This window comes from Terrapene carolina, unplaced genomic scaffold (assembly GCF_002925995.2).
Source record: "Terrapene carolina triunguis isolate 2854851 unplaced genomic scaffold, T_m_triunguis-2.0 Scaffold28843, whole genome shotgun sequence".
Lineage (NCBI taxonomy): Eukaryota > Metazoa > Chordata > Testudines > Emydidae > Terrapene > Terrapene triunguis.
The window spans coordinates 18759-83632 of record NW_020693194.1 but is presented as its reverse complement, the minus strand read 5'-3'; the positions used below and the strand labels follow the sequence as shown (position 1 = coordinate 83632).

General features: G+C 49.5%; 2 protein-coding genes across 2 annotated transcripts in view; both read left to right on the top strand.

Moving 5' to 3' along the window:
- Positions 1–6036: 6036 nt before the first annotated feature.
- LOC112125173 (butyrophilin subfamily 1 member A1-like) lies at positions 6037–38465 on the top strand. Its single transcript, XM_029914047.1, has 10 exons — positions 6037–6102; positions 6358–6609; positions 8304–8420; positions 13645–13992; positions 20822–21103; positions 27397–27513; positions 33481–33501; positions 34270–34290; positions 34394–34420; positions 37906–38465. Exons 3-10 carry the CDS (start codon positions 8315–8317, stop codon positions 38463–38465), a joined length of 1482 nt encoding a protein of 493 aa, XP_029769907.1. The 5' UTR covers positions 6037–6102; positions 6358–6609; positions 8304–8314.
- Positions 38466–58873: 20408 nt separating this feature from the next.
- The window catches only part of LOC112125172 (zinc finger protein RFP-like), a 14110-nt gene continuing 8109 nt past the window's right edge, over positions 58874–64874 (top strand). Inside the window, exons 1-5 of the mRNA XM_024223619.3 lie at positions 58874–59290; positions 59630–59725; positions 61158–61388; positions 61701–61723; positions 63459–63574. Coding sequence (XP_024079387.1) covers positions 58883–59290; positions 59630–59725; positions 61158–61388; positions 61701–61723; positions 63459–63574 — 874 coding nt within the window. The 5' untranslated portion in view covers positions 58874–58882. The remainder of the gene's footprint in view (positions 59291–59629; positions 59726–61157; positions 61389–61700; positions 61724–63458; positions 63575–64874) is intronic.

Genomic DNA, 64874 nt, shown 5'->3' with positions numbered 1-64874 from the left:
CTCCCTCCATCCTTCTGTGGAATACCAAGCTCTGAACAAGTTTATAATCTGAAACCAGTACCCCTTACCAGGGGTGGCTCCAGGCACCAGCGCTCCAAGCGCGTGCCTGGGGCAGCAAGCCGCGGGGAGGCGGCCTGCCGGTCGCCGTGAGGGCAGCAGTCAGGCAGCCTTTGGCGGCTTGCCTGTGGGAGGTCTGCCGGTCCCGCGGCTTCGGCAGCAATTCGGCTGTGGGTACGCCGAAGGCGCAGGACCGGGGGACCTCCCGCAGGCATGTCGCCGAATCTGCGTTACCAGTGGACCTCCCGCAGGCGTGCCGCCGAAGGCTGCCTGACTCCTGTGCTTGGGGCAGCAAAATACATAGAGCCGCCCCTGCCCCTTACTGCTAATTAATGAGCTGTTTGAAAGACTCTGCTCTGCCAAGGTCTTCACAAAGTTGGACCTCTATAAATTTTATAGCTTGGTGAGGATCTGGGAAAGAAACAAATGGAAGTCCACCTTTCATATCTCGTATAGCCACTTTGAACATTTGGTCATGCTGTTTGGATTGTGCAACGCCCCAGCAAACTTCCACCATTTCAAAAATGATATCTTTAGAGACGGGCTGGACCAATTTGTAGTCATTTACATGGACAACATCCTTATTTTCTCTAAAAGTCAAGACCTCCACAATCATCAAGTATGCACTGTCTTGGAGACACTCCACCAACACCACCTCTACGTGAAGCTTAAGAAATGCAAGTTTGATAAGGACACAGTGGAATTCTTGGGATGTTTTGACTTGCCTGAGGGATTCACCATGGAACCAAGTAAGGTGGCGGCAATATCCGACTGGGTCTCACCCAAGGATGTACATCGAGTGCAGGGATTTCTGGAGTTCACCAATTTCTACATGAGGTTTATTAAAGGATTCTTCCACCTGGTTGCACCCATACTGGTGCTCCTGAAAAAGGGGGTCCAGTTCGCTTGTCCACTGAGGCTTATTTGGCCTTTGATCGACTGAAGAAGGCATTCACCTCATTACCCATACTGATTCAACCACATCCCACCAAACATTTTACAATTGAGTTCTATGCCTCAAACTTTGCCATAGGTGCAGTATTATCTTAACATATGGGCACCCACAACCAAGTACACTCCTGCACTTTCTATTCTCAGAAGCTAACCCTAGTGGGGAAAAATTACATTATTCGTGACAAGGAGTCACTGACTATCAAGGCAGATTTTGAGGGTGGTGCTTCTTCTAGGAGGAATCCAATTCCTGGTCCAAGTCCTGATAGAGCACAAGAACCTGAAGAGCCTACGGACTGCTAGCTGCCTTAACCAATTCCAGATCCACTGGTCCCTCTTCTTTGATTGCTTCAATTTTGTGGTAATCTATTGCCCAAAGACAAGAAATGGGAAGGTGGCTGCCTTTTCCTGGGGAAAAAAATGACTATCATGAACCTGGCAAAAATCCCTCTACCACCATGCTCAAGGTTTACAACTTTGTCAATGGGACAATAGACAGCAGTCTGAGTGATATCCTCCATCCATCCCCGGCTCTCCAATGATCTGTTTGCTACCCAAACCCACCAGATCCTGACTGATGTGGGTACCTGACCAAGCTCTAAATTCTGACCATAGAATGGCTTCCTCTATCACAAGGGTTCTATTCAAGTTCCAGCAACAGCCTAGGCTTCAGGAATTGAAACTATGCCACAATTCACTGCTTCAGGGCCATTTTGACCAATTCAAGATCTCTGTAGCCTTGGTCTATTATATAAATGGACTTCATCATAGAACTGCCAAGCTCCCAGGGAAAACTCGGTAATCCTGGATGTTGTTGACCTCCTAACAAAGATGGTGCACTTCATCCCATTTGGTATTGTTCCTACTGCACAGGAGATGGCATGGCTCTTCCTGAAAAATGTCTTCTGCTACCATGGATTAACAGTGGGCATTACATCGGATCAGGGACCCAATGCATCTCCCAAATCTGGTGTGAATTTCTAGACTCCTTGGCATCGAGTTCCTCACCTCATCCACCTATCTCCCCCAGACTAATGTGCAAACAGAGAGGGTCAATCAAATCTTGGAGCAGTAGTTTTGCTGCCTTTTGAATTACCCCCAGGATGAATGGCACCCCCTGCTGTGCTATGCTGAGTTTGCATATAACAATGCAAGCCACACCTCAACCCAACATAGCCCATTTTTTACAAGCCATGGCTTTCACTCCCGCTGCCACCCAGACTTGCCTATGAGTTCCCCAGCATCAGCTCCTGCAAATTTAACCTCCTAGTTACACTGGGTGCAACAGGAGCTCAAGAAACATTTGCAGTCCTCCAAAGATGCCTATAAACACCATTCAGACCAACACTGTCAGGCTCTTCCTAGTCTGGCCATACGGGACAAGATGTGGTTCTCTGCCCACAACCTTAAATAGAGCTATCCATCCATCAAAGTAGACTACCAATACCTGGGCCTCTTCAGGAATATAGAATGGGTGAACTCACTACCTTTCCAGTTACAGCTGCCTGAGTCCTTGAAGATTCACCCCATCTTTCACATCTCACTTTGAAAGCCCCAGACCAAGAACCAGACCCTATTTGCTCCAACTCACCACCACCACCCATAACAGTCCAGGGACAGGAGGAATACTTGGTCCACTGAATCCTCAATTCTCAGCAAGTTAGGGGAAGGCTCCAGTACCTGGTGGACTGGAAGAGCTACAGTCCAGACGTGTGGTCTTGGGACCCAGTAGGGAACATCCATACCCAGGATCTATTGCGAGAGCTCCATGGGAAGTACCCCAAGAAACTGGACCATGAGGCCCTTATGAGTTGCCATCAGGGCAGGGTCTACTGTCAGGAACCAGGGCCTGCCAGTTTCTGGGCAACCTAACCAGTTCAGCTGGCCTGTAGTAAGCTGCCTGATTGGCTACACTGCCTGATTTGCTTGGAAGAGTCAGCAGACCAGCTCTTAAGTCCACCAGCAACAGTGGTTCAGTGGCAGCTCAAACCATTATCCCATGGCTGGGCTGTGACAGCTCCTGCACCAGCTTGTTCCCAATCTTGTTCCTGCTTTGTTCTAGGCCTGCTCCTAACTCGGCCCAAAATTTGCCCCTTTCTTGCCTCATTCCAAGTAATCCAGTTCTGACCCTCGGCTCCGATTCCTGACCTCTGACATCAGCTCTAACCCCTGGGTCTGGCATCAAACCTCTGACTCCTATTCTGACCCTGGGCTCTGACTCCTAGGCATGATCACCCATGTCCTGGTCACAGACACTGAGGTGTTTAATGCCTATTTTGGTTCAGTCTTCACTAAAATGTGACTAGATACTCAACACAATTAATATTAACAGCAAGGGGGAAGGAATGCCAGCTAAAATAGGGAAAGAAGAGGTTAAAGTATATTTTGATAAGTTAGATGGAGTTGTCAGAGCCTGATGAAATTCACCCCAGGGCACATAAAGAACTCCCTGAAGCAATCTCAGAACTGTTCATAATTATTTCTGAGAACTCATGGAGGACAGGTGAGGTCCCAGAGTACTGGAGAAGAGCACATTGTACCTATCTTTAAAAAGGGGAACAAAAACAACCCAGGGAATTATAGACCAGTCAGCCTAACTTCAGTCCCTGGAAACACAGTAGAACAGGGGTCTCAAACACGCGGCCCTGGGGCCGCATGCGGCCCGCGGGGTTATTTTCTGCGGCTCCCCCCCCCTCCCCCAGCGTTTACCTAGAGCGGCTCCGGCCCGATGCACACCGGGGCCAGGGCATTCTCCCTGCCTGCCCCTGCCCCGCCCTGCCCCGCCCTGCCCCGCGCCGCTCCGGAAAGCCGACGGAACCTGGGGAAGGAGGGGCGCAAGGGTGTGTGTGGCTGTTGCTTCAGGCACCACCCCCAGCAGCTCCCATTGGCTGCGGTTCCCCGTTCCCGGCGCGGGGGCAGGGCAGGCAGGCAGGCAGGGAGCCTGCCCTGCCCCCGGTGCGCGTTGGGCCGGAGCCCACCCCTCCTGCAGTTGAACCCCCTGCTGCACCCTGCACTCCTCCTGCATCCCAACCCCCTGCCCTGAGCCCCCTGCTGCACCCCGCACTCTGACCCCCTGCCCTGAGCCCCCTGCTGCACCCCGCACCGCTCCTGCACCCCAACCCACCGCCCTGAGCCCCCTGCTGCACCTCTCCTGCACCCTGATCCCCTGCCCTGAGCCCCCTGCTGCACCCCGCACCCCTCCTGCACCCCAACCCCCTGCCCTGAGCCCCCTGCCGCACCCTGCACCCTGCCCCCTGCCGCACCCCTCACCCTTCCTGCACCCCACACCCTAACTCCCTGCCCTGAGCCCACCCCACACCCCTCCTGCACCCCCTGGGGGCAGGGAGGGGGCAGAGTTGGGGCGGGGATTTCAGGGAAGGGGTTGGAATGGGGGCAGGGAAGGGGTGGGAAGAGGCGGGGCAGGGGTGGGGCCTCATGGAAGGGGTGGATCTTGGGCGGGGCCGAGGGGGGAGAGGTGTCAATAAATGTGGCCCTCAGGCCAATGTACTAGTCCTCATGTGGCCCTCGTGGTCATTTGAGTTTGAGACCCCTGCACTAGAACAAATGATTAGAGAGCTCCCCTAAGAGGTGTGGGAGACCCCAGTTCAAGTCCTTTCTCTCCCTCAGACAGAGGGGAAGTGAACCTGGGTCTCTTCATATTGCAGGTGAGTGCTCTAACTATTGGGATGGCACATCCTTCTCTGGCCAGATTTTGTCTGAGACTGGATCTGATGGTTGTCCTCTGAGCAGACCTGCTGGATCAGACCCTGCAGGCGAGATAAGCAGAGGAGCACCTGTCTTCCCCAGGGTCACGGTTCGTGCTAGGTATTGGGCAGGAGATAGGCATGGGGGTGCCTAGTGGGAGGCAACAGTGCACATGGCTAGCCGCAGAAACAGGCACCTAAGGGACTTCGGTGGCTGGGAGCATCTCTGTGGAGCAGCAGGGACAGGGCACCAGATCTGGGCTGTGCTCCCCCGCCTGCTCCTGTTCCCTGTTTTGGAAGGATCGGGGCTGGGGGGAGAGGAACTCATGTGATTCACAAGAATCCAGCCGAGGGAGCCCCACGGACTCCTCCTCTCCGGGCTGCTGGTTACAGCGTAACAGTGATGGGACCCGTCGCTTCCCTCCAGGATCCTCCTCTAGCCCCAGCCCTGAGCCCCCCGGAGCTTTCACCGACACTCAGACCTGGCCATTGCACTCCGGGGGCGGGACGGGGGACGACTTTCTCCGGGGGCGGGAACCAGCCCCGGGCTCTGCAGACAGCAGCTCCGGAGCCTGCAGCTGAGGGAAGAGACCCGGGGGAAGGGCCGGGGCCGGGCAGGAAAGTGACTCTGCACCAACCGCCCCTCCTCGCCCCAGCTCTGCTCCCGGGGGGGCGGGGGTCTGCGAGTCCCAGAGCTGCTGCGCGCCCCCGCCCCACCCCCCGCTTTGCTCCCCTGAGCGCCTGCAGGAGCCGAGCCAGCTGCAGCCCGGCAGTGCCTGAGTCACATTCAGTCCGTTCTGATCCCCCCCCCCCCATTGATCAGCTGTTGCTTCCCGCCCCGTTCCCACTCAGTCACTCCGGATTTCAGCTCCCCCCAGCATCCCTCCCTCCTCCACCTTCCTCATTCTGCCAGGTTTAGAGGGGAAGCCCTGTTAGTCTGCATCAGCAAAAACAAGGGCGAGTCCTTGTGGCACCGTAGACTCAGAGACTAACAAATTTATTTGGGCATGAGCTAAAACCCACCTCATCACGACATTTCTTAGTCTTTAACGTGCCACAAAGACTCTTCATTGTTCTGCCCCATTACTGAGACCCCAGCGATCCCTGGGGAGCAGGAACAGCAGCTGGGGGGGGCATTGACACCCCTACACTGGCTCCCCCGGCAAACTGCCCCTCCCAGCCCCCCCCAGCTCCGGGCCCTGCGGGGGGGCTGTTACTTTAAGAGGAATTTGCTCCGCCCCCACCAGCCGGGGACACAGACCTTGACTTCAACTTCCCGCTACTCTGGTACTTTCAGTTCTGAAGCGCGTGTCAGGCCCAGGCGGGGAGGGGGCTCGGCCCCGTCACTTCAGCTACAAATGTAACAAATGTAACTGGTGCTGCAGCCTCGGTGAGTGACATGGGGACCAGGGCCGGATTTAGGGGCACGTAACCGAGGCGACTGCCTGGGGTGCCAGGCTGGGGGGGCGCGGGGCTTGGGGGCTGTTTTTGTTGTTAGCGATAAAAGGAAAAATCGAATGTTTGAAGTAAAATGTTTCAGGATTTCCTTATGTGGCTCATTTGTCACCAACCTCCTAGAATGTTCTAGAACTTTGTAGAATTTTGTGGAACCTTCCAGACTTTCTGATTCAAAGCTTCTTTCCAGGGTGCAGCAGGGAGGGGAGCTCCGGGCTCTGGATCCCCAGCTGCACGGCTCGGTCTGAGATCTCCGGACACACGGCACTGAGGGCTGTTATCACCAATGGGCCTCACTGAAGGGATTCTCAGGAGAAACTGGCACCTCCTGACTCTGAATGTAAACCTGGCGGTGGGAATGTCCCTGCAAATTCAGAGATTTCTCTGTTCATCTGAACACAGACTGGGACGCTGGCACAGAGCTGGGCTCCCTTTGTGACAGGTGTGTGTGTGTGTATTTGTGTTTCTCTCCCCCCCCCCCCTTTGTTATTAACTCACTAAACTGAAGTTCCGGAGGCAGGGGGCGAAAGACTAGAAGAGAAAACCCTTGGTCCACAATCAGTGAATCCCTCCCAGCTCCACCTGGGTCTGCAGGGCCATTGCCCCGAGGGAGGGCAGGTGCTGTTACCACTGCCGCCCACCCTGTGGGTGCCTGCCAGAGCAGGGAGTGCTTCATCTCCTCCCCCAGGGCTCCCACTGACAGAGCGCTGGGGGGGGAGGGGGAGTTAGTAGGGAAGTCCATGAGTCTGTGACCTGGAGCCCTGGTCACATTCCCTTCCAGTCCAACACTGGGCGCTCTGTGGGCAACACTGGCCCGGGTGGCTGTAGGGGAACTTACAGGCACCTTCTAGTTCCTGGGAGGATTTTACACCACCGCACAGCCTGGCAGGGGTTGCGTGTCTGGGTACAGCGTGAGCCTAAAGCTCTTTGTCTCTAAGGGTACATCTCCACCGCTGCTGGGCGGTGCAATTCCCACCATAAACAGACAGACACATGCTCAAGATAGATTTCAGAATGGTAGCTGTGTTAGTCTGTATCAGCAAAAAGAACAGGAGTACTTGTAGCACCTTAGAGACTAACAAATGTATTTGAGTATAAGCTTTTGTGGGCTAAAGCCCACTTCATCAGATGCATGCAGTGGATGTATGCATGCTTCCTACTGTATTTTCCACTGCGTGCATCTGATGAAGTGGGCTTTAGACCACGAAAGCTTATGCTCAAATACATTTGTTAGTCTCTAAGGTGCCACAAGTACTCCTCGTTCTTTCTGCTCAAGATAGTACAATAAAAACAGCAGTGTAGCATGGGTAGCGGCTTGAGCTAGCTGCCCAAGTACATACCCACTGTGATCCTGGCACGTAACCTGAGCTGCTGCCTGGGCTACCAAAGGTACACTGCCGTGTTCAGTGTGCTAGTTCCAGCAGAGCCAGCACATGTCTGTCTACCCCACGGGGACGCTCGCTCCCAGCTGCAGTGGAGACGGATCCTTAGAGCAGTTTAAATGTTGCAGATCCCAGGGGCACAGAGACGTGGGGACCCTGCTCAGAATTCATTCATGACATAGCGCCAATGCTGGAGGCAATGAGAGTGGGTCACTGACATGCAAAATCATCGAGGCCAGGGACTGATCTGCTTATTGGGAAATCCCCAGAGGTCCCTCACCGAGGACAGGTGTGGTTGGGAGATGGAGCCACTTTTCCCCACAGCAATTAGTGGCCATTCATAGCACATTCAATGGCCCTGCCTGCACTGGCTTGTTTTCCTTAATATGTCCCATTCTACAGGAGTATCTAAATGCCCCAAGCAAGACGGGTGCCTGATTGTTCCGGGCACCGTACACACCAGTAGTGAGGGACCGTCCCCTCTCTTGAGAGTGTATTAAAATCTAAATAAGACCAGACAGCTCCACGGATGTCAGCCATGGTGTGAACGTGGTATGGACCAGTTGCTGGCACAGTGACATCTAACCCTGCTCAGAGCCAGGGCAGACGAGGACTGTGGGGGAAATCCCCTCCCTTCCCGTGTACGTTAGGCAGCAATGAGGCTTGTTACATCCTCTACACTGCCCCATGGTACTGTCCTGTCACTGCGTCACACTCACTTGCCATCTGGTTTGTGATTTCTCCTGTTCCCCAGACCAAGCTACGATGACGGGGAAGGTTCCCTCGTTCTCCCCCGGCTCCACAATGAGCTCCGCTTTGCCCAGCTACGTCGCTCTCTGCCTCGCTCTACAGGTTCACAGGCTGGCGTCAGGTAGGAGCTCCAATCTCCTTGCTGGGTTTGCTGCTGTTGCTGGTCATCACCGTGCATCTCACATCACTGCCTTGTCTTGTAAACCACGTCTGCTCAACCTGCCCACAACCAGCAATGTGGAGAAACCACAGGGCACAGCTGGGTCCCTAGTAACCATGTTTGCTACCTATATGCAATCTTGTCAGGCCTAGCTACACGCACACTGCTGCTCTAACTGGTAGCTTCTAAGATATAGAACATGGTGAGCATCACTATGGGGCTCACAAACTATTTAAAGGGAAACTACCCAATTCCTTTACACTACACTGCCGGACTGTATCAGTCACAGATCAGACTCTTCAGCCCCAAAGAATCATGAATCCCCAACTCTCTGGTTATGAATCGAAAACACACAAGCCATTCGTACTGCATTGGGCACATCTGACTAAGGCTGAGAGGTAAACCTCATGTGTCAGTGAGGATGTGAGGATATTTGCTGTCTTCTTTATTCTGTGCCATTGGTGAAGGCCTTATAGTAGTGGTCCCCAACATGGTGCCCTGGGGCACCATGGCACCCGCCGGGGTATCTATGTGCACCCGCTTAGTCACACGGTGTGAGAAGTAGTGCCCAGCAGGGGAGAGAAGCCACAGCCCCGCACCTGCCGGGGACAGAGAACTCCGGGGCTGCAGGCTGCGGGCGCTGGTGTTCTCTGTCCCCAGCAGGCACGGGGCTGCGTCTTCTCTCTGGCTTCTCTCCACACTGCTCAGAACTGCCAACAAAAGAAAGGAAAAGGGGCTCGGACTGCCACCGCCCAAACTGCCAAAACGCAAAACAAAACAAAAAAACCTGCCCGAACTGCCGAAGCAGGGAAAAAAAAAAAAAACCACTCGGACTCTGCCGCCCCAAGAATGGACAGAATGCTGCCCCTTAGCATGTGCCGCCCCAGGCACGTGCTTTTTTTCTCATGCTTTGTGATTTATTATTTTTTTAACATTTTCCCCCAAAATGAGTGGTTCAAATAAAAGACAACGTACGTATTATTTCAACGCAGAGTGGGAAGAATCCTATTGTTTTATTGAAAACAAAGGGAAATGTCTTTGCTTATTGTGCGGTGATACTGTTGCAGTGCCGAAAAAACATAATGTCGAACGCCATTTCGAAACTAATCATGGCTCTTTTGACATTAGCCATCCACTTAAATCTGAGTTGAAAAAGGTTTGATTTGAGTTGATTCATTTTCTTCTATCTGCCCAACAATCTGTTTTCACTAGACAAGTGGTAAAGTCTAAAAGTGCTACTATTGCTTCCTTTAAAATTGCTCATCTGCTCGCAAAGAAGAAAAAACCCTTTCAAGATGGTGAATTGTTGAAGGAAGCATTTTTGACTGGTGCTGTTTGCCTGTTTGAAGGATTTCCTAACAAGGGTGAGATTTTGTTGGCAATACAAGACTTGCAGTTATCAGACAACACAGTTACGAGGAGGATACATGCAATTTCAAGCGACATGCAAACTCAGCTAAAGGATGACTTGGAAATATGTGACTGGTTTTCACTGCAGTTCGATGAGTCAACAGATATATCGGATACAGCGCAGTTGGCAGTTATGGTGAAGATGATATTTAGTGACTTCACCATAAAAGAAGAGTTACTAAAAGTATTGCCTACGAAAGGGTGAACAAAGGGTGAGGACATCTATAATTTATTCAAATCATACGCAACATCAATTAGTATGCAACTACACAAGCTGTCTGGGATCACCACTGATGGGACACCAGCAATGATGGGCAGCGTCAATGGATTCATTGCACTCTGCAAGAAGAATGAATCCTTTCTGAACTTTATGTCTTATCATTGCATTATCCACCAAGAAGCTTTGTGCGTCAAAGTTCTTTCTTTTCAACACGTCATGAATGTCGTTATTAAAATAATTAACTCTATTCGAGTGAAACCTTTGCAACACCGAGTTTTTAAGGCCCTGTTGGAAGATGTTGATGATAAGCAATCTGATCTTGCACACAGAAGTACGATGGCTGAGCAAAGGTAAAGTTCTTGCACATTTTTTAAGCCTAATTGAAGAGATTAAAGAATTTCTGAAGTCCACAAATCAGAACTTTGAGCAACTAGAAGACTCCAGCTGGTTAATGGACTTGGCTTTTCTTGCTGACATCACTGACAAATTGAACAATTTAAATCTTGAGCTCCAGGGAAAAGACAAACATGTGGCTCAAATGATAGGTTCTGTAAAATCATTCAAAGCAAAACTGATCTTGTGGATGTCACATATGAAGACAAAGTCTCTCGTACATTTCCCAAGTATGAAGAAAATGGTATGTGTCAGTGATTTTAATCCATCACCATTTGTTATCCACATTCAAACACTTCTGGAACAATTTGAAAGGAGATTTCAACAGTTCACCATCATTGAGCCTGTAGTTGCCTTTCTTGTGAATCATTTTACTTGCCAAATAGAGGTAACAGAAATGGCTACATCAATTGCGAGTCTCATTCAAGTAAGAACAGAAGACATGGAACTGGAGATTTTGGACCTTCAAAATGATATTATTCTAAAATCCTGTGCAACAGATGAAAACTTTTGGAATCTGGTTGACCGAAAAAAGTTTCCTGCCTTAAAAAATGTAGCATACAAAATAAAATCTTATTTCGGTTCCACTTATCTATGCGAAGTTCTGTTTTCAACAATGAACATCATAAAATCAAAATACAGATCTCAGCTTACAGATGCCCATCTTGACGATTGCTTACAAACGGGAATATCATCCTACTCTCCCAACTATGAAAAATTGTCTGAAGCAATGCAGTGCCAAAAATCACACTGACTTTATTAGAAAAAACGTGAATTAATGATACTTATTTTCCATTAAGTGCTGATGAGTGCGCATGATTAACTTGTGTTTAACTTTTTTTCATATTTGTTTGTTTGTTTATTGAAATCCAGATACAAGTAACAATACAAAGAATATTTTTTAATTAACCATAACTGGCTATCTATGTTAAAGTAAGAATAATAAATATATTTGGGCCAGCAGTTCAACAATGTTTTATATATAGTACTGAAATATTACTAGCCTCACTTTCTGCTACAGCTAGTCTAAATTTTTCCAAAAAACTGTCCCATCAAAAAATAATTTTACTTTTTAAAAATAAATAAGATGAAAACTGTTTATGATATTTTGTAAAAACTCCTTAATTTTTCTTACAGGTAGATAAAAAAGAGCAAATTCACATGCTAAGGTGAAAGAGTAATTGCCGAATAATTTAATTAATATCTTTTACATGTAAAATTACCTTTTTTATCTTATGGATTCATATATTATGTAATATTAAATATGATGTTTTTCGTATTATTTAATGTACAAATTCAAAATAAGCCTTGAAAAATTATTGGCACCCGCCACACTCTTCTGAAAACATGAATGTGCTATTGGCCACAAAAAGGTTGGGGACCACTACCTTATAGTGATCCACTCCACCCCCGGGGCTACCTGCACAGCTACTCTGGCATTTTGGTTCCCTCCTGCTGTGGTTTCCATCCTCCTAATTTAACCAGCTCTCTCGGTCTCTCCTGATGCTGAGTCTCTGCCCTGAGATGCCCCCTTCCTGTGCAGTTCCACAATGGCTGGTTCTCTGCCCCCTGCTCTTTTTTACCTGCTTCCTCCCCTCTCTCTGTTATCTGAGCTCTAACTTTGCCTGCATAGTGATGAGCTATTTTCATATCTTTACACCTTGCAGACCCTTACACCATCCCTACACTAGTTGCAGAGGCCCCTGCACTTCAGCATCATGAAGGGTCCTTGTGTAGCAGCGAACCAGACCCCCCAATATCCATTATACTCAAGGTGCCCATGAGAAGTCAGAGCCCTAGTCAGAGAAAATATGGACAATGTATAACATTTACTTGTGTACTCTGTGTGACAGATATTGCAACCACACGTGGTATTTTGGGAACTATGAATGTGTCTTTGTATCCCTTTTATAAATAGTATCTATATGTGTTATATCAGCGGTTCTCAAACTATGGGTCGGGACCCCAAAGTGGGTCATGACCCTGTTTTAATGGGTCGCCAGGGCTGGCATTAGACTTCCAGAGGGCCAAAGCCCGAGCCCCACCGCTCGGGTCCAAAGAAGAAGCTCGAGCCCCACTGCCTGGGGCTAAAGCCAAAGCCCAATGGCTTCAGCCCTGAGTGGCGGGGCTCAGGTTACAGGCCCCCCTGACTGGAGCTGAAGCCCTTGGGCTTTCGCTTTGCCCCCCGCCAAGCCAGGATGGTGGGGCTTGGGCTTGGAATTTGGTTCCCCCATTCTGGGGTCGTGTAGTAATTTTTGTTGTCAGAAGCGGGTTGTGGTGCAATGAAGTTTGAGAACCCCTGTGCTATATGTGTCTTTGTGGGCTCAGGATTGTAAACCACTCCATGGGGGAGGGTTACCCCATCTCCTCCAGTATCTACAAGCCATGTGGGGTAATGACTTCTGGGACAGATAACAGCTCGGGAGAAGTACCACCCCCAGGGAAAGTTGCTTAAACTAGTTCAGGACAGGTCCCAGAAGCCCAAGAGAACAAAGATTTTTGGTATAAACCCTCGATTTAAACTGGTTGGAGGTCTGGGATCTTGGACTACAAACTGACGTGACTTCTTAGCCAAAAGAACAAACCCTTAGAGAAGGTTTTGAAAGACTTAGGACCCTACCAATGAGTCCCATGTGCCAAATGAGAATCCTTTGGGATAAGTGTAACATGTTCAGACCTTCAATTGGTTTATGGTAACTTTTCTGTCAGGCTTTTATCCTTCAATGTTCTCTGCTTTGGAAGAGCCGTTTGATTACTGGTAACCATTGGCACACACTATTCATAGCCCTGGGAGTGAAAGCAAAGTTCAGGTGCTGTTCTTTGGTCAGGCGTGCTGGGAAAACCAGTTAATTGAAGGGGGGTGCAAGCCTAAAACCCCAGTGTGGAGGGAGAGGGATGTGGGTTCCTGCCCAGGGAGAGGTGACAGCTGGAGGCCTGAGACCTAAGGGGACGTTCCTTGAGCAGTCCACAGAGGGGGTCAGAGGTGCAGTTACCCCAAGCCTGTGACTGTCTGTACTCATAGTCATGTCTAGGGCACTGCCTGGGTATATGGTGTTCACGTCTAACTCAGGGCATTCTCTTACTGTGTGTCTTACTGCTGAGTTAATGCCACTCCCAGTCCCTCGCCAATTTAACTTCAATTTTTCATTGTGCATTTCACAGCACATTTCACAGTGGCTGGACCTGACCATCCAGTCACTGCCTCTCTAGGTGGGGAGGCCGTCCTGCCCTGCCACCTCTCCCCCAGGATGAGCGCTGAGAACATGGAGCTGAGATGGTTCCGATCCGAGTTCTCTGCAGTCGTGCACCTGTACCGTGATGGGCAGGATCAGTACGGTGAGCAGATGTTAGAATATCGAGGAAGAACTGAGCTCTTGAAAGACGACATCACCAATGGGAGTGTTTCCCTGAGAATACGCGATATCCGACCCTCTGACGATGGGCAGTACAAGTGTCGTTTTCAGTCCACTGTCACTTATGAAGAAGCTTTTTTGGAACTGCAGGTGGCAGGTCAGTGACTTGTTCTGATACTTTGACATCTTCAACAGGGTAATAAGTGGAGTCAGAGGGTTCATTGTGAGATGACACTTGATTTTTCTCATTATGGTGGGGGGTAGCTCTGCTCTGGTTAAGATTGATTCTAGTTCACTGTTTATGGCTATATTTTATGAGGGTTCTAAACTCCATACACATACTCAGATTCTCTTGAAAACTTCTGTGACGCATTGGACTCTGGGGTGTGGTTAGTGAGCTAAATTTGAGGTCATTAGAGCAAGGGGTTAATGAGATACACAAACACCCCTGAAAAGTCAGATGACATTAACATGTTGTGATTACAACTTTTTTGTGCACACCTGGTACCAAACAATAGCTGCTCATCCTCACATTGATGTCACCAGCTGGGATTGATTTTGGCTGGTGTCTGGCATGCACAGGGTAACAGTGCTCGATGCACAGGGTCCAGTAGCCCTGTGCCTTGTGTAAGAGTGGAAGAGTTGAGGAATTCCCTCCAGGACAGGTGAAGGCAGGTGGCCTGATGCCTGAAGGTGCTACCAGACAGACCAGAAGGGGACAGGTGTAGCTAGTTCTGTAACTGTGACATGAGGTTTAGGTCTGGTGAAGCAAACACCAGACTGCTGACAATCCCCATGGCAATAAGACACCTCTGTGCACTTCTACTGTCACAGCCTACAGACCTCAGCACTGAAATGAAGCAAACATGATCCCTCTCCTCATATCACAGTGACAGCTCTTCCAGCCTGCTCGAATTAATCCCTCCACCAGTCACTACGGTGACTGCGAACACGGGGAAGGCAGTGGGAGTGTAGGCAGGTAGATGCTGAAAAACAAATCCAAGAAACACAAAACAAGCAATGGCACCTTCTCATAGCCCTTCCTCATACCTGTTTATTATGGCACCACCCTCACTGAACCGTTCCCAGCCCCTATGCCATCCCAGGAGGCAGAGTTAAGGTTACAGGGCTGGGGTGGTATGTGCTGTTGTTTTGTATCTCTTGGGTTTCAGAAATTTAAGTTTAGCCACCCTCTGTATTTTGGAAAGGCACAAGGCCCTGCTGGGCAACCGCAATTCTTCATTGACAAGTATTTGTTGGGAATTAATATGTAACTATAGAGCTCCTGTGGCCGCGATGGAGTCTGCTCTGCAGAGCGGCTCCTGCCAGGAACAGATGCGCACTGGAGCATAGCAGGGTAACTCCCTTCGAAGCCAGGGCACAGGTGATACATCAGGGAGCATGCGGGGTCACGTGCTCCCCCAGATTTGCTGCCTGGCTTTTACTGAGCATGCCTAGTAATACTGCTGTTAGCCAGCTGCCATCACTCTGCCCCCCCCCCACACACACACACACTGTTGGCAGGCATGAGTCGTCCCTGCCCCAGGGACACCTGTTCGAAATCCTCTGGGGTAAACACACACACACACCGGAATAGTACAATGAATATAGGAAGGGGAAATATTTATTTACAGAGGGATGAAGGTAGAAAAACAACAGGGGGAATATAGGGGTGGTGGTGATTGATAAAACAGGCTGAGATCCAACACAAGGCCCCAGTGGTACCAGAACATAAAAGGGTCGATGCCAAGCACTGCGTCTACTCAGAGTTCAGGAGTCCTGGGCGGAGTTCCAGTGCAGTGCTGAGTCTTGGATGCTCCTGACCGCCTTTGGCGCCATTGAACTTTCCCCAGCAAACCCCTCCGGAGCCCTCTTCTGCCGCTCTCTGCAAAGCCCCACAGAGCAACAACCTCCCCACTTGCCTGGCTACAGCCTCCCTCTTTATTCCCAATGCAAGGTCACAAGCCCCAGTATTCAGGGCCCCATACAGCTCTGGGTGACAGGGATACTGGGTTCAGCTCTGGTTTGTCCTCAGGTCATTCCTTCCTGTCACAATGCTCCTCCTGGCTCTTGTCCTGGGTGTCCCCAGTCAGCTGCTCTGTCCCTCCTGGGCTTTGGACAGGTTCTCAGCTGCTTCTCTTATTGGGAGCTACAGACACACATGCCCTGTCACTCTCCCTCTCTCCACCCTCCTCCCCATAGGTGCTGACTCCATAGGTGTTCCAGGGCTTGAGCACCCATGGAAAAAAATTAGCGGGTGCTTAGCACCCACTGGCAGCCATCTACCCCCTTCCCCCAGCACCTCCCGTCTGCCGGTGGCCCCAGTGATAAATTCCTCCCCCTCCTCCCAGCGCCTACCGCCCACTGCAGTCAGCTGTTCCACGGTGTGCAGGAGGCGCTGGGAGGGAGGCAGAAGAGTGAGGGTTGGGTGTGCTTAGGGGAGGGGGCAGAACTGGGCAGGAAGAGGTGGGGAAGAGGCCGGGCAGGGGCAGGAAGAGGCGGGGTGGTGGTGGGGACTTGGGAGCAGAGGTGGGGTGTGGGCGGTGCCTGGGGCAGAGTGGGAGGTTAAGCACCCCACCCCACAGGCCTGGAGGAAGCTGGTGCCTATGCTCCTCCCCCTGGAACACCCAGCACTTCTCATAGACTCATAGACTCATAGACTTTAAGGTCAGAAGGGACCAATATGGTCATCTAGTCTGACCTCCCGCATAATGCAGGCCACAAAAGCTGACCCCCCCACTTTCCCTTATCTCAGCTGTTGAAGTCTCCAGATCGTGATCCAAAGACTTCAAGTCGCAGAGAATCCTCCAGCTTGCGACCCCTCCCCTATGCTGAGGAGGAAGGCGAAAAACCTCCAGGGCCTCTGCCAATCTACCCTGGAGGAAAATTCCTTCCCGACCCCAAATATGGCGATCAGTAGAACCCCGAGCATACAGGCAAGATTCTCTAGCCAGACCCTCATTTTACCAGCGATGGCCGTTATTGCCTAATTGACTAAAATCACGTTATCTCATCAAACCATTCCCTCCATAAATTTATCTAGCCTAATCTTGAAGCCAGAGAGGTCTTTCGCCCCCACCGTTTCCTTTGGAAGGCTGTTCCAAAATTTCACCCCTCTGACGGTTAGAAACCTTCGTCTAATTTCAAGCCTAAATTTCCCCACGGCCAGTTTGTATCCATTCGTTCTCGTGTCCACATTAGTACTGAGCTGAAATAATTTCTCTCCCTCCCTGGTATTTATCCCTTTGATATATTTAAAGAGAGCAATCATATCCCCCCTCAGCCGTCTTTTGGTTAGGCTAAACAAACCCAGCTCCTCGAGTCTCCTTTCATAGGAAAGGTTTTCCATTCCTCGGATCATCCTAGTGGCCCTTCTCTGTACCCGTTCCAGTTTGAGTTTATCCTTTTTAAACATAGGAGACCAGAACTGCACACAGTACTCCAAATGAGGTCTCACCAGTGCCTTGTATAACGGAAGCAGCACCTCCCTGTCCCTACTAGAAATACCTCGCCTAACGCATCCCAAGATCGCATTAGCTTTTTTCACAGCCACGTCGCATTGCCGACTCATAGTCATCCTGTGATCTACCAGGACTCCTAGGTCCTTCTCCTCCTCCGTCACTTCCAACCTATGCGTCCCTAGCTTATAACTGAAATTCTTATTAGTCATCCCTAAATGCATCACCTTACACTTCTCACTATTAAATCTCATCCTATTATTATTGCTCCAATTTACAAGGTCATCCAAGTCTCCCTGCAGAATATCCCGATCCTTCTCCGAATTGGCAATCCCTCCCAACTTTGTGTCATCCGCAAACTTTATCAGCCCTCTTCTACATTCGGTTCCGAGGTCAGTAATGAATAGATTAAATAAAATCGGACCCAAAACCGAACCTTGAGGAACCCCACTGGTGACTTCCTTCCAACCTGACAGTTCACCTTTCAGTACTACCCGCTGCAGTCTCCCCTTTAACCAGTTCCTTATCCACCCCTGGATTTTCCTATCGATCCCCATCTTTTCCAATTTAACCAATAATTCCTCATGCGGTACCGTATCAAATGCTTTACTAAAATCGAGGTATATTAGATCCACCGCATTTCCTTTATCTAGAAGGTCTGTTACTTTCTCAAAGAAAGAGATCAGATTGGTTTGGCACGACCTGCCTTTCGTAAACCCATGTTGTAATTTGTCCCAATTGCCATTCACCTCAAGGTCCTTAACTACTTTCTCCTTCAAAATTTTTTCCAAGACCTTGCATACTACAGAAGTTAAACTAACAGGCCTGTAGTTACCCGGGTCACTTTTTTTCCCCTTCTTGAAAGTAGGAACCACATTAGCTATTCTCCAGTCCAGCGGTACCACCCCCGAGTTTACAGATTCATTAAAAATTATCGCCAAGGGGCTTGCAATTTCTCGCGCCAGTTCCTTCAATATTCTAGGATGAAGATCATCCGGTCCTCCCGATTTAGTCCCGTTTAACTGGTCTAGTTTGGCTTCCACCTCTGATACTGTAATGTCAATCCCCCCTCCTTTATTCCCCTCTGTCCTACTCACTCTATTCCTAAACCCTTCATTAGCCTTATTAAAGACCGATGCAAAATATTCATTTAGATATTGTGCCATGCCTCGATTATTCTTAATTTCCACTCCATCTACATTCTTCAGCGGTCCCACTTCCTCTTTTTTTGTTTTCTTCCTATTTATATGACTATAAAACCTCTTACTATTGGATTTAATTCCCCTCGCGAGGTCCAACTCTACACGGCTTTTGGCCTTTCTCACCGCATCCCTACACGCTCTGACCTCAATAAGGTAGGTTTCCTTGCTGATCCCTCCCTTCTTCCATTCTCTGTACGCTTTCTGTTTTTTCTTAATCGCCCCTTTGAGACGCCCGCTCATCCAGCTAGGTCTAAATCTCCTGCCCACTAATCGTTTTCCCTTTCTCGGGATACAGGCCTCGGACAGCTCGTGGAACTTCAGCTTGAAATAATCCCAGGCGTCATCTGCCTTTAGATCCCTAAGTGTGTTAGCCCAATCCACTTCCCTAAGCAGTTGCCTTAATTTATTAAAGTTGGCCTTTTTGAAATCGTAAACCTTAGTCACAGTATTATTTCTGTTAATCCTTCCATTTAGTTTAAATCGAATTAGCTCATGGTCACTCGAGCCAAGGTTGTCCCCTACAACCATTTCCTCAACGAGGTCCTCACTACTCACTAGCACCAAATCTAAAATGGCATCCCCCCTCGTCGGTTCAGTTACTACTTGATGAAGGAATTCATCTGCTAGCACGTCTAGGAACATCTGAGCCCTATTATTGTTACTAGCATTTGTTCCCCAATCTATATCTGGGAAGTTAAAGTCCCCCATGATGACACAGTTCTTATCAGTTTTTACTTCCCTAAAAACATTAAATAGTTCTCTGTCCGCATCCAGGCTAGATCCCGGCGGTCTATAGCACACCCCAAGCACTATCTCGGGGGAGGCTCTAGTAGTTCTTTTACCCAGTGTAATTATTGCCCATACAGACTCCGTCTTATCCATTCCATCACTTATTAGTTCTTTACATTTAAGCTCATTATTGACATACAATGCCACTCCTCCACCTTTACCTTTTTTCCGGTCATTCCTAAACAGCACATACCCTTCCATACCTGTACTCCAGTCATGACTACCGTTCCACCACGTTTCGGTTATTCCTACGATATCAGGTTTCATTGTTTGGACCAGGAGCTCTAATTCCTCCATTTTGTTACCTAGGCTTCTCGCATTGGTGTATAAACATCTTACTGTATGCTGTTTATCCTTTCTCCCATTAGTTATGCAATTTGGTACGGACCCCATACTGTCCATCTGCCCCCTCTTTCTTATGTCCAATTCCCTACCCCTACCTATGTCTGTGCTTATCTCCTCACCCTCCTTTTCAGTGTTGGAATCTGGCGTGTAGATTAACTGGACATCTCCCAACCATCTCCCCCAAGTTCCTAGTTTAAAGCCCTTTTGATGAGATGAGCCAGCCTCCCTCCCAGAAGTCTATTTCCTTCCCTACTCAGGTGAAGTCCATCCCGCGAGAACAGCTGTCTGTCCCCGAAAGCCTTCCTCTGCCCAGGACAGGTTTTAAAGGGACCATGCTCTCTAAACACCAAGGGGGTTACAAATATGTTAGCTTTGTAAGTGAAAGTAGTGGAAGAGTTTAGCCTTCCTGCTCATCAGTTAAGCAGTGCTCAGCTCCTTCCAATGGTTCTTCTTATTCAACCTTTTGTCCCTACTACACAGTGTGTGGTGAGAGATATTGTCTGTGTTCATCAAAGGGAGAACCAGTCCCTTGTTCTTGCTCAGGAAACTGCAGGATTATGGAGCAGCTCATCCACCATCACTAGAGAAAATGAAGTACATGCACATAAGCTAGAACAGCAGTAAATGAGAGGCAGGGTTGCCTAGTGGATAGTGCAGTGGACTGTTGCCTGGTCTACACTACAGAGTTGGGTCGATGTAAAACAGCTTACGTCAACCTAATTATGTCAGTTTCCACACTACAGCCTTGCTCCATGAAATTGACAAGAAAGTCTGGCTCCCAGCTCGAGCGGAGAGTCCAGGAGACAACCAGGCTCTGGGTGTGGGGCTCCTGGCGGGGAGCTGGGAGCCTCAGTGCTGTTAGGCTCCGAGCAGGCAATAGGGAGCCCGTAGCCCAGGCCTAATTTGATGGTGTCCAGTTTGCAAATTAATTCCGGTTCTGCAGTTTCTCGTTGAAGTCAGTTTTAGCTAAAGTTGAGCAAGTTTGTGAATAGAACAGCCCTGACATTAACATTAACTTTACTTGCTGTGTATTAAATAGGAATCTGACCAGATTAACTGACCAGCCGCACTCATAGACTCACATTTGATTATTAATTTAATGGGAAATAGGTTTTGATAACGGAGTAATAAAACTTTTGGCTCATTACTGAGCAATGTAGGATTGTCACAAGTTCATTTATTTCTTCTGTAGGTTTGGGCTCTGATCCTGTCATCTCTGTGGAGGGACATCAGGATGGAGGGATCCGGGTTGTGTGTCGATCAGCCGGATGGTACCCAGAACCCGAGGCTCAGTGGAGAGATCTCCAGGGGCAGCTCTTACCATCAGACACTGAAAACATATCCCCAGAGGCCAATGGCCTGTTTCAAACAGAGATTGCTATTGTTATAACAGAAGAATCCAACCAGAAAGTGTCCTGCTGTGTCAGGAACCTTCTTCTCAACCAGGAGAGAGAGTCAGCGATTTCCATAGCAGGTCAGTGCCCGTCCCAGCCGCACATGGATAGACTGAGACGTTGCAGACATGGGCAGAGAGTATTTGTCACTGTGTCTCCTGTTCATTGGCCTGAACCTTCAAGGTCCTGAGCACTTCTTGGAAAGTCCTGAGCAACTTCCAAAACCTGCAGCTGGCCCGTGCCAGCTGACTCAGGCTAAAGTACTGTTAAACTGTGGTGTAGACGTTTGGGCTTGGGCTGGAGACCAGGCTCTAGGTTCCTGCGAGGTGAGAAGGTCCCAGAGCCTGAGCTTCAGCCTGAGCTGGAAAGTCTCCACTGAAATTAAACAGGATTAATTAGACAAGCCCAGGGTAATCACTTAACAAGAGCACTCTAGTCACCCATTGCTCTGGGTGCAAGGAGCAGGAATCTGGAGGAGTTTTTACTTTGAATTTCCAGACTCAGGTTTTGTTTTTATTAAAATCCTTCATTAACATATTTTGGGTCAGACTCTTTCAAGTAGCTGAGCCCCTCTGAGCTCAGGAGACCTGGGGGTGTCAGGAAACAGGTCACAAATCTCTGATTCTGAGGGTCAGTTTGCACTGGCCACAGCTTTGATATCAGTTAGACAAGCCCAGGGAATGCTTGAACTTATGTCAATGGGGGATAGGTGTAGCATAGCAGAGCTCCACCCAACCCCCAACACACCCTTTCCCATTAATTAACCATCTTCACTATATGCAGAAACAAAATCTTGTCTAAGAGCATCTTAATTTTTAGAAAAAAGTTCAGATTTTATGTATTATTATCTACCAAATAACTTGGTTAATACAGAATGACTATTTCATCACTATAATAATAAGGATGTTGCATTTGTCAAGCAGTATTCACTTGAGATCTCAAAGTGCTGCACTGCTAATTTCCCTCAGTATTACATGATTGTTATGTTCACAGCATACACGCAGAAAGTTAGAAACAAAACCTAAATACTCTTCCTGTAAGGCTGCAATGTAACACTGCTTTATTTCTGAGAATCCAGAACTCTAACACACAGCAGCTAAATACAGAGAGAGACAAAGCAGGCTGCTCCCTAAAGCAAAAAGGCAGAACTCTACCCACTTTCCTTTAGGCTGTCTCTTTGAAAGCGGAATGCATAAGACTGACATTGGATGCACCCTACAGAGACCCCCTAGCCTGCAAGCAGGACAAGGGAATCCCTCAAGATTTAAAGCGACAGCTGGTGATTTTTATAGTTTTCAATACACCACACTAATCACTTAGGAAGTACCCTGAGGTCAGCCATTGCTCCAGGACCCAGAGAAGAGGACTCTGGAAGAACTATTTACTTTGACTTGCCAGGCTCAAGTTTTGATTTTATTAAAATCCTTCATTAAAATATTTTGAGTCAGATCCTTGAGCCCCAGTGAGCCAGGAGAGTTGGGAGGTGTCAGGAAACTGGTTACAATTCTCTAATTTTGAACGTCAGTCTCCACTGGCTGCAGCCTTGGGATCAGTCAGAGAGGCTAGGGACTGCTTGAATTTATGCCAGTGGGAAATAGGTGTTGTGATTGGTTGGACCCCTTGGGAAGCCATAAGAACATAAGAACGGCCGTACCAGGTCAGACCAAAGGTCCATCTAGCCCAGTATTCTGTCTACCGACAGTGGCCAATGCCAGGTGCCCCAGAGGGAGTGGACCAACAGGCAATGATCAAGTGATCTCTCTCCTGCCATCCATCTCCATCCTCTGACAAACAGAGGCTAGGGACACCATTTCTTACCCATCCTGGCTAATAGCCATTAATGGACTTAACCACCATGAATTTATCCAGTTCTCTTTTAAACGCTGTTATAGTCCTAGCCTTCACAACCTTCTCAGGTAAGGAGTTCCACAAGTTGACTGTGCGCTGCGTGAAGAAGAACTTCCTTTTATTTGTTTTAAACCTGCTGCCTATTAATTTCATTTGGTGACCCCTAGTTCTTGTATTATGGGAATAAGTAAATAACTTTTCCTTATCCACTTTCTCCGCATCACTCATGATTTTATATACCTCTATCATATCCTCCCTTAGTCTCCTCTTTTCCAAGCTGAAGAGTCTTAGCCTCTTTAATCTCTCCTCATATGGGACCCGTTCCAAACCCCTAATCATCTTAGTTGCCCTTTTCTGAACCTTTTCTTGTGCGAGTATATCTTTTTTTAGATGAGGAGACCACATCTGTATGCAGTATTCGAGATGTGGGCGTACCATCGATTTATATAAGGGCAATAATATATTCTCAGTCTTATTCTCTATCCCCTTTTTAATGATCCCTAACATCCTGTTTGCTTTTTTGACCTCCTCTGCACACTGCGTGGACATTTTCAGAGAACTATCCACGATGACTCCAAGATCTTTTTCCTGATTTGTTGTAGCTAAATTAGCCCCCATCATATTGTATGTATAGTTGGGGTTATTTTTTCCAATGTGCATTACTTTACATTTATCCACATTAAATTTCATTTGCCATTTTGTTGCCCAATCACTTAGTTTTGTGAGATCTTTTTGAAGTTCATCACAGTCTGCTTTGGTCTTAACTATCTTGAGCAGTTTAGTATCATCTGCAAACTTTGCCACCTCACTGTTTACCCCTTTCTCCAGATCATTTATAAATAAGTTGAATAGGATTGGTCCGAGGAGTGACCCTTGGGGAACACCACTAGTTACCCCTCTCCATTCTGAGAATTTACCATTAATTCCTACCCTTTGTTCCCTGTCTTTTAACCAGTTCTCAATCCATGAAAGGACCTTCCCTTTTCTCCCATGACAACTTACTTTACTTAAGAGCCTTTGGTGAGGGACCTTGTCAAAGGCTTTCTGGAAATCTAAGTACACTATGTCCACTGGATCCCCCTTGTCCACGTTTGTTGACCCCTTCAAAGAACTCTAATAGATTAGTAAGACACGATTTCCCTTTACAGAAACCATGTTGACTATTGCTCAACAGTTTATGTTTTTCTATGTGTCTGACAATTTTATTCTTAACTATTGTTTCGACTAATTTCCCTGGTACCGACGTTAGACTTACTGGTCTGTAATTGCCAGGATCACCTCTAGAGCCCTTTTTAAATATTGGCGTTACATTAGCTAACTTCCAGTCATTGGGTACAGAAGCTGATTTAAAGGACAGGTTACAACCCTTAGTTAATAGTTCCGCAACTTCACATTTGAGTTCTTTCAGAACTCTTGGGTGAATGCCATCTGGTCCCGGTGACTTGTTAATGTTCAGTTTATCAATTAATTCCAAAACCTCCTCTAGTGACACTTCAATCTGTGACAGTTCCTCAGATTTGTCACCTACAAAAGCCGGCTCAGGTTTGGGAATCTCCCTAACATCCTCAGCCGTGAAGCCTGAAGCAAAGAATCCATTTATTTTCTCCGCAATGACTTTCTCGTCTTTAAGCACTCCTTTTGTATCTCGATCATCAAGGGGCCCCACTGGTTGTTTAGCAGGCTTCCTGCTTCTGATATACTTAAAAAACATTTTGTTATTACCTTTGGAGTTTTTGGCTAGCCGTTCTTCAAACTCCTCTTTGGCTTTTCTTATTACATGCTTGCACTTAATTTGGCAGCGTTTATGCTCCTTTCTATTTGCCTCACTAGGATTTGACTTCCACTTTTTAAAGGAAATCTTTTTATCTCTCACTGCTTCTTTTACATGATTGTTAAGCCACGGTGGCTCTTTTTTAGTTCTTTTACTGTGTTTCTTAATTTGGGGTACACATTGAAGTTGGGCCTCTATTATGGTGTCTTTAAAAAGTGCCCATGCAGCTTGCAGGGATTTCACTTTAGTCACTGTACTTTTTAACTTCTGTTTAACTAACCCCCTCATTTGTGAAATTAAATGCCACAGTGTTGGGCTGTTGAGATGTTCTTCCCACCACAGGGATGTTGAATGCTATTGTATTATGGTCACTATTTCCAAGCGGTCCTGTTATAGTTACCTCTTGGACCAGCTCCTGCGCTCCACTCAGGACTAAATCTAGAGTTGCCTCTCCCCTTGTGGGTTCCCGTACCAGCTGCTCCAAGAAGCAGTCATTTAAAGTATCGAGAAATTTTATCTCTGCATTTTGTCCTGAAGTGAAATGTTCCCGGTCAATATGGGGATAATTGAAATCCCCCACTATTATTGGGTTCTTAATTTTGATAGCCTCTCTAATTTCCCTTAGCATTTCATCATCACTATCACTGTCCTGGTCAGGTGGTCTATAATAGATCCCTAATGTTATATTCTTATTATAGCATGAAATTTCTATCCATAGAGATTCTATGGAACATGTGGATTCACTTAAGATTTTTACTTCATTTGATTCTACATTTTCTTTCACATATAGTGCCACTCTCCTCCCCCCCTCCCCCGCACAACCTGTTCTGTCCTTCCGATATATTTTGTACCCCGGAATGATTGTGTCCCATTGATTGCTCTCAGTGCACCAGGTTTCTGTGATGCCTATTATATCAATATCCTCCTTTATCACGAGGCACTCTAGTTCACCCATCTTATTATTTAGACTCCTAGCATTTGTGTACAAGCACTTTAAAAACTTTTCACTGTTTATTTGTCTGCCCTTTTCTGATGTGTTAGATTCTTTTTTATGTGAATGTTTATCATCTGATCTGGCCCTTACATTATCCTCCTCCATCCTCTGCTCCTGACTATAACCTGGAGATTCTCTATCATTAGACTCTCCCCTAAGAGAAGTCTCTGTCCGATCCACATGCTCCTCTGCAGCAGTTGGCTTTCCCCCATCTCATAGTTTAAAAACTGCTCTACAACTTTTTTAATGTTTAGTGCTAGCAGTCTGGTTCCACTTTGGTTTAGGTGGAGCCCATCTCTCCTGTATAGGCTCCCCCCATCCCAAAAGTTTCCCCAGTTCCTAATGAAAGTAAACCCCTCCTCTCTACATCATCGTCTCATCCACGCATTGAGACTCTGAAGCTCTGCCTGCCTACATGGCCATGCACGTGGAACTTGATGTGCTGAAATAAAACTGAGTCTACCTGTTCTGCTAGCACGGGCCCCCTTTAAACTGTCTTGCTGAGCCAGGCTCTTAAAACCTCCTCCAACACACACACAGGCTGGGCCACATCCAGCTGCAGATCAGCTCTGGGAAGTCTCAGTTTAAGGGACTTACTCCAGTATTCAGATGTCCACCTCCCTTGGAGTACAGACCCAAAGATATATTATGAAATTTGCCCCCTCCCTCAATGTGGAGAGAGGTGTGCGCACTTCTTGTCACCACCCCCCAGTTAGAAATTACAGAAACTGAGTTTAATAATAAACAAAACAAATGTTATTAACTATAAAAGGCAGATTTTATGTGGTAAAAGGGGTAACAAACAGAACAAAGCAGATTACTAATCAAATGAAATCAAACACGCAAACTAATCTTAATACACTAAAGAAACTGGTTACATATAAGTTCTCACCCTAAATGTGGTTCTAATAATCTTCTTCACAGGCCAGACACCCTTCCAGCCTGGGTCCATTTTTTCCCCCCGTTCAGTCTTAGTTGTTTCCAGCAGTCATCACAGGGGAGAACTGAGGACCTGGATTACCTCACTCCCCCCCCCCTTAAATAGGATTTGCATAAGGCGGGAGTCCTTTGTTTCCTAGTTTGACCCCCCCGCTTCTCGTGGAAAAGTACAGAATTCAAGCTGGGTTCCAGTATCAGGTGACATGGTCACATGCCTCTATAGGGCCCCTGTAGCCATTCTTCACAGGCTGACCCACAGGTTCATAGGAAGACTAAGCTCTTTTACAGTCCATTGTCTCTTGCTGATGGGCCATCAGCACTGTCCGGCTTTTTCATTGTTGTACCTGAAGTGTTGGCGGTGGGCATCACCCAAAGTAGCATAGTCGAAATACAGATACATAGTTAATATTCCTAACTTCAGATATATAAATGATACAGGCACACAAATTGGATAGTCACATTCAGTAAATCATAACCTTTCCAATGACATCTCACATGAGCCATCTTGCGTAAAGTGTATCTCAGATATGTCATATTAATAAGCATATTTTCATAAATAATATGGACTGACACATCACAGGTGTAGCATAGTAGAGCTGCACCCTACCCCCTCCTTACCCACAACAGCCCCCATCCCATTAATTAACCATGTTCAGTAACCAGGCTAAAGCTTGGACTTACATTAGCTGAATAATAAAGCACAAAGGAGCCACATCTCACCGTGAGATTCTTTTAACTAGTCACAGAGTCACCATTGTCACAGGGTCCTGCCTTCATTCTGCGCGTGTTTGTACCCAAGTTAATGGCACTTTCTCTTGCAGAGCTGTTTTTCCCACGAGACAATCGCTGGCGGGTGGCTCTGGGGGTGATCCTGGCTGTCCTGGCTGTTCTCATTCCCCTGGCCAGTTACTGCGTCTGGAGGCAGCACAGAGCAAAAGGTAAATTAACAAGAGGCAGGAATTTGGTGTGTGTGATAGAGAGACATTAAAAATCAAAACCAAAGGTAGAGAGACCAGGATTAAGGGGATTTGATTCAGTGTTCTTCAGGAGAGTGTCAGGCAATGGGAGTCAGGCTGAGGGTGAAGGGGGAGCTGAATAAATTATGGCTTCATATTTGAACTGAGAAATGTCAAGTGGGTTCCCCCTTTCAGATCTCACGCAGGGTTCCCAATAGAATGTGATCCTGAATTGTTCCAAGGTGATCAGCATGGCTCAGTTTGAAAGACCCACGTGAGGCTCGGTGAGCTGGGCTTGGAGCTCCGACATACGTAACTGGGCTCCTTGAAGGAAAACGAGGATGCAAAGTGTTTGTGTGGGTGGGTGGGTGGGTGAGTGAGTGGGTGGGTACCGGTGGGGGGTACTTAGGGCCCAGTTCTGCCCTTCAGTTCTGCATGAACCCCCCTCCCCACACAGCATCTAGGTAAGTAGGAGCTGCAGATGTGCAAAGTAGTGGCTGTGCAAATGGAAAGGTTAGCAGTTACTTTTCTACTCTAAGATTTGCTCAGCCTGTGTTCCTGCTACAGGAACGGGGCAGTGAACTCTCTATTGTAGTACAAGTGGTCAGCTGTAGTTTTTTTTTTCCTTTTGGTCACAAAAGGCAGAAATTGTCCTTCAGTGATCTCTGTGTTTATAGGGAGCTGGGGTTTTCATAGCTGCCTAGGGGGTCTGAATGCCCGATTTTTATTTACAGTAATGGGCACCGAATGTGCAAACGCCCAAGGCAGCTGTGAAAGTCCCACCCGGAGGGTTTTCTCACCTGAAGTGCTGTGAACTGTATGTAGAGATGTACCAGTGTCAGAAGAATTGGAAGGGGAAATGTCTGTTACAATGATTTCCCAGTGGGGACAGAAGCAGGTAATTCAGAGAAGCAGAGAGGAGCTGTGCTGTTTACTTGTGCTTTGTACTTGTGAAAGTTGGAACTGGATGTTGCACCTTTAGAACTGTCACCTACACACTCTGTCAGCACCAGGTGTGAACTGGTTTAGTTCACGGCTTTATGTGGGCTGAGTCCACAGTATTGCTGTCAAGGCTGATTCCCTACTCTGGCACTTTGAGTGCAGAAGGTGGGGGCCCGTAAGGATTCTAAAAATTAATACTGGCCACTTCAGGCTTGTATTAAACTCCCAAGGTTAGATGCTGCAACCACCCAAATGCAAAACCACTTGGAACCCAGGAAGGTGCATGTGGGAATTCCTTCCTGTGTGGTACCCTCAAGCCCTTTCACTTCCCCCATCGCCAGGGAAGAGCTGAGAAAGGAAAATAAAGAAATCAACTGTTGCCACCAGCTAACGAAAAAGTCATGTGCACAAACCTCTTAAGACACAAAAATCCAAATCCTGTTCTTAAAAAAGGTAATTTTTATTAAAAACAAAAGAAAGAAAATACATCTGAAAACTCAGGGTATTGCTAGATTTTAAAAGAGCAATTCCAAAAATTAAGCACCAAAAATAGTTTTCTGGGTGTTCAGTTTAAAGATTACAAGCAACAAAAGCATCTGGGGTTAGCACAGAGGAATCCACAAGCCATAAGAAATAAACAAAATAAACTTAATTGTGTCTTCCTACACATTTTCTGATCTACTTACATATCTGGGTTCCAAATAAGCAATTCTAGGTATCATTCTGATGATTTTCATACCTGGCCTTCAGCTTCTCACAGCATAACTGTTGCCCTGTTCCCCTCTTCTCCGGAGAACAAAAACAGACAGACAAAGAGAAGTTTTTTTCCCAATTTTAAAAAGTTCTAGCCTTCCCATTGGCTCTTTTGGTCAGGTGCCCACTCACTTCCCTTTACCTATGCGTGCAGTCAAACTTTTTAACCCTTTACAGGTAAAGCAAGTAGAGAACAGCTACCATGAGGGATTCTATAGCTAACTGGCTGGCTGGGTGTCCACAAAAGGGACCAACCCCTCCCCCCCCACCCCCCGGCCCATTTATCACAATTGCCAACCCCAAATGTTCAAAAATGATGAATCAGGCTCACCAACAATCAGGAGATTGGCTTTAAAATCATGGGATGATGTAAAAATAATAGATGTGGGGTTCTTTTTATTTGCCTTCTGCTTTTTGAGCCTTTAGGGTGCACTGGAGTCACATTTTGAACCTTTCTCCACAGCCACAAGGGCTAGAAACATACTTTTTTTTTAAGAAGGAAGGCTGAAATCATCACATCTCCACTTGACTCCAGGAGCTGGGGGTTTAAGGAAAACAATAATTATCATGAGACTCATGACAAAATCATGAGAGTTGGCAGCACTGATTAGGTGACAGGGATTAACTCATTTTCAGTGGTGTATAAAATTTGTCTATGTGCCCAGAGAGAATTCTGTTGGGCTCATTTCCAAACACTAAACCATCAGAACAATTAACTGTCACTGTCTTGTTCCCTGGGCCTTTCAGAGAATTCTCCGCACCAGCTGCACTGGTGAGCTGTGGCTGGGATGCTGTAATAACACAAACACACTCAGGATTTGCACGGCTGGTCTGACACGCTGCTCACACTGGGCACAAGATGCTCTCGCTCAGGCTGTGCTCAGCAGTGACTGGCAGACATGATGCGACCTCCATTTCCAGCAGTGTTGGTACCCCAGGGCTGACACCAAAAGGACGAGCTCCAAGTGGGAAAGAGCTGATCTTAGAGGCGATGCCTGTAGGGGCCCATCCACACCCCCCTCCCTGGCTCACGCTGACCTGAGCACCCAGCTAAAGAAAGGCCTCTCCACCCCATTCTTAGCTGGGGCATCTCCCACTGAACCTGGCCTTACAGGGATCTGTTCCCATGTCTCATTAGGACCAGGAGGCAGGCACCATCCCCAAGATTAGAAGTTGGCCTGGGATGGGAGTGCAGGGACCTCCACAGACAGACCCTTCTGTGTCTCTCCCTTTGTTCCTCTATTTCATGACTACAGAAGAGCTGCATTAAACAACAATAGGAATTTCACCATAAACATGATGGAATGAAATCTCATCTCTCCCCCTTTTCTCCCTCTAGAGACGCTGCGATCTGAACTGGAGAGGGAGAAAGGTCAGTGTCTGGGCCCAGTTACATTAACTGATGTAAGGGTTATTCCCATAAATATGACAGCGGAATATCACCTCTTCCCCTTTTCTCTCCATAGAGATGCTGCGATCTGATCTGGAGAGCGAGAAAGGTCAGTGTCTGGGGCCAATGGGGTAGGTTAACGGAAAGGTTATATGAGAATGTTACCCAAAAATGTTGCAGGTGTAAAGATCGTCACAGTTGGAGATTCCCCCCTCAGCCCTGGGGACCCGGCTGTGCCTGGAGGGCCCATAGGACGTGATGGCTCAGACTGTGGCTACGGAGCTGCATGGGCTGCAGCGCCTGCAGCGGGGAAATCAGCAGAGCCCCTCCCTTCAGCAGGCGATGTGGGGGAAGGTATTTGCACAGAGACAATTCCAATGGGGAGGGAGGAAAGGGGGAGAGTAAATGTGTGAGCTGGAGAAAGTGCAAAACACCCATGGGATGGAACAATTACAAATAACGTGCTGGTGTTTGAAGGGGTGATGGGGAATGTCTCCGTATCGGAACCAGAGCCCAAGCAGTGAGCTCAGGGCTGCTTGTGCTGACACAGACGGGCTCTGAAGGGGAAGGGGCCATTTGTCCTAAAACCCCTTGGAAATTACAGACACAGCACCCTGAGCCTAGGCCCTGTGTAGCCCTAGCCCAGCCAGGCCAGAATCATTGCTGGGGACTGTGAGACTTGTCCAGTATTTAATACAATTCCTCACATGCGATCCCCCCATGTTCTAGCCTTTCCACGGCCATGTAATGAGGCAAGGGGCAGGATTTCACCCTCAGTGACTCTGTGTGTGTGTGTGTGTGTGTGTTTGTGTTTGTGTTTGTGTTTGTGTTTGTGTTTGTGTTTTCTGGTATCCAGGACCATGAGGCATTTCGTACTTGAGGGAAGGGAGGGAGAATGTATCTCCTCTCTCTCCCCTCCCTGTTTTAGCAGGCACAGAGGTCACACTGTATTTGGATTCAGGGAGGGGCCTGAATTCACTGTTCCTCACCCCAGCAGCCTTTGATGACAGGTATCTGCCCCTCTGCCATTGCCGCCCTCCCCAGTACCTGTCTTCATCCAGCTGTGAGGGAGAAGCACACAAGCTGGATGTTTCTGCTAAAATGATCAGCAGTGAGAAAATTGCAAATGGTGACAATTAAATTGTCATGGATCAGGCCTTAGTGTCAGCCTCCCAACCCCACTGTGCTGAGTGTGAGCAGCAAATAGCGCTGCCTGCAGACTCAGGCAGATCTCAGTGGGCTGGAGCATTGCTTACACCGAGGTCACTTGCTCAATTATACCTTCATACCCATCAAAGCTGGGCACATTTTAATAAATGGAGGGTGAGATTTTCAACCCCTTTACGGTCAGTAAAAAGACCAGAGCAGCATAAAAGGGCTCCAGAAGGCCTGGATCCAGCGGGGGGGATTCCTCCAGTGCAGGCAGTGCAGAGAACAGCTGCAGGCTGCCCCCTGAGGACCCACTCACAAGCCCTATTGAAGGGGTGTGTGGGAGATCAGCCTGGGAACAAGAGGTGGGTGTCAGGAGAGGGGCACAGTGCTGCAGAGCTGCTGCTCTTCACCCAGGGAAAGGCTGCCATAACTAAAGGCACTCCCATTACGGAATAAGAGCGCTGACATGGGGCATTATACCGGTGTAACAAGAGCAGTTTAAATTCCCACCTTACCTTACACTGGTGTAACCTTCCCATGCAGACAAGCCCTGAGTTACAGCGGAGGCTGCTTTGGCACCCAGAGCACCCAAGATCAGGGGGATGCAATGTGGGCTTAGCCCTCCTGTGCCCTTGGGCTCCAGGTTCTGAGCACAGAATCTCACCCTGAGAGTTTAGATCACGGAGCACAATTATGTGGCAGTTCTGTAACTAGAGAGTTGCTTACTTCATTGCTTACATAGGCCCAGGGCTGCATCGAGCTGGGCTCACCCCAGCCCCCCAGCCTTCAAATGGGTCCCTTCCCCCTCCCCTCCTCCCCCCCGTAGCTATAACCCTACTGATTTTCAAGAAAGGCAGAAAACTGGAAAAACTAATTTCCACGAAAATCAGGCTTTTCCGATTTCCCCCCATATCAGTAGGGTTCTGAGCAGGGTGGGGAGGCAAGGGGCCTGGCTGGAATATGGGGGTGAGGAGTCCACCTGGCAGGGGCTGGCTGAAGAGGAAGCAAGAAGCCCAGCTGGGGAGGGGGTGACTGGAGTGGAATGAGGGGCCTGTTAAGCCTAACTCTGACCTCACTCTCACCTTAAACCTTTAGCCCACCTTAATTGATCACTCTCGTTATAGCTGGTATAGCAGCACCCATTTTTTCATGTTCTATGTGTATATATATCTTCCTACTGTATTTTCCACTCCATGCATCCGATGAAGTGGGTTTTAGCCCATGAAAGCTTATGCCCAAATAAAAGTGTTAGTCTCTAAGGTGCCACAAGGACTCCTCGTTTTTGTTGTTGTTGTTTTTTCCTCCCTCACCCTGTATCTCGAGGGAATCAGGCTTTTACAAATTTCCAGTTTTCATGAAAATCAGGAGGTTTCTGCCCACTGATGCCTAGAACATGCCCTGAAACGCTGGAGCTGATGGGATGTGGTTTTCAAAAGTTATCCCATTACAGACAGACAGAAACGCCACCGAGTTCAGTGTGGGGCCTCCCTTCACTCAGCCAGAAGGGAAAGGAGACGGCCATTTACTCAGTGTTTTACCTGCACTTGGCCTCAGTTGTGTCCCCAGTATAATGCGGGCAGTGGAAATAGCTAGAGGCAGAGCCTCCCTGTGTGTTCTACTTTCTACCAGCAGAAAAATGACTCCAATGAGTTTGCAATAATTGAGTTAAATCTTCTGCCTTGTAACACAGCTCTCCTGTTATTCACTTCCAGCGGCGCATCAGGCAGAGAAAGGTGAGGTCCCTTTGTTCATTTCACTAAGGACGGGAGGGGGAATCTCAGACTTTACAAGAAGTTTCATAGACCCTCTGGGCAGCTCTCAGAGCCCTCGCTGTGAACAGAAAGTCAGTCTGGTTTATGCGGTGCATAGAGAAGCTCTGCCCCTCGTCCCTCACACTCAGCACACAGAGCGAACAGACCCAAACCCTGAACTCACTGAACTCACAGGGGATTTGTTGCTCCCACACAGCCATGGGCGGGAGCAGGTTTGGGCTCACTCTGCATGTAGCCAGCACTGTGCCCAGGCTGTGAGCTGGCTGTAGTAGTTCACATCCTCGGTGTAACCCTGTCAGGCCGATGGCAGCCAGGGACATGGTGGCTGATGATGTCATCATGCTGCTTGTGACAGTGTCACTCTGCCTGTCTTCTCTCCTGTGCTGATTGGCTGACAGCTCCAACCCTTTCCCACCAAGTCCTGTCACCCCAACCTCACTCCACCCCCGCTCCCCTCCCCCATCCCTTTCCATGTAGCTCGTCCCCTCCCCCTGCCCAGCGCAGTGTGACTGTTAAATGGTGGCACTGACGTGCCATTTGCACCATCGCTCTGCTCACTCTGCTTGTGTGTTCTGCCCCTTCCCTGCCCTGTGCCTGTCTTGTCCGGTTAGACTGTGAGCTCTTCAGGGGAAGGATTGGCTACTCCTCTGTGCTTTAAGGTCTTTTTGACTCGCTTCTCTTCTGCAAGATAATGTGATATTGACTCATTTCTCCTTGTTTTATTTTTAGACAAACTCCAGGCTGAGCTCGGTAAGTTCCATTCCCCCCAGTATCACCCTGTGTGACATTGTCTCCTGCTCAGCGTGTCGGTGTTCAGGGGCGTTCTCACTCCTCTGTCTGTGTTTGGTTGCAGGGTGGAGAAGCGCCCAGCTCTACGCAGGTACTGTACATACCACTGATGTTTTATCCATGGTGAGACCCACCTCCCCCTGGGAGCTCTCTGCTCCTTTCCCTGCACAGAGCATTTTCCTATGACATTCAATAGGTTAGAAACAGCAGTGTCACTGGGGTGGATGGAAAGGGGCAGGCGACACCCAGGTTTATTGCAGAGCAGGGACCTGTCCCCTTTGGGAAAGGGCTGATTAGTGATAAAATGCTGCCCCCTGGTGTCACCTTTCCCAGGGGGTACCTGGGCTCTGCAGGATGGACATTCTTATCTGGCCATAATTGAACTGAACTGCCAAGCTCTCTCCTCCCAGCAGCAGGATCAGATCAGGCTTTAGCCACAATTTCCTTCTAGCGTAACAGGCCCAGACAGGAGCTGTTCAGTGTCTGGATTACGGGGGAGGAAGGCCCTGTCCCCACTGCAAGAGCAGACAGGTTTTTATAACTAGCTTGTGATGCTCCCCTGACCCAGTTACAACAAATTGTGCTGACATGGCAGCTTTTCTGCCTCACAGCTGTGGCTGAGCTGTGTGTGTACATAGGTGCTGACTTTTGGTTTTGCCGGTGGGTGCCCCATCCTGGCTCCGCCCCCTTCCCCAAGGCCCTGCCCTCACTCTACCCCACTCCATCTCTTCCTGTCCCCACTCTGTCCCCTCCCTAGGTCCTCTGCCCTGAGCATCTCCTGCCCACTGCTCACTCCTTTCTGCCCCCTCCTGCCTTGAAGGCGAGGTGTGTGTGTTTGGGGAGGCTCAGCCTCCCCCAAAACTGGCAATTTTCAGCATATTTATACACTTCCTTCATATTCTTTTACTGAATGTATGTCTGTCACTGGTATCACAGCAATGTCATTATTCAAATAGTAATGAACTACATCATTACATTGTCATGAATTACAGTGTGTTAAAATCATTACACTCAGCCACAAGCTGTCTTCACTAACACCCCAGTGTAAAGACACTGTTCACTCTGTGCTTCACCTCTGCTTAGCGCCTGTTTGGGAGCTGAGGCCACGGATGGCTGTGGGAAGAAGGTGGATGGGAGGCACAAGCAGTGGGGAGTCTTTCCCCTCTCCCTTCTTCTGTTCTCCTCTCCCTTCCTTTTGCTCTCCCTGTCCCTTTCCCTCCCTCTTATTTCTTCTCTAAGTGCTTGCTCCCTCCCCTTCCTGATGTTTCCTCTTCTTACTTCCCACCTGTGTCCTTTTACCCATCTCTATGCTCCCCACCTCCTGGTGGCTCTGTGTAGTGACTGCTCCCACCCACACACTCAAAGCGGCAGAGGAGGTTCCCCCTACTGAGGTAGGAAGGGTGGCCTAGTGGTTAAGGCACAGGCCTTGGGCTCAGGTGTTCTGGGTTTGATTCTTTGCTCTGCCACAGACTCCGTGCTTAGCCTTGGGAAAGTCACTTCACCTCTGTATACCCTAGATCCCACCTGCCACATGGGGCTAATGCTGACCCTGCCTCCTAGGCTAAATCCCCCATCATGGCTGTGTGGTGATGGGGGAAATGGAGATACCAAGGTGGGTAGATTTGGCTGAATTTCTCCATAGCTGGAGAGTGAGAGCCAGCTCCACCCAGGGGGCATGGGAGAGTGAGGGGCTCAGGCCATCTCCTCACAGAATGGGGTTGGGGCTTCAGCCCTGCAGCTTCTGCCACTAGGGTGGCTGGGGCTCCCGACCTGGAGACTTCAGCCCCACATGTTCTGCCAGGGTCCAGGGTTTCTCCTCTCCCCTACCCCTCCAGCGTGGCTTCTGCCGGGGTCCGGGGCTTCTCCTCCCTCCAAGCGCAGCTCCTGCCAGGGTCTGGGGCTTCTCCTCCCTCTAATCCACCACTGCATCCAGCCATAGCCTAGCTGGGCTCCCTTGGGTCTCCTGATGCTGCTGTGGCTGGAGTCAAGCCTGGCTGGCAGGGAGCAGCCACACACGTGGACACCATGGCCATCAGCCCAAGAGGTGTGGGGCGGCCCCAGGTGAGCAGGGGCTGGCTGTGCTGCTGCTGACAGCCCCACGCCTAATCCTAAGGCTTTTCTCTTTTCTGAGACTCACTCAGCCCCTGCCGGAGCAGGGAGGCGGGAAACAGCTGATCTGAGCCTGCCCGCCAAACAGCTAATCGCAGCTGCGCGCAGGCTGCCCCTAGGAAACAGCTCATCTGCTGAGGCACCCGCAAAACACTTGATCCCTGGTTGCCAACAGCTGGTCATCCCAGTGGGTGCTGAGCACCCCCTATTTTTTTTCCGTCTGCTCCACATACACTACCTGTCCCCCTACTCAGAGCACTGTGTCCCCATCCCACCCCCGGGAGAAGGCACCAGCCCCTGCAGGCTACTGTTCGTTTTGCTGCCCCAGGCACCAACCTCACGAAGTAGGACATGGCACTAAATCTACTCCGCACCCCCCCAGCAGTGACTCCCAGAGCCGGTAGTCTGCCCCCCTGCCCTCCTTGCATCTGCCCCTCTGCTTGACCGCCCCCCAACCCTCCTGGGGTCTGCCCCTTCCCACCATCTCCCTCTTAGTGCCCACTCCTCCCCTCACTCCCCCCATTCCCCTCTGGTGCCTGCCCCACCCCTCACTGCCTTTGTCCCCGGTCACCTGCGCCTTCCCCCGGCCCCTCCTTTGCCCATCTCATGCTTCTTCCCTCGCTCCCCTCTAGCCCCCTGGTGCCAACCCCTCCTTTTTCACCCCCTCTCCCTGGTGCCTGCCCCTCCATTCACCCCTTGTGTCCGCTGGTGCAACCCCCTTCCCTCTGTCCCCCTCTGCCCCAGTGCCTGCCCCTTCTCCTGCCCCCTTTGGCCCCCTGGTGTCCACCCCTCCCCTCTCTCCCCCTAGGCATCAAACCCTCCCCCCACCCACCCTCTACTCCCTGGTGCTGCCCCTCCTCTTCCGTTCCTCCCCTCACCCCACTCTATCCCCTGACACCAGCCCCTCCCCTCTCCCTGTTCTGCCCTCCAGTGACTGCCCCTGCCCTAGATACCTCCTCTCCCACAGGTTCCTGCCTCATTCTGTCCCCCTGGCATCTGCCCATTCCCTCCCTCCCCCCCATGCTCCTGGTGCCTGCCCCACTCCTCATCCCCCACTCCGGCACCTGTCCCTCCTCTCGACTCTGATCTGCCCCTCTGGAGTCCACCCCTCTTCTCATTTCCCCTGCCCCTTGCCCCCCCATTCCCCTACACCCCCTTCCCCCTGCTACCCACCCCTTCCTTTGCTTCCCTGTGCCCCATGGAGTCTGTCCCATTCTTCTTGGTGCCCACCTCTCCCCTCACCCCCTGGAACCTGCCCTCCCCTTTCCCATCCCTCTGCTCCCCACCTTCCTGTTGTTCCCCTCAAGTTTTCTCTCATGGGCAGACAGGGCCCTGACTCTCCTTAAAGGGCAAGACTCCCCCCCCCCCCCCACTCACCTAGCGATTAACGGGGACGCAGATTAATTTATCTTTGATCCCAGTGACCAGCCCCTGCCCCCGGCCCTAACTCTGTGACTCTCTCCCCAGTGGACGTGACTCTGGATCCAGACACGGCAAATCCCAAACTCGTCCTGTCTGAGGATCGGAAACGTGTGAGATGTGGAGACAAACGCCAGGATCTGCCTGACAATCCTGAGAGATTTGATCCTTGTCCCGCTGTCCTGGGCGCTGAGGGGTTTGCGGGCGGGAGGCGTTACTGGGAGGTGGAGGTGGGAGACAAGACGAGATGGGATCTGGGTGTTTGTAGGGAATCTGTGAGCAGGAAGGGATGGGTCACAGCCACACCTGAGGATGGATACTGGGTTGTGTGGCTGAGAGAGGGGGAATACAAGGCTCTCACCTACCCATGGACCCCCCTCCGTGTGAGAGTCAGGCCCAGCCGGGTGGGGATTTTCCTGGACTATAAGGCGGGCGAGGTCTCATTTTACAATGTGACTGACAGGTCCCATCTCTTCACTTTCACTGACACCTTCTCTGGGACACTCCACCCTTATTTCTATCCTGGTGTCAACACTCGGGGTACAAATGCATCTCCCCTGATAATCTGCCCGGTCCCAGCTGAGGCCGGAGGGAATCTCTGTCCCTGACTGTTACACCCGCGGCATAGACTATCCCCTCCCAGCGCTGCTGCTCTTCCCACCCCCAGTGATGGGGGCCAGTTACTGCAGCAACTGGACTTTTTGTGCTGACCGGGCGCTGCCAGTTTCCCTTTTCAACTGGAGGTTCCAGTCGAAAACGAGACACCTGGCAACCCCCAGCCCTCACCTTCCCCGTCCCCTGCCTCAGGGGTAGCAGATGGTGGTGGACGGGGGTCATTCACTCCTGTCAGAATTTTCTACCCCTGAGCAGAGTATCAGGGGAGACATATCACATGGCATTGCTAGGACCACTTTTTGTTTTAAACATGATGCGTTATGAACATTTTCAATGTAATAATTCAGTTTTGAAGATTTATTCACAATATGCCATTCATGTGGCAGTATACCCTAAACTTACCTTGATTATTTGAAAATAAATACCCTAAAATTATCTTGTGATGGATTCATTTGTGTTTTTATCCAGTCTGCTGGTGTCTAGGTGGCATGAGCTGCTGAAACTATTTTTCCTACTGTGACAGACCCAGACCAGTGGGGTACAGGAGTCTGGTAGAGAGCAAATATACTGGTCACTGGATGAGTAGTTTTCTGTTCCCTGAGTGACCAGAGCAGGGGCTGCACTAGAGTAATCAGGAACCTGCTAGAACCAGTTAAGGCAGGCAGGCTAATTAGAACACCTGGAGCCAATTAAGAAGAAGCTGCTAGAATCAATTAAGGCAGGCTAATCAGGGCACCTGGGTTTTAAAAGGAGCTCACTTCAGTTTGTGGTGCGAGTGTGAGGAGCTGGGAGCAAGAGGCGCAAGGAGCTGAGAGGGAGAGGGTGAGGGTGAGGGTGAGGGTGTGCTGTTGGAGGACTGAGGAGCACAAGCGTTATCAGACACCAGGAGGAAGGTCCTGTGGTGAGAATAAGGAAGGTGTTTGGAGGAGGCCATGGGGAAGTAGCCCAGGGAGTTGTAGCTGTCATGCAGCTGTTACAGGAGGCACTATAGACAGCTGCAGTCCACAGGGCCCTGGACTGGAACCTGGAGTAGAGGGCAGGCCCGGGTTCCCTCCAAACCTCCCAATTGACCTGGACTGTGGGTTCTTCCAGAGGGGAACGTCTCTGGACTGTTCCCCAACCCACATGGTGAATCTCTGAGGCAAGAAAATCTGCCAATAAGCGCAGGACCCACCAAGATAGAGGAGGAACTTTGTCACACTAGATAATTTCCCTCTAAACTTTCTTTCAGAAATATCTGCGTTCCTTTCCCTATTTCTCACTGAGTTATGTGTAATTACTGTGGTTTCTTATCCAATCTTATTGTGTTATTACATGGGAAAATATGTTGGCAAATAGTAAAAACCATGTTGTATATTAACCTATCTGACAAGACATACAAATGTGTTGTCACTCACAATTGACAGCATGAAGTGTCCTGAAGAGATTGCAGGCAATGTTCATTTTTAAATTTCTAACTATGAATGGGCTCCCCCATCAGTTCCTGCAACCCCTGGCTGGCAGACCTCTGTGTGAATTAAGCAGCAGGCGGTCTGCCAGGGAACCTCCACCAAGTGTCTTTATGACTTTTTATAGTGCATCTCAACAGAGCAGCAGTTACGAGGAGCCCCCTTCCTGCTCCCTGGTTCCGCCTTTTATACTGCTGCTTTCTTCTCAGCGCTGAGCTAGTGACCTCACCAGGCTCCCTACAGGTGCAAGTGATCCCCTCTGCCCTTCCAAACCCAAACTACTCAGTCCCTCCTTCTCTAACTGCACCCGGTGCCCTGGGTGCTCTCAGTGACCAGGGTGCTGGCTTCCAAAGGCCTCAGTTTGTAACTGCTAACAGCCCCCGTCACACTGCCATGATTGTGTAATTGACCATATAGTGAAAATAACACACCAAATGTAAATTGTTACCTCATTATTCAATTCAGAACCTAGATCTGCCAGTATCTGCTCTGGACAGCCATGCTGATATATAATTTTACATGTTTTCTTCTCCCCCTCATGTGCTGTCATAGTTCTAAGTGGAAATTCTTCTACCTCTTTTGAAAAATCATCTGTAGCTGTCAGTACAAACTGGTATTGCTTCTGTGGTACTGGATAGAGTCCGATTCAATCTGCTCCCAGCAATTCCCAGGGTTTAATCACCTATGTGCAAGAACACAGGCTAGAGTTATCATTTGGATCTTTCCTGTGACATTTTTGTTATAATCCCATATATAGTGAGCAAAGTAAATGTTATAATGTGGTTGTGATGTTCCCCTCTGGTGTTATCTGGACCAGTGATATACTAGGTCACTCCAATCCTTGACTCTGGGAGCCAGCCTTACCCTGGTCTGCTGTGAGAACCCCCACTCCTGGGCTATTCATGCACAGCCTCTGGCATGTAAGCTGCTCCTTGGATTGTGCAACCAAATGACACTGGCCAATATCTCCAGTCCCAGACACAACCCTAGGAACCTCTGTCTTGCAGTGTCCAGTTATGCCCGCTGAACGCTGCAAGCTTATATGAGTTCATCAATTTAACAAAGCAATTGATATGTACCAGGCTTGTTATCCCAAGGGGAGTCTCTGACATGCTTCAAACCAAATGCACTGCTTCAGGTACAACAAACAAACAGATGTATTAACTACAAAGATAAATTTTAAGTGATTGTAAATCAAAGCATAACAAGTTGGATTTGGTCAAATGAAATAAAAGCAAAATGCATTCTAAGCTGATTTTAACACTTTCAATGCTGTCACAAACTTAGATGCTTTTCACCACAGACTGGCTGGTTGCCCTTCAGCCAGGCTCTCCCCTTTGATCAGCGCTTCAGTCACTTGGTGGTGATGTCTGTAGATGGAGGTGGAAGAGAGAGGAAGAGCATGGCAAATGCCTCTCCCTTTTATCATGTTCTTTCTTCCCTCTTGGCTTTGTCCCCCACCCTTCAGGTGAGCATTACCTCATCGCAGTCCCAAACTGACCAAATGAAGGGAGGTGACTCAATCCAGAGTCCAACAAATCCTTTGTTATTGCCTAGGCCAGTGTCCTTTGTTCCTGTGAGGCTGGGCTGGGTTTGTCCCATACATGCCCTGATGAGGTGTGAACCCCCTCAGCTCTTGGGGAGTTTTTGCCTGGTCTTGCTTTAAGACATGAGGACACATTTTCAGCCTCATAATTATATATACATGAAATTACAACCTATAACATTACTATGACAACTATTACTATAACATTACCATAACAACAATTCTCAGTATACCATGAGCCTTCCAAAGACACCCAACATGACAAACTTTTCATTAGATACCCCACAATCATATTATAAAGATGAACATGGGAGTGTAGGGTGTTCCCATGAGGTACAGAACATCACAGTGGTTTCTATAATAGTTGATGTCTCCATATAATCAGAATCTAACTTTTGGTGTTTTTCAGAAGTAAATAAATACAGGCCAAACTTCTGCAACTGAAAACTTGCATAAATACACTGTCAAGTAGGTTATTAAATTGGGCCTCTGGTGCATATTTTTTAGTCTTTCACTTAATGGCCATGATTTTGTTTTATTTATATAGCTGTTTTCAGTAGGCCACATTTTGGTGTGTTTACTAGCTTGAGTTGTTAGAAAGGATGATAAAATAAATGTACTCCAAGGGCAGTGTTAATTTTCTTGTTATTTGATTTCATATTAAATAAACATCTTAAGATGGGCACCTTCATTTTCCTTTGTTTTAATATTCTTGATTTTTAATTTGTACTGGTGGCGCACATCCGCACATTACCTTGATATTGGTGCTGCACATACCAAAATTTATTCTGCACATGGGTGGAAAATATTAGAGGGAACATTGCTTGGAACCCTCTTTTATATTGTAATTTTGACTTCACCTAACCGTCTATGCATGTGTATGAAGGTGTCCCCTGCCTTTTCCTTATCTGTATTTCCATACCCCATAAATATTGGGGGACCCGTTTTTCCTATGTTATTTGTGGTTCCTCTTATTTTCATTAGCATCTATGCATAACATGTACACTCCAGTCAGGATATGTTATAAACAATGTGACAATAAGGTATCTCATGATCTTGAACAGTACATTGAGTTCCATTTTCTGCAACATCACCTGTTGGCACATCTTTCCAGTAGTCTTGTGACCTTACTGGCATAGGGTCATTCTTTGGTCACTCACTTATGTCAGGCATTCTTAAGCCTATGGCCTCATATGGCTGAGCTGAAATATTACAGGCCTCAGCCTAGGCCTTGCATTTCTGCTGTGCTTTACTTATATACTTAATCCATACTGATCACTCCTAAATACTTATCAACCTTATACTTCTATTATCCTACAACTGAAATCTATTTAGCATACATTAGTTCTTCTTCGAGTGATTGCTCAGGTGTATTCCACAGTAGGTGTGTGTACTTGCCACGTGCACTGGTGCTGGAATTTTTTCTCTTAGCAGTACCCATAGGGGGGGAGCACCGCTGCGACCCCTGGAATGGTGCCTCTATATCACGCTATAAGGGGAGCTGCGCACTCCCCTACCCTCAGTTCCTTCTTGCCGCTATTGAAGGTAGTCGGAACTTCGTGCTCCAGCCTAGCTGTAGCTCTTCTAGTTAGCCTTAGTAGTACACGTCTTCTTCAATAGTTGAATAGCTTCTTTAGTTAGTTGCTGGGCTTGGGGCATGCCCCGTGCCCCAGGCTTCAAGTCGTGCGACTCCTGTCGCAATTCTATGCCAAGAAGTGACCCACACACTCAGTGTCTCCGCTGCTTGGGTGAGACCCACGTAAGTGAGTGCTGTAAGATCTGTAGATCGTTCAAGCCTCGGACTAAACGTGAGAGAGATATCTGGGCCCTGCTAATGGAATCTGTGCTGGCCCCGGCACCGGTGCGCCGACCCGACTTGGCGCCGGGCACCACATCCTCAGTGCGGAGTGAGGCTCCCTCCACCAGTCGGCACCGCTCAACCACCAAGAAGCAGGGAAAGACTCAGAAGTACTGAGAGAAAGACAGGGGTGAGGCCGGACCCGAGTTGGGCAGCCCACGATCCCCCTTGGGACCCATACCGCCGACTCGCGCTGAGCGGAGTAGACGGGTCCCGTCTGCACGTGCCTCTCCCGCGGTGAGAATGCCGTCGATGCTGGAGGCTGAGCAAGCCGCATCTGACATTCTCTCCCTTCCGGTGCCCGGGAGCACCACCTGAGACGGGCCCCTGGTCCCGAGGGAAGCTGCCGTTGGGAGCACAGGCCATTGCTGCGCCCCCCTGCTCCTCCAGCCTACGCCCCCCCTTGATCCTCCAGCCACGGCTGCGGGGCCGGGCCGCATGCTGCGCCCCCCTGCTCCTCCAGCTGCGTGCACCCGCCGCCCCCCCATGGCTGCCGGCCGGGCTACTGGCAGCCAGCCTGCGCTCCCCCCTTGCTCTTCCGGCCGTGCTGCGGGCGGCCAGCCTGTGCCCCCCCACTCCTCTGGCCGCATGCTGCGCCACCCTGATCCTCCGGCCGCGCGCCCTCCGCCCCCCCATGGCTGCTGGCCGCGCTGTGAGCAGCCGGACGCGCTGCGAGCGGCCAGCCTGCGCCCCCCCCACTCCTCCGGCCGGCGGCTGCCTTTGGAAAGGCGCCGCTTTTGGCAAATTTGCTGAGGGGAAGCGGCTGCTTCCCCTGCACCCCGCTAGCTACGCTACTGATTTACACTAGTCCAGTGGTTCTCAAACTGTGGGTCGGGACCCCAAGTGGGTCACAACCCCCTTTGAATGGGGTCACCAGGGATGGCTTAGACTTGCTGCGGCCTGGGGCTGAAGCCCAAGCCCCACTGCCCAGGGGCGAAGCCAAAGCCCAAGGGCTTCAGTGCTGGGCAGCAGGACTCAGGTTGCAAGCCCCAGACCCTTGAGCTTCAGCTTTGGCCCTCCTGCCTGGAGCAGGCCGGGGGAGCACAGGCTGGCCGTGGGACTCGGGCTTTGGCCCCCACACCTGGGGCAGTGGGGCTTGAGCTGGGTCAGGCTTCACTCCCCCGTCCTGGGGTCATGAAGTAATTTTTGTTGTCAGAAGAGGGTCCCAGTGCAATAAAGTTTGAGAACGCCTGCACTAGTCTAAACCTGAAAGTGATCCATGCCTCAAGCTGCAGAGGTAGATGAAAAACTCCTAGGGAATCTGCCAATCTGACCCAGGGAAAAATTCCTTCCTGTACCCAAATATAGCGATCGCTTACACCTTGACCAAGATGCACCAGCCAGACACCTGGGAAAAAATTCTCCGTAGTAACTCAGAGCCCTCCTCTTCTAGTGTCCCATCACCAGCCATTGGAGATACTTGCTGCTAGCACTCGCAGATTGGATACATGGCATTTTAGGCAATCACATCATACCATCCATACACTTATCAAGCTCAGTCTTGAAGCCATTTAGGTTTTTTGCCCCCACTGGTCTCCTTGGAAAGCTCTTCCGGAACTTCACTCTTCTGATGGCTAGAAACCTTCCTCTAATTTCAAGCCTAAACTTACTGATGGACAGTTTATATCCATTTGTTCTTGTGTCCACCTGGGCACTTAACTCCTCTCTTTCCCTGGTATTTATCCCTCTGATATATTTATAGAGAGCAATCATATCACCCCTCAGCCTTCTTTTGGCTAGGTTAAACAAGCCAAGCTCTTTGAGTCTCCTTTCATAAGACAGGTTTTCCATTTCTCTGATCATCCTAGCAGCCCTTCTCTGCACCTGTTTGTTTGAGTTCATCTTTCTTAAATGTGGGAGACCAGAATTGCACACAATATTCCAGATGAGGTCTCTCCAGGGCCTTCTATAACAGGACTAAGACTTCTCTGTCTCTATTGGAAATACCTCACTTGATATCCTAGGATTGCACTGGCCTTTTTCACAGCTGCCTCACATTGGCCACTCATAGTTATCCTGTGATCGACCAATACACCCAGGTCTTTCTCCTCTGTCACTTCCAACTAATACATTCCGATCTTATAGCAAAAATTCTTGTTTTAGTCCCTAAGTGCATGACCTTGCATTTTTCATTATTAAATTTCATCCAATTTCTACTACTCCAGCTTTCAATGTTGGCCAGATCTTTTTGTATGATACTCTGGTCATCCTCCATATTGGAAATAACTCCCAGTTTTGTGTCTTCCACAAATTTTATTAGCACACTCCCAATTTTTGTACCAAGGTCATTTCAATGATGGAGAATCCAATCGACCTCCTTGGGGGATTAAATTTGACAGGCCTTTCCTCCCTAGCAAAACATCCTTTTTAAAAATGTTTGGAAATTCTGAGAGTGTTTAACAGCTATTTTTTTTAAATACACTTTTTTGAAACAAAAAATATTTCCCCCAAAACCAACTAAGAATCCTCCCTTCTGTGCATATGGCTAGAGCTCCCAGCAAGAAATAGGCATTTTCATTAAGATGAATATGATGAGTTGGATCACAGAGACCCCCTTAGACTGCCACCTGATGCGCTGAGACTACCTCTGAGCCCATTCTCCCTGCCGGCTTGGGACTTCAGTACCCTGCCTTGTTGAGCCAGACAAGCTAGCCTGCTACAAACACAGGCCCAGGTCTGAACCACGTTCCCCAAAAGCTGCAGGCTATCTGAAAACACCTTAAGAAGTGCTCCTGTGTCCAGCACCCAGATACCCAGTTCCCAATGGGATCCAAACCCCAAATAAATCTGTTTTACTCTGTATAAAGCTTATACAGGGTAAACTCATAAATTGTTCACCCTCTATAACACTAATAGAGAGACATGCACAGCTGTTTGCTCTCCCAGGTATTAATTACTTGTTTTGGGTTAATTAATAAGTAAAAAGTGATTTTATTAAATATAAAAATTAAGATTTAATGGTTCCAAGTAATGACAGACAGAACAAAGTAAATTACCAAGCAAAATAAAACAAAAGCACACAAGTCTAAGCCTAATAAAGTAGGGAACTAAATAAAGTAAATCTCACGCTCAGAGATGTTCCAATACGCTTCTTTGACAGACTAGACTCCTTCCTAGTCTGGGTCCAGCAATCACTCACACCCCCGTTGTTACTGTCCTTTGTTCCAGTTTCTTTCAGGCATCTCTTTGGGGTGGAGAGGCTATCTTTTGAGTCAGCTGAAGCCCAAATGGAGGGTTTTCCAGGGCCTTTTATATTCTTTCTCTTGTGGGCAGAAACACCTTTGTTCTCCTGTGCAAAATGACAGCAACAAGATGGAGTTTGTAGCCACCTGGGCAAGTCCCATGTCTATGAATGATTCAGCTTTCTGCAGGCTAATGCCATTGTTTACATGTTAGTTTGAACATTCCCAGGAAAGCTCAGATGTGGCTTGGCATCTCCCAAAGTCCATTGTTAGCTAAGTACTCCCATTTACTTGAATAACCCCTTCACACTATGTTGACCAAATCTGCCTTATGTGCTTCCTACAGCAAACACTTTAAATACAAGCATAGAGCCAACACTCATAACTTCAGATATAAAAATGATGAATGCATACAAATAGGATGAATATATTCAGTAGATCATAACCTTTGCAGAGATATGTTACATGGCATATCTAGCATAAAACATATTCCAGTTATGTCATATTTACACTCATAAACATATTTCTATAAAGCATTATGGGTGCAACGTCACAATGAGCAAAAACATGAAGTGCCCCAATCCTTCCAAGGGCTCCATGGGTTCCTTTTAGGAGGTGTCACATTAGTTATAAGGAAGAGGGTTTGTCTGGAAATATTCATACAAATACACCCAGTCCATGTCCTTTCAGGCCTGCTGTAGCTGATGAAGTTAGAATGCACCTGTCAGCACTTGAATACAGGGGAGATTTACCTGATGAAGGGACCCCACCACTTATCTCTGAGGGGGGTGGTAATGTGAGGAGATTTTTAAATCAGAGAATAACCCCCTGATCTCACCTCTCCTCTGTGCTGGCCACTGTGCTCCTCTCTCCTATTACTTCCCTAAGGGCAGGTCTACATGACCGCTTACATCAATATAACTTAAGTCACTCAGGAGTGTAATGACGCCACCCCCCTGAGCAACACAACTTACAGTGGCCTAAGCGCTGTCCACAGCAGCCACTATGTCAGTGGGAGGAGCTCTCCCGCCAACACAGCTTCCCCCTCTCGCGGAGGTGGAGTAGTAATGCTGACAGGAGAGCTCTCTCCCTTGGCACAGAGAGTCTTCACCAGACGCGGTGCAGCCGCGCCGACTTAGCGTGTCTAGTGCAGACTAGCCCTGACTGGGCAGAGATGTTTAACTGCCACTTTCCACCATGTCTCCTGCCTCTGCTCCCTCCTTCTGTCTATAGCCGCCTTATTTCTCAGCCTTCACCTTCCTGACAACTTTACTGCCCAGAGACAAAGGGGAAACCCCACTGGGGCCCCATCCTGGTCCTTCTGCACCCCCTGTGCCCTTCCCTCTGCTTTGGCCCCTGCGGCAGATCCAGACCGGAGCTGAGCACAGAGTGAGGGCAGGTGCCTCCCATGGGCTGTGAGAGCTGAAGCTCCAGAGTCACTTTCCTGCCTGGGCCCAGCCCTTTCCCCCCAGGTCTCTCCTCACCTGCAGGCTCCGGCTCAGGGGCTGGTATCGGCAGATCCCGGGGCTGCCCCAGGGGCTGGTTCCACCCAGTGGAGAAAGTCCCCCCCAGGCTGGGCACAGAGGGGGGTTAGTGCTGTTCTCTCCTCAGTACAGACACCGCTGGGGGCAGCAGTAGCCCAGCCTGGCTTCTACGGCAGAAGCAGCCCAGGCCCCCGCTGCCCCTTGAGCAGCAGGTTTGTGCAGCAGACCCCAGAGCCCCAAACCTCCTGCACCGGACACACCCGCTGGTCTTGTGGCTGCTCCCCCAGGCCCCGGGACACCACCTGGCCGCAGCATCCCCAGCCGGGTGTAGTGTAGGAAACTACTCTCTGTAGCATCCCTACACTACACCAACGGACCCTAGGTACAGCCATTATACAACCGGAGCAAACCCCCCAAAACACCCCCCCCCCGCCCCATCTGGTGCACCACAGATGCCCAAGACTGACCAATAAGCAGCACAGGACAGTGGAGCCACCCCACCCCCACAATCCCCAGCCCAGCCATGCCAATCCCCCCCAACTCCCATAAGCCGTCATTGTCCCTTCTCTCTGAGCTGAAACTCCTCTGCCCAGAGTCAGACAAAGCCAAAACATGGATCCCTGACTCGTATTTCCCCTCAGCAGAACCAGTCCACACAGTGATTATGAGCTCAGAATTGGCCCAGAATGACTGGAGGAGACCGGGGCAGCTGGAATGGGGCAGGGTGTGGTTGGGGAGTGGGTAAGATTGTTACTTTCCCTTCTGTGTATGGAGTTTTACAAAGTTTAAACCTAAAATCTTTCCAGCTCTGAGGGGGTGAGTTGAAGGGGCTGGGCTGTGACCTTTAGACTGCAATGTCACAAAGCTTAGAGCGGTGGTTTTCAAACTTTTTTTTCTGGCAACCCAGTTGAAGAAAATTGTGGATGCCCGCAACCCAGCGGAGCAAGGGATGAGGGGTTTGGGGTGTGGAAGGGGCTGAGGGATGGGGCAGAGGGTTGGGGTGCAGGGGTGTGGGGTGGGGCCAGAAATGAGGGGTTCAGGGTTTTGGAGGAGGCTCTGGGCTGGGGCAGGGGGTTGGGGTGGAGGAGGGTCTCAGGGCTCTGGGTTCAGGGTGCAGGCTCTGGGGTAGGGCTGGGGATGAGGGGTTTCAGGTGCAGGAGAGGGATCCGGGTTGGGGGGGCTCAGGGATGGGGCAGGCTTTGGGGTGCAGGAGGGGGTCAGAGCTCTGGGCTGGGGGTGCAGGCTCTGGGGTGGGGCCAGGGATGAAGGTTATGGGGTGCAGGAAGGGGCTCTGGGTTTGGGGGTCTCAGGGCTGGGGCAGGGGATTGGGGCACGAGGGTGGGGCGTAGGCTTACCTCGGGTGGCTCTTGGTCAGTAGCGCAGTGGCGGTGCTAAGGCAGGCTTCCTGCCTGTCCTGGCTCCACAGACCGCGCTGCACCCCAGAAGTGGCCAGCTCCAACAGGCACCATCTCCCCCAGCTCCCATTGGTCGGGAAGTGGGGAGCCAGTGCTAGGGGTGGGTGCAGCGCATGGAACCCTGTGACCCCCCTGCCTAGGAGCCGGACCTGTGGCTGGCTGCTTCCAGGGTGCAGTGAGGTGTTGGAACAGGTAGGGACTTGCCTGCCTTAGCCAGGCAGGACTGCTGACGAGACTTTTAAGGGCCCAGTCGGCGGTGCTGACCAGAGCCGCCACAACCCAGAGCCTTACATTCCACACCCACAGTTTGAAAACCACTGGCTTACAGGATTTACCATAATGTTACCCTTCAGCTCAGGAGTTCCTCCTGATTAATGAGTTGTTGCTGTTTTCCTGCCTTGTCACTAGCACACACCAGCTGCCACTGACCTTAACCCAGGGAGCCCCTTTACCCCGGCTGGTCCCAGGCAGGTGATTAGATGTTCAGCAAGACACAGCCAAGCCAAGGCTCCTCTGCACACACATTGTCACTGAAATCACTCAAGGGGGTTTAGTTCCTACCTATTGTTTCAGTGCAAGTCTGTGTGTGGCTGTGGACACCCTCGCTGTGAATTAATGTTTCCCTTCTGCCCGTTGGAGTCAGCAGCAACCAGGGCTGGGTTCAATATCTAGGGGTTCCTCTTCAACAATACAACACAGAACTGGCTCTAGCCCCCACCCAGTAACCTGGGAAAATTACACACCATCCCCAGGCACCTCTAGAGGCAAAACTTCCCCCCTCCCAAGCACAGAGTCCAAGTGTAAAAAAGAAACTTTTAATGAAAGGAGGGAAGTAACCCGGCATTAATTTGGGAAAACACCACAAGCAGGATTCATAAACATAAAACCACAAGCAAACACCCATCTCAGGGATCACTGGGCAGTGTCCTTTGCCTCAGGTCTTAAGTCCAGCAAGCTAAAGTTCCTTTAATGTGCCCCTCCCTTCTCCTCCTGCCACACTCACAGTGAAGACCCAGAGTTCAGAGGGGTGTGCGTGTGGGGGGTGCACCTTGCTCACTCGGCTGTCCAGGCATTTGCTCTGACACCCGCTGCCATGCCAACCGCTCACCGCTCTACTTGCCACTTCGCCAGCTGCTTGGCCAGCTGTCCACTCACCGCCCCACACTGTCTGGGATATTTTCAGATCCTATCACTTAGGACAGCTCTCAGTGATTTCAGCTGTTAGTGGGGAAGTTTCATTGCTAGCACAGATAGGACAGTCTGTTCTATCAGAGACACTGTCCCAAAGCACATCTAATGCTTAGGACTAGTTATCAGTGATTTCAGCTCTGCTGGTATGTAACAAGACTCCCAGTTGAGTCTTAGGCTACGTCTACACTGCGGGGGGGGGGTCGATTTCAGATATGCAAATTCAGCTACGGGAATAGCGTAGCTGAATTCGACGTATCTGATCCGACTTACCCCGCTGTGAGGACGGCGGCAAATCGACCGCCGCGACTCCCCCGTCGACGGCGCTTACTCCTACCTGGGCTGCTGGAGTACGCGCGTCGATTCGGGGATTGATTGTCGCGTCCCGACGAGACGCGATAAATCGATCCCCAAGAGATTGATTTCTACCCACCGATCCAGGCGGGTAGTGAAGACAAGCCCTTAGTCAGGGTGTGGGCTCCGGCCGGGCGTTGCTTACCTGGGGTTGATCCCGGGCGGCAGCACAGTGGAGCTAAGGCAGAAGCAGCCAGCAGGTTTGGCAGCGCCTCCTGGGGTGGCAACAGGTGGCTCCACGCGCTGCCCCGTCTGCAGCCAATGCCCCCACAGCACCCATTGGCTGCAGTTCCCTGTTCCTGGCCAATAGGAGCTGCAGGGGCAGCACCTGCAGATAAGGGCAGCACACAGAGACACCCAACCCAGGGGCTGCAGGGACATTCCAGCCGCTTCTGGGAGCAGCACGGGACCAGGGTAGACAGGGAGCCTCTCTTAGCACCGCTGTGCCACCAGCCTGCTAATCCTAAAGGCCAGATTAAAAGACGTGACACACCTGACAGAGCCCACAGGCTGTAGTTTGTCCCCAACTGATCTCACAACTCCACTAGTCTTTGGCACCCATGTCCCCTGCCTAGTGAGTGCAATTTATTTGAGGGTGAGTCCTTCAATCAAGGTATGTCAAGCACATTTCTGCTGCCCTTGATTCACACAACAGGGATAACAACCCTTTAGTGCCCTGTGTGACTTTGCACCCCATAATGCTTTATAGAAATATGCTTATGAATGTAAATATGACATAACTGGAATATGTTTTATGCTACATATGCCATGTATCATATCTCTGCAAAGGTTATGATCTACTGGATATCTGCATCCTATTTACATGCATGTATCATTTTTTCATTTGAAGTTATGAGTATTGGCTGTGTACTTGTTTGATTTTAAGTAGCCCCGGTGCAGCATTTGGTCAGCTTCTTGAGAAAAGACTATTCTCAGTAAGTGCCCAATCAAGAAACACTTAAGCTAGCAATGAACTTTGAGAGACACCAATCCACATCTGAGCTTTCCTGGGAATGTAGCTCAGCCTATTCAGTTCTGAGTCATGCATGGACATGTGACTTGCCCATGTGACTCCAAAACTCCATCTTGCATCTGGATTCTGCATAGGAGAGGGGAAGGGGTTTCCACCCTCAAGAGAGAGTCTATTTAAGCCCCTGGAAGCCCCTCCCTTTGGTCTTCAGCTAGCTCAAGAGGTGGCCTCTCCACCCCCAAAGGATACCTGAAAGAAACTGGAACAAAGGACAGTAACCACAGGGGTGTGAGTGATTGCTGGACCCAGACTAGAAGGAGGCTAGTCTGTAAAATACGCTTATTGAAACATCTGTGACGGTGAGATTTCATCTGTAATCACTTTCTTACTGTATTAGGCTTAGGCTTGCGTGTTTTATTTTATTTTGCTTGGTAATTCACTTTGTTCTGTCTGTTATTACTTGGAACCACTAAAATCCTACTTTTTGTATTTAATAAAATCACTTTTTACTTATTCATTAACCCAGAGTATGTATTAATACCTCTGTGTGTGGGGGGGGGGGGGCAAACACCTGTGCATATCTCTCTATCAGTGTTATAGAGGGCGAACAATTTATGAGTTTACCCTATATAAGCTTTATAGAGGGTAAAATGGATTTATTTGGGGTTTGGACCCCATTGGCAACTGGGCATCTAGGTGTTGGAGACAGGAGCACTTCTTAAGCTGTTTTCAGTTAAGCCTGCAGTTTTGGGGGGACGTGGTTCAGACCTGGGTCTGTGCTTGTAGCAGGCTAGCGTGTCTGGCACAACCAGGCAGAGCACTGAAGCCCCAAGTTGGCAGGGAAAATGGGCTCAGAGGTAGTGTGGAAGAAAACAAGACCTCGCTCTGCGTTTGTTAGCAACAAGTCAGAGATAGTTTATTACGAGCAATTGCAAGCCAAGACTGCGGTCGGACAGGGGGTCCCCTGACCTTAGGCAGATCTTCCCCCTACAAGCAGTATAAGACAAGTATTTATACTTTCCCGTTACATACATCGATGGCTAACAGTTATCCTTTCTTTATACAAATTCCCTCCAGATGCTACCTTATCTCACGGTTTATGCTAATGTCAGCATTCCATCCTTATCAACTAAAAGCAAGGCGAGAACAGCATCTCCTACAACAATCACGTTGTTAGGGTTAGGGTTTCCTTTCGCTCAATCCTTAAATGGGCTAAAGACATCTACCCCCAGATCCTCCCTTTTTCTCTTACTTTTCTGCTTCCACACTAGTCTCAGCACATCAGGTGGCAGTCCCAAAGACCATTTTGGCAAGGCAGCCCCATCATGCTGAGCACCGAGGCAGGGTGGGTGTGTCCATGCAAACAACGGCAGCTCCTGAAGTCCTCTTCATGGGGAGAGCTCATTCAGACCCTGCTTACATTAAGAATGTCCTAGTTCAATTGAGGGTACATCTACACAGCACCTGGGAGGTGTGATTCCCAGCTCGGGTACATGTACACATGCTGACAGTGATGAAGTGAGCACACTACCAATAGCAGTGAGGCCGCGGCAGCAAGGGGGCGGCTTGGACTAGCTGCTGGAGGGGAAGCAGCCCCAATGTTGCATGGAAGGGGAATCCCAGTGGTGCAGGGGGGCTGCAGCCAGCGCTCCAGGGCACAGGCTGGGGGAGGGGCTGACTTTAGGGTGGACAGGATGTGCTGTGCTGGAGCCCTATGTCCTGGCCCCAGGATGGGGGTGGATTTCACCTTCCCACCCCTGGCACTTCATCTGCAGAGAACTCGGTTACTGGGGTGCAGTGAATGGCACTCGGGGTGACTGACCAAGTCACTTAGGGATTGATGCAAAGGCCTTTGAAGTGATTGGGAATCTTTCCACTGATTTCAAGAGGCATCAGATCAAGCCATGGGACCTTCCTGTGCCTTGGGGTGCAGCCTGCAAAAGACATTTATCACTCAGGTTATGGTGTCTTTGGGGAACTGGCTAGTGAAGGTTTCTCAGTCATTTTATGACACAAATGACTCAGATCTATTGTCATTTTAATTATCATTGTGATTGTTAAACCCCCAGCAACCAACCAGTCACCATCTTCACTGACATGAGCTGTAAATATCTAAGGGACACGGTACTGAGCACCTGTCCCTTTGCCTCGGCCCCTAGTAACCAGGCTGGGTAACGGGGAACTACTTAGGGCCCAATCCTGACAGCTGCTGAGCACCCACAATTGAGAATGAAGTCAGGGCTCAGCCCTGCTCCAGGCATTCTGAGAATTGTCTCATTGGATTCAATAGATGCAAATCCTATAGACTGAGGCCATCATGCACCTGGCCACTCCCCACTGCCCTTTGCTTCCAGTTCCCTGGAGTTTCTCCCAAGGTCTCTGTCTTTGACAGAGCTGCTGTTTTTCATTTGTAACCAGGATCCAAATTTTCCTGAACACCCCAGGTCCTGCCAGGGGTTTCCTCAGGAAATGGGGGACAAAATGTCTTTTTGCCTCTCCTTATATTTCCCAGAACTCATTGTTTTGCTCCTGAAAGGCAGGGTGACCCCTGGTTCAGCCCTACTGTTCCCCAGGATGGTGTCCCCCAAGGAGGTGCTGGGATGGAAGGAAAACACCATCCATACGCACAGCCCTGAGAAGGCTGCCGTGCCTGGCATCGTGAGTGCCAAATTAGAGACCCACCTTGGCCTTACATTCACAAGACCTGGTGACTCTGGCCCATGTCGTGGGTGTTTAGAGCTTTATATATATATATATATATTCTCTGTGTTCTGTTTGTCCTTCAATAAATTGGCTCGGCTTTGGAATAGCTGCCTGATTCCTGGCCAGTTGCGGCCACTGTCCTCAGAGAGAAAGCACAGAGCAGGGGCTGGATGTTCTCCTAGGGGAGAATCCCAGTGAGTGCAAGGGGACTGCAGCTTCACTGCCCCAGTCAGGCGGGAGTGGGATGTGGGTGTCTGCCCAGAGGGGACGGCTACAGGCCTGAGACAGGGCAGGCATTGCTGGAGCAGACCATGGTAGGGGTCAGAGGTGCCGTTACCCTGAAACCTGAAACTGTGACACTAGTGATTCAACAGGCACTAGCTGTTCTTCAGGATCCAACCCCAACTGCACAGCCAAGCCAAGGAGCCATTAACACTAGTACCAGGATTTGAAGGGAAAGCCCACTGTGACGCACAGAATGTACCAGGCCTGGGGCCCATTGCATCATGAGTTGTTGCAGGAAGTGGGTTGTAATTTGGAAATTCGCACCTAGAGGCCCCAATCATAGATTATGGCCCTACTGCGCTAGGTGCTGTACCAACACAGACAATCCATGCCACAGAGTGACTACAATGTAAGTATCAGAGACAGATACAGACTGTGACATACCCAGGGTACAATCTGGACTGATGAACTGCTGTGTTTCCTCAATTCTCCAGCCCACAGTGCCTCTTACACTGCTTTGCTGTGAGAACTACCGCTCCTGGTCTGCTTACAGTCGAGGAGTTATATATTGTATCCCACAATTTGTGATTTTTTTAATTATTATGATAACTCTGTTCTGCTTTGAAATTCTGAGAGAAAGACCCAGGTACATGAGACAGCAGCAGGGTAAATGTGTTTGATGGATCACTACAAATCTGAAGAAATACATTCAGCAGCAAAAGAGCAGCAGTGATTTCCTTCCCTTTAAAGAAAATCCAACAGCCAACAGCCAGAAAACAGCCAGGCTGGGAAAGTCACAGCTGTGTATCTGCTTTACTCACCTCAGTGGCAACAACATATCTATGAACCATGTTGTTCAATTTCTGCCACTTCCTTTCCAGGGAATTAGCTACATCCCCAACAGCTTCTCTAGCCAGCTTCTCTGGCTTCCCCACCACACTTGAATTTCTTCTTCCTATCTCAGGAGACTTTTTCCAGGCTCCCAGATGCCCCTCCTGCCACAAGAATGGACAAGTGGCTGGAGCTCCTTGGGGACTGGAGTTCTCTGCTTACCCCATACCTGGGCAATGCAAGAGACCCTATACCAACTGCCCTCACACATGCTGCCCTCAGCCAAAAGGCCCAGGCTGACCTCGGGGAGAAAAGAACTCCCCACTCCACTGAGTCCTTGGTTTCTCCCATGAGACTGATGACAAAGGGGCCAATCAGTGTGGAAGATGCTGGTTACACTTATGTGTGACGGGAGACCTGCCCCACTAGGGACCAGGCTGAGATGCCAGCACATTCCACACAGGTCCCTGAGCATCCCACATGGACATTCAGCCACTACGCGGATAGGTGGGATTTGGGTTATTAAACTGGAGCCAACCAGCCGCAGGAGCTGCTGGGGAGGAAGTAGCTTTACTAGCTCAGAGCCCAAACAGACTCTTTTTTACTTTAGTTCCCCACCAGCTCAGGAGCAGGGACTGGCAGAGATTGTGGGTGAGGGAGAGATGTTTGTGTCTCTGTTTCTCATCTCTTCCTCCAAAGAGATCTGGTGAAAAATGGCAGGTCCCAGCCCAGGTGGAGAAGTTTCTCTAGGTAACACAAACAGACCAGGAGAGGGAAGGGCTGTGCCAGAAGCTGAGCACAGAATGTGACTGTGCAGTCAGAGGCAGCCTGAGCATTTTAGAGCAGGCCTGAAAAAATCATTATTTTCATTCCCACCATGTACTCAGTTCCTGTCCACTGTGATCACCTGACTACACAGGGCTGGCCAGTGATTGTGGGGAGGGTCAGTGAGAAGATCATTAGACAAACTTTACTGTTGTGTTTTCCCTGTATGTAGCTCTGTCCCTGTCCTCCTCTCCCAGGCTCATAATGCCGAGAAAAAGTCTGGTCAGGTGGTTTAGCTGTTCACTTGGAAGGCTCAGGTTCAGTTCCCTGCTCTGTGACCGTATTCCTGTGTGACGTAAGGCAAGTCACTTATCCGCTTTGTGCCAGATGTTCCTCTCTCTGAAATGGGGTAACAGCACTTCCCCCACCTCCCAGGCGTGTTGTGAGTCTAAGCCCTTGGCACTGGGAGTAGGGGCAGATAAGAACCTTCAATAGTCAGAAATGCAGCCGTTTCATTTCCACAGTAAATCACACTGGGGTTGTCACAAACTCTCCCGATTTCATCTTGAGTCTATGAGTGCCTGGTGCTTTTCTTAAAGCCCCAACTCTGGGAATCCTGTGATGCCGTGTGAATCTCAGCTCTCATTTCCGTACCATGAGAAGCTTCTTGCTCTCCTGGCTCGGTAGAAAAGCCTGAGAATGTGACCAGAGTGAAACCTCGTCACTCAGAGACAAACAAACAAAAAGTCCAATCTCGTGATTTTTGAGCACTGGGTGCTGGGCTGGCAGTTACTGCCTTGGCATTGATCAGTTGATGTTTTGGCTTGAGTTCTCCAGCTAAGGCCCTAAATAGAAAAACAAATATTCTCCATTATCTTTTTCATGGGTAGCCGGTGGCCAGCCCCTTCTTCCTGAGGCCCCGCCGCTCCTGCTGGAGCCCAGAGCCCCCCCACATGTGGCAGCCAGCCTTCCCCCTCCTCCCCCCCAGCCACCCCAGCACCCCTAGCCCCGGAGCACCAGGCGGGTGAGTGGGTGGCACGTCCCCCCCCCAGAGTGCTGGGTGGGTGGGCAGTGCGCCTCCTCCAGCCCCGGTGTGTCCCCCCCATCCCCAGGTGGGAGGACAGGTGGCACAAACCCGCCAGGCTGGAGCTCCAACCATGGGGGGGAAGAACCCCCAACAGCACAGCCTGAGAAACAGGAAGGGGTCTGGGGGAGAAGCAGGGGTGGGGCCATGCAAGGCTGTTTGGGAAGACACAGCCTCCCCGTCCCTTTGATACCCGCTGCCCATGATCTTTTTAGTTCATCCCCAGTTCAGCGGGTCTGTGCTCATTTCCTGCTTGGGGCCCACAGCCCAGCTCTGTGCGCACGCCCTTACCTTCGCCTCTCTATTTCCCTTTCTGTAGACTGGGCTATTTTAGACAATGACAATGCTCCTTTAGGGGGGCTCGCCTTGGGGAACTGATAGAGAGTTAAGGCCTGAATTCTCACTGACTGCTGGAATCCCCCTTTCCACTCAGCCAGAGCAGCCTTCAGGTAAATGAGAATCAGGCTTTTGAAACATTGATTCTGCCTTAACCAAGTTTTTAGCCTGTGAATTTAACATCCCTCCTTAGACCACAGCCCCTGCTTCTGCAGACTCAGGATCACAGGGGGCCGGTGCTGCGGGGCCCGAGCCGGGCCGGGACCGGGGCCAGTGCTGCGGGAGCCGGGCCGGAGCCTCTCGGCCGGACCTGGACCGGCGCCATGGGGCCCGGGCCGGGCTGGGCCGGAGTCACTCGGCCGGGACCGGGACCGGTGCCGCGGAGCCCGAGCCGGAGCCGCTCGGCCGGAACCGGTACTGCAGGGCCCGAGCCGGGCCAGGGCTGGGACTGGGCTGCGGCGCTCAGCGGGGGCCAGGCCAGGGGTCCGGGCCGGAGGGAGCTGCTCGGCTGCAGTCGGACTGGGCCGCGCTAAGCCTCCCTGGAGCCCTCCTCACGCCCCGCCCCCCAGCTTACCTGCCTGCTGCTTGTTTCAGGCTTCCCGGGAACATCTGATTCACAGGAAGCAGGGGAGGGGGAGGGGGAGGAGAAGGGGGCGGAGCGTTCAGGGGAGGAGGGGGAAGTGAGCTGGGGCCCGGGTCGGGGTGGACAGCTGCCTGAGCTTTTGTTAAATGTAAAAGTCCTTTTAGAACCGGTTGTCCTGGAACAACCGGTTCTAAAAGGGCTTCTAAATTTAACAACCGGTTCCTGCGAACCGGTGGGAACCGGCTCCAGCTCACCACTGCCCCTGTCCTAGTGGCACATTTTTCATTAAAGCCTCCAAGGTTGAAATTCACAGTGGGCTGCTTCCTGCTCAGGAGTCAGTTCCAGGAAGGGAAACACCCAATTGCTGCTGCTGCAGGCGGGACATATCTCTGAGCTCAGGAAAGTGAAACTAACCCTGTTACACTGTCCAGAGGAGCCATGGCTGCAGAGAACCCCGTGGAAAGTCTCCAGGAGGAAGCTACATGTCCCGTCTGTCTGGAGTATTTCACAGAACCTGTCACTCTGGAGTGTGGGCACAATTTCTGCAGAGTCTGCATCAGCCAGTGCTGGGAGGGATTCGATTCAGCCGCCTCCTGCCCTCAGTGCAGAGAAACTGTGCAACAGAGAAACCTCAGGCCGAACAGGCAGCTGGCAAATGTTGTAGAAATCACCAAACGGCTGAGTTTACAGGCAGCAAGAGGGGACGGGGTTTGTGGGGAACATCAGGAGGCTCTGAAACTGTTCTGTGAGGAGGATCAAACTTCAATCTGTGTGATCTGCAGAGAGTCCCAGGCTCACCGCGCTCACAAGATAGTTCCCATACAGGAAGCTGCCCAGGAGTACAAGGTACAGAGTTGCTGTCCAGTCTAATGGGTAATAACTTTGGATTTCAATGACAGGTTAGTGGCATCACAACTTCCCTGACAGATGTAACTGCATCATCTCGTTGTGTGTAGCCTTCATTGCATGAAAATTGATATACACATAAATGATACTCCAGCCTGGCAAGAAAGGCAATAGATGAAGATTTTAAATTTGTCTGATGTGGGAAAGTTTTATGTGAGAAGCTGAATCCTTTTCAAACCCACCCACTCTATTTAATATCTTGCATTTTGACTATAAAACACCCCCTACACAGACAGTCATCCCTCAAAATAAACCCACCAAATCATTTCTGTTTGTCAGGAAAAAATCCAAGCCCATTTGCAGACTCTGCGGGAAGAGAGAGAAAAGCTGCTGGGATTTAAAGTGACTGGAGAGAAGAGAAGCCAGGAGTATCTGGTAAGTGCCTGTTGTTCTGCACCTGCTGGGACATGGAGGTGGGAGGTTTGCTTGTTGGTATATTTCTCTGTGCTGTGGGGAATGTGGGCTTGTGTGTGTTTCTCTGTGATCATGGAGTATTCTGTGTGTCTGTGGGTGTGTGTATCACAAATGTTCTCTCCCTGGAGAAGGACAAAAGCATCTTCTGCAGCATCTAAGATGTATTTTAATTAATGAGTTAATCACGATCCCTTTTGGTTTTCACAAAACTTCTCCCAAACTGCCCTGATTATATCCCAGCAGTGCTGTGTCCCGGCGTCTGCCATCATCTCTTTTATTTGTTAATCATTTTATTATTTTTTCTCCCCTGATAATTCTAGCAATGTGCTGAATCCTGCTGCCCTGGATCTGGATTCTCAGGGCCTCTGGGCCCTGCTTAGCAGAGTGGGGCTCATGGGGCTCACAGTGAAGCACTAAAAATAACTGCATAGATGGCGCTTTTCAGCTGCAGCTCGGGCTCTGAAGTCCAACCCCCTTCCTCACTCCCTCCCTCACTAGGCTTCAGAGTCTGAGCTCCAGGCCCAATGTCTACACACTGGTAGCACGAGCCCCAAGAGCCTGAATCTGTTGCACTGAGCTTGGAGGCTCCCTGCTGTGAGCTGTGTAGCTGTACCCTCAGGGGCCATTGGTAACACAGTGTCCGAACCACGTCAGACATGGAGACATCCCTTTAAGGGATATTGGGGCCAAATGGGAAGCAGTAAGAAAATCCTCTCCCGTGTGAGCACAACGTATAGTCGAGTGTTAGGATGTGAATGATCACAGGTTTCAAACCCCAGTCCCCTGGTCCCAGACTGTCATCACAACCCGACAGCTCTCCGGAACCAGCAGGGGAGGGGCTAGTGGAACTCTGGCCTACCAGAGGATCTGCCTAAGAAGCTCCTCATTGGAGCAGGCATTTGGATGCATGAATTATGCCAGCAGGAGTCACAGGAAGTTGTCCAAACAACTGAGTGAACTCCCAATCTGCTGCTGGACTGGACCCTGACTCTGGCTTGACCCTGGCATTGTTCCTGGCTCAGGTTTGCCCTGCTGTACTGCTCTCTGACTCTGGCTGGGCCCTTTGTGTGGCTTGCCTGACTCCGACTCCAGTCCTACCCCCCCCCCCCCCCCGTGTGACTCCAGACACTGATTCTGGCTCAGCCTTTGGTATGACTCCTGATCTCAACTGTGGCCCCAACCTTGGTGAGATCCTGACTCTGACTCCAGGCCTAACTCTGGCTTTAGTTCCTGGCTTCCAACCACAGCTCTGACCAGTAGGTATGACTGCTCATTCTCTGGTCCCTATGCAGATGTCTTAGAAATTGTAAAGAAATTCTGTCTTGTAAAACTGTATTAAAGGCCATCAGGCTCCATCCATGCTCCTGACCAGCTCTTTCCTTATTTCTTATAGAAACAGACAGAAACCGTGAGACAGAAGATTGTGTCTGAATTTCAGGAACTGCGGCAGGTCCTGGAGGAACAAGAGCGACTCCTGCTGGCTGGGTTGGACAAGCTGGACAAAGAGATTCTGAAGAAACAAAATGAAAATGTCACTAAACTCTCCGAGCAGATTTCCCGTCTCAGTGAGCTGATCAGTGAGTTGGAGGGGAAGTGTCAGAAGCCAGTGAGTGAATTCCTGCAGGTGAGATTGAGTGAGAAACATCTCAGGTCCCCACACAGGGAAGGGAGGGCTCCTGAATCATAAGCACTGGGGCCAGCAGTCAGAGATCTCAGGGTAACTCAGCGTGTGCGTACCTGACATGTGAGTGACTATTGTTCTTTGCAGAGTTACAGACACAGAGATATTACTGAAGGAAAAGCCCCATTACCTCAGGGAATCCATGGCCCTGGGGCCATGGCAGGGCCTCTCTTCCCCTTACTTGCCAAATCCCTTCTCTGGGATCCCCTGTGTGTGTCCATTGGGACTGAGATTTTCTCTTTCTCTCCCCTCTAGGATGTCAGAAGCACCTTGAGCAGGTATGTGGCTCTCTCTCACTCCCCCTCACACTTCACAACACTGGGAAAGAGTTTGGAGATGATGTTAGCACCACATCTCCACAGGGCGAAAATGTGTGAGGAAGGTCACATACTGGACACAAATCTCTCTGATCAACTTCATCTTGAGGTTCTCACCAATGTTCCCTCTAAGCTGTGTGGCCACCCAAGAGTCAATCAAGTGCCACGCACTGATTAGCAGAGCCGCACACCTCCGGCAACGTGTGTTCAGGTGCCCCCAGTCCCCGCTGCTCTGCAGCCGCGTTGCTCCTGCCCTCTGCCTTGCAGCTCCTGGCCAGCTGCTCCTGGGAGGAGGGGAGGGGGGTGCTGATGTCAGGATGTCCCCCTCCCCCCACGCCTATGTACCCCATCTCTGCAGTGCGGGGGGGACAGGTCTCAGGAGCAGGATGGAGCTGCTGGGAGCTGCTGCGGTCTGAGCGAGCCTTCTGGTGACTGCCTCTCCACTTGAAGAGACAGCGCACGGTCTCTCATACACTTCCCCAGCAGCCAGCACACACTCACTCTGCCTCTGTCTCTGACACACATACACCCACACTGTCTGTGTGTGTGTGTGTGTGTCTCTCTCTCTCTCTCTCTCTCTCTCACACACACACACACACACACACACACACACTCTGTCTCTGTGTCCCTCCCTCTCACACACACACTGTGTCCCTCCCTCTCACACACACACTGTGTCTGTGTCTCTCTCACACACATACACACTCTGTCTCTGTGTGTGTGTGTGTCTCTCTCACACACACACACACTCTGTCTTTCACACTCACCTCCCAACACATACTTGTGTCGTTGTTGTTGTTACTCCTTGGTACTTCCTGCAATACACATCAATTCTCTTTATTTTTATTCTTTCAAAGTGCTGTTATTTGAGATTTTTGACTGGTCTCTGAATTTCATAATTTTATTTCTCTATTATGCTTAAATTTTATTCTTTGAATAGTGAGTTCTAATATGCCTAACCTGTCCTGGCTGCAGTAATTTTCCATATGGTAACTTTTAAAAAATATATATTGTATCTAGGTTTTTTGTTTCTACTGGTGGCGCAGATCTGCACATTATGTCAATATTGGTACACATAACAAAATTCATTCCACACATTGATGGTAGAAATTGGATGGAACACTGGTTCTCACCATTTTATAGAAGACTCTGGAATTATCCATTCAGTGGGAAAGACTGACCTCAATTATTTCCTACAGCTGTCACGTCCCTGGGGGACTGGCTGTCTCAGGATTGTGGGGATGGAATACGGGCCTGTTACTGCTGGTTACCATTTAGCCCTGGGCAGCAGTGGTCAAGAGTCTTTCCCACCTGTGGACTGTTTGGAGACCTGTATGGAATGAGCTGGGGAGTGGGGAGTTGGTGTCACAGTCTAGTTCCCAGTGGACAGATTTCTATAACACTCAATGTGGGAACCTCCTGTCCATCAGAGCCTGGAGGCAATGGAGTGAACTGGACATAGAGACTCAATTCCCCTCTTATCTCCAGAGATGATCTCTCCAGGCCAGAGTTGAAGAATAATAATGGGTCCTTTGGGAGATAAGGTTACATTGCCATGGTCTGTGCTGCTCCTGCTCTGAGGCTGGGAGAAGCAGAGGAATTCTAACTCCAGGCCCATTAGAGCAGCGACTCACTAGCGAGAACTTTTAATGCGTCACTACATGAAATATAATCATGAGAAATTATTTCTCTCCAGGTGTGAGAAGGGGAAGTTCCAGCAGCCAGAGGAGATTTTTCCTGAACTGGAAAAGAGACTCGGTGATTTATCCAAGAAAACTATTGCTCTAATGGAGACTCTGAGGAGGTTCAAAGGTACCGAGAAGGGATCTAGGAAAGGAAATTGGGATGAGCCTCTGAGATTGTGGGAGGAGAATGGCTCTGGCCAATTGGTTCATAATTAGATTATGCTTCTATTTAATTGTTGGGTGACAATGTCAGACACTTGGGGTCCAATTAATTAATTCTAACTTTTACTTGTACCAAAAATATGCCTTGACATTACAATTACTATTAAAGTAAGAAAAGACTCATAGACTTTCAGGTCAGAAGGGACCATCATGATCATCTAGTCTGACCTCCTGCACATTGCAGGCCACAGAACCTCACCCACCCGCTCCTGTAATTGACCCATACTGAACTGCTCAAATCATGATTTAAAGACTTCAAGTTACAGAGAATCCACCATTTACTCTAGTTTAACATCTGCAAACGATCTGTGCCCCATACCTCAGAGGAAGGCAAAAAACCCCAGGGTCTCTGCCAATGTGATCTGCTGGAAAATTCCTTCCCGATCCCAAATATGGTGGTCAGTTGGATGCTGAGCATTTCAGCAAGACCCAACAGCCAGACACCTGTGAAAGAGTTCTCTATAACTCAGAACCCTCCCTGTCTAGTGCGCCATCACCAGCCATTGGGATATTTCCCACTAGCCATCGCATACAGAAAGAAGTGATGGTCAGTTGCCTTCTCCTGGAGTATTGTCAGGTCACGGTGGATTTTTACTATGAAGTTCCGACTACCTCTGACAATGTCAAACATAATATACACATCTGAATTATATATTTATTAGTTCTTTTCCAATCACCTTTGAGTGTTATGAATATTAACAATACACATGAATGAACTTTTTCAGTGGCAGGGCTTTTTTTGTCAAAGATATTTTTATATTATTCTCTTTTCTGATTGGTTTATTATCACTGATTATGCATAGGTCACTTTATCACTTTTCTCCACACTGTGGTTTTTGGACTTTGCTAACTGCTCCTGGGCAGTACATTTTGGGTGTCTGTTGTCTTTAAGCACATTGTGTGGTCAGATCATCTCTTTGTCCCACATAGAGAATTATGAACACACCACTTTACAATAAGGTCACTTAAGGCAACATTTCCTGTATGCCAAGCAAACTGCTCACCAGGCAAAAGCCAAGTCAGTCAGTGCAAACGCACAATCTCCGTCTGTCCAAACTGCTGCATATGAAATGACCCTTGTACCAATTCTCAATATTTAACCTAATAACTAGTGGAAAGGTGACAAATGGAGCAGGTGAAGCAGGGTCCCAGGTGTCAGGATGTCTCCCATTAATTCATGACTTACCAAATTAAAAAAATTAAGG

What these genes read in the sequence shown, in the direction of transcription:
- LOC112125173 (XM_029914047.1), top strand. Translation starts at nt 8,315, where the DNA reads ATGACGGGGAAGGTTCCCTCGTTCTCCCCCGGCTCCACAATGAGCTCC. An exon ending in TTTGGAACTGCAGGTGGCAG is followed by an intron (nt 13,993 to 20,821) that starts GTCAGTGACTTG and finishes TTTCTTCTGTAG; the next exon opens with GTTTGGGCTCTGATCCTGTC. An exon ending in GTCAGCGATTTCCATAGCAG is followed by an intron (nt 21,104 to 27,396) that starts GTCAGTGCCCGT and finishes TTTCTCTTGCAG; the next exon opens with AGCTGTTTTTCCCACGAGAC.